Genomic DNA, 72089 nt, shown 5'->3' with positions numbered 1-72089 from the left:
TTAGCGTAAAAGAAGATGTCAAAAAGATTTACAAACGACTTTTTATGGTATGGAGACGGCCAATGGCTTTGCTGCAGTACTAAGACCAGTTGCCAGCAGATCACTGAAATTAGATGCTGTTGGGCTTGGCTAACACTTGGCTGGGTGACCGTCTGGGTCTTCTGAGAGCTGTTTGCAAGAGAGTTGCAAAAAATGGCTCTGAGCACTATGGGACTTAACATCTGTGGTCATCAGTCCCCTAGAACTTAGAACTACTTAAACCTAACTAACCTAAGGACATCACACACATCCATGCCCAAGGCAGGATTCGAACCTGCGACCGTAGCAGTCGCGCGGTTCCGGACTGAGCGCCTTAACCGCGAAACCACCGCGGCCGGCAGAGAGTTGCACTTAGCACTTCTGAGGCAAATTGCGGAGCTCCTTGATTGCGAAGTAGTGACTCTGGACTCATAAACTGACATTAGCCAGGAGACTGGTGTGCTGACCACATACATATCCATATCCAGAGACAACTTTGAACTAAGGGTGACATAGCGGTCAGTTGGTATTTTTGGGACTTAATAGCCAGTTTGGACGGAGTTTAGTTAGTATTTTTGATGATGTATAATATGACAATGTGACATGTTACATTACAAATACCTTTACTACTTTCATTTTAGTTATTATTTGGGTATACCTCACAATTTTTTTATCGATCCTATACAATGACAATAAAATAAATCAGTTTATTATATCTTCTCAATGTATTATTATTATTATGTTTTAGACGATGTTTCCATCGAATGGTCTGTGAACTACAGTCTTGATAGCAAGCACACAGAAGTACCTCTGAGACTGACAGAACCTACATGTGATGCAGATACAGCTAATACTTGTAATGGAACAGACTACAGCTTACAACAGCTTCCCACTGTTGTAAACTTTTTTTATTGGTATGTGATTTGGTACGTATAGTGTCTGTTCACATAACAGCTATGCATTGTAATGATATGCACTTGTCATCTGTATTTTTTATCTGGTTCAGTGAACCCAAAGATGGTCTGATCCTAGACCGAAATCTATCGTCTTTAATAAAGAACGATAATACAGCTATATATTTCAGAATGCAGTTTTTAGCCTAAGTTTATAGCAATTTCTCAATGTAGCGCGCTACACGTTTCTGGTAATTGGGTCTGAAGACGTAGTTCACAAATTCAGTACCCTTAACGGTAATTATAAATTTATGTTGCAATGTATTTTAATACTTTACGGCTCTGAGAACTATGGGACTTAACATCTGTGGTCGTCAGTCCCCTAGAACTTAGAACCACTTAAACCTAACTAACCTAAGGACATCACACACATCCATGCCCGAGGCAGGATTCGAACCTGCGACCGTAGCAGTTGCGCGACTCCGGACTGAGCGCCTAGAACAGCGAGACCACCGCGGCCGGCTTAATACTTTACAATACTTCTTTCATCTATTTATGATTGTCGTAAATTCACTCACAGGAACTGGCTATTTGCATGTTGTAGGTGTCCACGAGGTAGAATTGGGATAAATCAAAGCTACCGGCGACAAGCGATCTCCAGCTCCACGACACGACAGTCGTATCGATACGACTCCTTCCAATCTGCTAGCTCCAAAGTCGTCGTCCGGCGCCAAGACAGAATGGGCCGCTGTCTGAGTGCCCAGCAGAGGATTACCTCTTCGACAGCGGCAGTCACAATGGTTTAGCGCCAACTAGCGCGCCACATCTATAGCGGAATTGAATCGATATACCACAAACGGCCAATCGATGAGTATGCCATCGATTACTAATCAAACGTCACCAAGAACAGACACCATGCCGGCATCGCCGGCGCTACTTGCTTCTCTTGGATGGAAGAGTCATTCGCGTCCATTCAAACTTTCCTGTGTCATCGACCAACACACCAGTCGGACCCTGTATAAGCTCTGGGCTGTTGCTGAGAGCACGTTTCCTCTCCCAGAGGAAGAATGTGAGAACGTGCCAGAGTGTCAGCTGTGTTCGCCTGATGGAGCAATGTAGGCACACGAATATGGTGTCCAGACGTACCTGGCAAACCTATGACGACCCTAGACAAACGAATCGTCTGACACCCCACCTGGACAGTGGCGCCACCTGAAGAGAATCCTCATCTTTGATTGTACACAATGCACACTGTCCAGTCCCGTTTATGTGACCGCCGCCTATGTTCGAAGTCAACGTGCAACGACGACTCACGGGCCAAGGATGACAGCTTATCCAGAATAGCTAAGTTTGTAAAGTGTTTGCATTCCGCCATGATAAAAGTTACAGTGGGTGGCAAAATGGCGCTATGCGAAAACGGCACCGAGCCCGCCATCTTTGTGCACCACGGACCTTAGATTGAACGATGGTCCAGAGATGTGTACAGACGAATAGACGTGCAACTGTTTAGCAACTGATGGCCCAGATGAATCAAGGGGCTACCAACAGTGTTTTCACAACCACCATTTACTGTACATTGCTGTATATGGGCATCCATATAAGGGGTGTGGTTCATGGACCCATGCTGACTGCTGTTCTTTGGCGACGAAGGCTGGAATCTGCATGCCAATATTGCAACAGGACGTCCACTAAGTGTCGACAGGTGGCCTTTTCAGATGGATCACGTTTTTGCTCCATTGGACAGATGACCAGTCGGCGTGTAGAGTGTGAAATGTATGAAAGCAAACACTCGGCAACAGTTGTTGGAAGGGTCCAGGCCAGAGGGCAATCCCTGTGTGATCTTGTCATTCTGGAAGACACAGCGGCCCAACACAAGAAAGTATCTATCCTTGGGGACCATGTCCACCCATACATGCAGTTTGCTTTTTCTGAGCACGATGGCATCTACCAGCAGGACAATGCAAGTGTCACACAGCTCACAGCTGGCCATGGCACACCAATCGGCATGGTTCCACATCTCTGTCAGTATCTTCCAGAACCTCATTGAGGCTCTTCCTGCATGTGTTCTAGTAGTCCATGCTGTAAACGTTGGTTATTCAGGCTTTTGGCAGTTGCTGACATTAATGTGACTGGACAGTGTATGAGAAATGCACTGTAAAAAAAACATAGCTTAGAGAATTCTGTCATACAAACGGAAATCTTTTGAGAGTACATACTTTTCATGTGAGTAGGTAGCCCAGAGTGATATTTCATATGACGAGAAACTAGAATATCTAGCATTTCATATACACAGCAGGCACGCAGTAATTTGACCTGTAGCTCACGAAGTTCGTAAACTTAAGCAATGGAGACAATGATATAAAAAAAGGGAAAGTAACGACATTCGTTAGTTGAAAATTGGTAGGTTAGCTTTCTAGTTACTTATGTAGGTACATTTACCATCGTTTCATTACATTTGAAGTCAGTCGATATATATGTAAGAATAAATTTAGATATGTAACACGCCACAGGATACTTCCTCAACCGTCAGGGGTATGACAGAAACGATGATTTGAAGCAAACAATGTATTAAGCATGGGCCCTAAAATGCATACCTTAAGTGTTACAAGGATTTCTTCATCCTCGATACTGTGGAACAAATATCTTGTACTGCAAGCTCTTTGTTTTCCACATTTTGAGCTGTGGTAGTACGGACCAGAAAAAGAAACAAATTTCTGCTAAATATGGGGCTACAGTTCATACCTGAAGAGCTATGGGCAGTTGTTTATCTTTGCTAGAGTGTAATGCATGTCTTCTTCTGAGTAAGTGCTCATAACTCTTAAGGTATGCGTCTTAAAGCCCTTGTTTCCTAGACAATGTAGATACGATCCTGTAATATTACTGAATATTGACCAGTCCTCCTTGGTCCTCCTGTATGCAGTAACCTGTACAGAATCGGAGAGCATCACATTTAATTTTACTTTTAAACTCATTGTTGTTGTTTGTCTATTATTTTACTTTTCAGTTTAGCTTATGCTTTCAGTTTTCGTCATTCCAAACGTGCATTATCGAATGAGTTTAGTGGGAAGACATCGGTGTGCTATGTACAGCGCTAAGTGAATGAGGTACGTGATGTACCCACTAGAAACCCTGTGGGTGAGAACTGAAAGACTGTTGGTATGCGTTCTGACAGAAATGTGTGTGATTTAGGAGAAATGGGTGGTTGTGAAGAAATGGATGCGGCCATATCAGTGAGGTCTAAAACAGGAAAGTAGTTGTAGAGAAACAAATCATCCATTTAACGAAATGTGTGATTGGGTACTCCATTTTTGTTTAATTTGTACGGATATGTAGCCATACCACTGTGATTCACTAGAACACTCCACTAACACAATGATCTTTTTTTAAGTCGTCAGTGTTCTGGTTTGGTGATGCCCAGCTCGTATTCCCCTCATGTGACAGCTTCTTCATCTTAGCTTAGAACTTGTACTCTATATGTCTTACAGTGATGATGATGATGATGATTGGTTTGTGAGGCGCTCAACTGCGCGGGCATCAGTGCCTGTACACAGACCTAAATCTTACACATTCCAATTTTTTACACAGTCCAATCTAACCACTGTTACGGATGATGATGAGGAGGAGGAGGATGATATGATGAGGACAACACGAACACCCAGTTCCCAGACAGAGAAAATCCCCAACCCACCGGGAATCGAACCCGGGATCCTGGAATCCAGAGGCAGCAATGCTAGCCACTAGACCACGGGCTGCGGATGTATCTTACAGTGGACGTGATGCTGGTCGCTTGTAGCTAGCAGGTTGTGGGACGGGTTTCGCCAGTGACTGTCGCCTCCTCGCACCTGTTCTGGCATCACAAATCGATGGTTGGCCATGCTGGTCTACCGAAACTTAGATATTGGCGTCTTCAGGCCGTTCTGCCCACTCCAGATGGTGTCACGACGTCCTGGAGAAAGATGGGTGGCAGCTACTGGCTCTCCATGCTGGGGGGCAGTGTAACCGAGGGCCCCAACTGGGGGACTGCCCTCATGCCGTCGTCAGAGTAGATCACGAGACGGTTCTGCCCCAGAGGCGGCTGTGGCAGGTACATGGACTCGCCGTAGTCGATCCTCGACGACTCCAACCCCACCTCATTGCGAAGTGCCTGAAAAAAGATCAGGGGATGAAACGTGATTCCTGGAGATATGAAGAAAGTTGCTCCTGGGCTCAACAGAATATACGAGTCCGACTTGACATGTATCTGTCAAGTAGCAAGGTTGCTCCGTCAATAAGAGACATAATGAGGGATAGGCTGTGTGCAAATACAGACAAAATACAAATGCTCATGTTTATCGTGTTCTTATCGCAAGCGCACAGCTACCGAGAAGTGGGATTGGAGCTGTGGTTCAAACGGCTCTGAGCACTATGGGACTTAACATCTGAGGTCATCAGTCCCTAGAACTTGGAACTACTTAACCCTAACTAACCTAAGGACATCACACACATTCATGCCCGAGGCAGGATTCCAACCTACGACCGTAGCAGTCGCGCGGTTCCGGACTGAAGCGCCTAGAACCGCTCGGCCACAGCGGCCGGCTGGAGCTGTGGACTAGATGTATTTCTACAACTGGAAAAGAGTCGACTCTGCCTTATTTTTCGCAATAGCAGACGCCAGTCCCACGAAAGCGACAAAGGACTAGCGATGGCACCAACATTCCTATAAACGCTGGTTTTCATGGTCGGTACTTGGGTTATTGTTGATATTTATTTTAAGCGCATTAGGCCGTGATCAGAGGCACAATTCACTGCCTAACATTACGTCTTCCAATGCGGGACACATCATCAGAGGCTTTAACCAATCAAAAAGCTGTTAGTCTCAAACAAGCTCAGGCAACCTGTTTGTGTGTATTGTGCCAGGGTGGGTATACAGAGGTTGGAAGTACTTCCAACTTCCTTAGCAGTTAAGTCCCATAAGATTTCACACACATTTGAACATTTGTCGACTGTTTTCTAGCAACCGACTGAACAGATTGTTTCGTTCGCTTGTTCTTATCGCTACAAAATAGACTGTTGTATTCTTGGCGCTCTACATGCATTAGTTACTTATATGTTCCTTAGGTCATTTGAAAGATTCGTTTATGTAAATGATGTGGAACGAGCCAGTTTGCAGAATACGAACACTGATTACTGCTAACAATCATGAACACGTTGGTATTTAGTTCCACTCATGAAACCCACTTAACAATTATTTACTGACTCCTATTCATGTACTACCTCAGTTGCTCCTTATGAACAGAACTGAATGTGGTAATGTGTTTTGCGAAATTTAGGGACAGTCCACTTTCATTAATTTTTGTTTGTAAAACATCATTAACAATCTCTTCTGTGACTCTTTTTCTAATCTAGTGATGAAGCACATTGCGGAACACTGCTTTTGCGTGTAGCATAATTAAGGAGCATTCTCCTCGTTAGACACAACGATTAAGCTCTTTCATTGATTCGTAATCTAAATTTTTGCGTAATTTTAGGGTGATTAATTAATCCTTCTCATGTTTTCGTCTCAGTCTAGTTCTGTTCTGCCTGTAATAGCTAGGTGAGCTATCAGGAATATTTTTAAATGACGAGAAAATCTTGTTTTTCTCGGAAGTGTATAAGTATCGGACGCTATCATAAACGAAATTACTAGTAGTGACTTATCGTCAGTCACACTTCCTCACTGATAATGAGGCGGTGAGACCCGGATGTACCGCATTTTGTACGTGGAGTCGTTTCTCTATCTGTTCGATGACATGACCTTGTCTACTTCCGTGGAGTTTGATCAATGTTGATAGGCACAAGACCACCACGATTAGATCTGCATAAAACTGATCAAAGTCCACTGGCGGCAAACTTCACCTAAGGAAGACGTCGAAAGTGCAGTCGCCATTTATGTACTGTTGCAGTCAGTTCAGGTCACTATACTTGTCGTAATTTAAAGTGAGAGAAGCAGAAGTTGCGTCTAGCAGTAGAACGGTTTGTATTTTAGTATTATAATTCTGTCCCTGTCGTAGTCCCTTCCAACCCTCCCCACTCCCGTATCCTTCATTGCTATTGTTGAAAGACTAGACAAGTACCACACAAATCTCCTAACTTTCACAGTTGCTGGTCATAACGCAAGCTCACTGTCCCATAAGAGACTAACTCAAATGAGTTATGAATTACACAAATTTACATATGTGCCACCCACAAAAGGCAACACCTCACCTCCAACCATTCCGCAGTCGCCGCGAAATACAGAGCAGCTCAAGAGATTCATTCCTGTGTCTTTGTTGGTGCCTTTGCGCGAGTTCAAATGGTTCAAATGGCTCTGAGCACAATGGGACTTAACTTCTGAGGTCATCAGTCCCCTAGAACTTAGAACTACTTAAACCTAACGAACCTAAGGACATCACACACATCCATGCCCGAGGCAGGATTCGAATCTGCGACCGTAGCGGTCGCGCGGCTCCAGACTGTAGCGCCTAGAACCGCTCGGCCACCTCGGCCGGCACCTTTGCGCGAGTGTATATAGCTAAAACTAATCTCTCAACTTCCTCGATTATTACTGAGACATTCGTTTAGCACGTGAACAAGGGATCGGTTATCTGTTGGCAGTATGTTCAATGTGTTATTCATTTGCAAATAATCACAGCTCATCATAATTGTCCCAGCTATTGTGCAAGTCAGACGACATCTAGCATCACAGAGATAAACGTCTTTATCTCTTACTGGAGAGAAATATATCTAAGTCCACGATATAGGTCAAATTTAATTTTTGTCTCCTAATCGAATTTTTAATTTTGATGTCTGCTTTTGTAGTCTGCTAGACTACATAAGAAATACAGATATCAGGAAGGAATTAATTATTTTCGATATAAACAGTAAGGTAGACGAATACCGACAAAAATGGATATCCCATCTGTTACGAACGGACAAATCAAGATTACCACTACATTTTTGACGATATACCCCGCAAGGTAAAAGATGCATTGGCAGACCTGCAAAACGATGGAAGGACCAGGTGTAGCTGCAACAGACTGAGGAAAGCCTAATGTATGACAGAAGAATAAGAAGGTGTCTGTTGTGTCTGAACGAAATTTAATCTTACGGATTCACAATGTTGCTCTCTCTGCACACGGCCGTGAAACAGTATCTGCTGCTGATTCAGAAGTTATTCTGCAAAGTTTTGAATAGTGTTCAAAACAGACAAATACCCAAATCCCTGAACTTTCATGGTTTTGAACTGCGAGTGGCAGTCGATCACAGAACTTAGACATCACTGATATACCTAATAAATAATTACGTTCTGTTTGGTAAAGGTATTTATCTGGAATACTATCATTATCTAAATATATTAGGAGGGATTTGTTAACAGTGACTGCACAATCTGTCGACGTAATCCGTTAGCACGTACAAAAATAATGATAAATAAGTCTTTTATGAGTTATGAGTCTTCTGACTGGTCTGATGCAGACCTTCACTAACGCCACTCCTGCGCCAACCCGTTCATCTCAGAGCAGCAGTGACACCCTACACTTCAATTATTTTTTGGATGGGTCTCAACCTCTCTCTTCCCCTACAGTTCCTACGCTCTACAGCTCCCTCTGGTAGCATGGATGTTAGTCCCTAATGTTAATACACGTCCTATCGTACACTCATTTCTCCTTGTCAGTATTTTCCATGTGATCCTTTCTTCGCCGATTCTGCAGAAAAGCTCCTGATTCCTTACTTTCAAATCAAATGGCTCTGAGCACAATGGGACTTAACATCTGAGGTTCTCAGTCCCCTAGAACTACTTAAACCTAACTTACACAAGGACATCGCACACATCCATGCCCGAGGCAGGATTCGAACCTGCGACCGTAGCGGTCGCGCGGTTCCAGACTGAAGCGCCGAGGACCGCTCGGATTCCCTATTTTATCAGTCCACTTAATCTTCAACATTCTTCTGTGGCACATCATCTCAAACGCTTCATTGCTCTTCTTTTCCACTTTCCATGATTCACTGCCGTACAATCCTGTCCTCCAAACGTACATTTTCAAAACTTTCTTCCTCAAATTAAGGCTTATGTTTGATGCCAGCAGGCTTTGTCTTGGTCCCTTTTAGTTCAGGCATATGTAATAATGCCTTTGACCAGGTGTTTATTTCTTTACTTTAAACTTTTTTTTATATCTCTGACGAGACAGTCGTGCAGTTTAATACGTTGACATGTATGCCATTTCATTTTTAGAGGTCGATCATGTCTTGTGAAATTTTATTTAAAATCTGAACTAACGGATTTTAATGTGGATCACGCTGGCACAGCGACCAAGACCCGCATTAAGATTGCATTTTATCATTTTTACATACGGCATTCAAATCTATGTAAGTACGTTGTAACGTCATTTTACGTTGATACCTAAGGTAGTTCATATTTTAACGTTTCTTGTTAATTGTGCTACCTAGTAATGCACGCTGTATGCAGGTTGCACCCATTACCACCACGTTCGTAAGTAATGTTTATTTTATTTATTTATTTTTTTTTTTTTGAGTCATCGGTCCTCTGGCTGGTTTGATGCGGCCCTCCACGAATTCCTCTCCTGTGCCAACCTCTTCATGTCAGAGTAGCATTTGCAACCTACGTCTCCAATTATTTTCTGGATGCATCGCAACGTCTGTCTTCCTCTACAGTTTTTGACCTCTAAGTTTCCTTTAGTACCACGAAAGTTTTTCCCTGATGTCCTAACACCCTGTCCCTTTTCCTTGTTAGTGTTTTCCACATATTCATTTCCTCTCCGATTCTGCGCAGAACCTCCTCATTCCTTACCTTATCAGTCCACCTAATTTTCGACATTCGTCTGTAGCACCACATCTCAAATGCTTCGATTCTCTTGTGTTCCGGTTTTCCCACAGTCCATGTTTCACATCCATACCATGCTGTGCTCCAAACGTACATTCTCAGAAATTTATTCCTCAAATCAAGGCCTATGTTTGATACTAGTAGACTTCCCTTGGCCAGGACTGCCCTTTTCGCCAGTGCTAGTCTGCTTTTCATGTCCTCCTTACTCCGTCCGTCAATTGTTATTTTGCTGCCTAGGTAGCAGAACTCCTTAACTTTATCTACTTCGTGAAAATCAATCCTGATGTTAAGTTTCTCGCTTTTATCATTTTTGTTACTTCTCATTACTTTTGATGTTTCGTTCATTGCAGATACCAATGGCGCTTCCTCCACACTAATTTGTGAAAGACAAGATGAAGGATTACAGTTTTTCACTGTGGCAGACGTGTGTAAATTTTTTTGTGAGTGTTAAAACAGACTATTTCTCTACGAGAGCACCTGGCAATGCTTCGCAGTTGTTAAATATGTATGGGAATTGCATATGTATCCTAAACTCCTGTCCTCCCTTATCTCCGCCCATTACCTCCTGCTCCGTCTCTCTGTTCTTCTCCTCCTCTCACGGCTCTACGTCAATTTCCTCCTCCCCCTCCCCCCTCTGTCATTTTGCCTCTCCCTCTGACCTTGAGCCTTACTTATTGTTATTGCAAACGATACCTTGACTGGGAATTGAAGTCGTTTAAAATGAATGGTGAAATTGGTTCAGATAATTGGTATGCGAGGTGAGAAAGACAGCTCTCCAGCTGTTGGATCTTTAAGGATAGTGGCTTCAGTGACAGTATTCCGCATAATTTTAATCTGTGAATGGGTAGGATTACAAAGTTCCTGGCGATTCAGATTCTGTAATAATATTCTAATCATAAGCCGATAAGCCATAAATACAATGTTCCTGTTTTATGTGAAACGACTATTAGGAAGAAAACAAAACAGCACATTGACGTGTACACAGTTTTCGTTTGAAAATATTTTTAAGGAGAAAGAGTATACGTGGGGAAATAACTTTTGTAACGTTTGACATGCCCTCTTGTCTTATTTTATACTGATTCCGAGAAAGAAATGGGGACCACACGTTTTCATAGCACGGCATTTTCTTTCTCACAGCCGGTTTTAACAGAAAACCTGTAAACTGCATTTAAACAAATATGTGGCATGCCTCCGTGTGAATGTTTATTAGAATATCATGTAAAAATTTGACATTTGACGTAAATAAGTCAAGAACTATTCCAGGTTTTTTATAATAAAGTTTCCTTTTACATATGCCTATGTCTATCAGAATGTTCATTAGAGTACCGTGCAAAAATTGAACTAAGACGGCCAAGAACTTTTCGATATTTTCGGAAACAGTGTTTCACCTTTTTGATATTTCATAGGTATGTAAAAATGCAGCCTACGTCCATCAGAATGTTCATTAGAGTATCGTCCAAAAATTTGAAATAAATCGGTGAAGTACTTTTCTAGATTTCTGGTAACAATTAGACGACGATATTTCTTCATATAGAGGTACACATTCTTGAAGCTGCAGTAACTTTTGTTATTTGCTTCACCATGAGGTAGTATGGGTCGAAATTAGCTAGAAGAGATGTAGTATGAATTAAATTATTTACTTCAAAAAATAAAAACAGCCTACGAAGGACAACGAATTGCCTTAAGATACTGAGTCCCTTTACAGCAATTAGCGAGGAAGTCTGTCGTAGCCTTTGAAGAAGCTTTGGTCAAAAAACAAACAAAGGTAACCAAGAATAAATACTGAAGAACACATGTCCAACTAAGTAAAACGTTAACAGAGGCTAACTTGAACACAGCCAGGTGGTAGGGGGGAGTGAAGGTAAGCTCGCAAAAATTTCAGATTATGGTCACACGGAATACAATGTTTAATGGTTCAAATGGCTCTGAGCACAATGGGACGTAACTTCTGAGGTCATCAGTCCCCTAGAACTTAGAACTAATTAAACCTAACTAACCTAGGGACATCACACACATCCATTCCCGAGGCAGGATTCGAACCTGCGACCGTAGCGGTCGCGCGGTTCCAGACTGTAGCGCCTAGAACCGCTCGGCCACCCCGGCCGGCACAATGTTTAATATTTCAATACAAGACGTATTTCATAAAAAAATCCAGTTCATTATACCACATTACCATACGGACACAACAGGCAAAAGCGTCGCCACATGTTAACATAATATGCGAAACATTATTTGGTGACTGGAAGAGCGATGACGTACGCCACCCGATGCTTTGGATGGCCGAACTGAAATTGGAGAGTAATCGCCACGTGCTTTAAACAGTTGAATGTGGGATCAAAGACCTTACATTTAAATTTTAAACACCACTGCAAAATGCTTCGTAGAAAGAAGTCGAATGCTTTTACTATCCATTCGGGAGGACGACGGTTCAATCCCGTCTCCAGCCATCCTGATTTAGGTTTTCCGTGATTTCCCTAAATCGTTTCAGGCAAATGCCGGGATGGCTCCTTTGAAAGGGCACGGCCGATTTCCTTTTCACTCCTTCCCTAACCCGAGCCTGCGCTCCGTCTCTAATGACCTCGTTGTCGACGGGACGTTAAACACTAACCAACACCACCACCGCTTTTACTATCTGGAAATCCATGTTCAGCCACGTAAAGTGTGCAAGCCAGCGACCATCTCACCATAACGATGCGGTTGATTGCGCCCAACTGGCTATCACAAGAAAAAGCGTCTGCAGTACAAGATAGAATCGGTACATCGACATTGCGGAGCAGGTGGATGGCAAGAGCGAGTCTTTTTCTGCCGACCATGGAGCTTCGCGAACCGATCCTGCCGCCGAGTTTCACTATTGGTTGAGTCCCATCGAAGCTCGTACTAGGGTCACGACATAACTTTCTTTCTACCTGCGACGTTCCACCCCAGCAGACGGATATGTGGCTAGAGTTCTTCGAGCTAGACAAGTGTCTATCTACGAAAGGAAAACTCAAGAGCAGACGTCTTTGAACGTGTATGGTTGAGGTTAGAAAACATGCAAGAGCAACAAAATTCTAGTGGCGATCTTTATCCAGTATTGGATATCAAATGGCTACTAGCGATTTTAAAACTAACACAGATTTATGAATGAAACACACACACACACACACACACACACACACACACACACACACACACACACACGCACAGGTGCAGTATTTCACAATATTTATTATTTGTTTCACAAACAGGTTTTCGGCTGTTACGCCATCACCAGCTACAGTGTGGTGCAGTGAAATTTTGTTAAGGCAAAGATTTTAAACTAGTGTGCATAGAGGGCACCTTTACTTCCAGAGATGAAAAATGTTAATGGAAGAGGGATTATCTCTGATTCAAACATTAACATTTATCGTCTCTGTAAATGTAGATACTCTGTCTATGCACTAGTTTAAAATCTCTGGTCTAACAAAATTTCACTGCACCACTTGCTTATCTTTGTACCCGATGATTGCATAACAGCCGAAACCCGTTCGTGAAACAAGTAACAAATATTGTAGAATATAACACCAGTATTGTGTGAGTTTCGTTCATATTGTATAAAATATTCTACCAAGAACAGACAGAACAGTCAAACAGAGTAACACAGATCTTTTTCTGCGTATGTCAACCGTCTTCTATTGTATACGAGTTTTTCTGTGGTGTCAGATACCAAAGATCACTCCTAAAACTGGTTCAGAAGTATAAGATAGATCCTAATATTTATGAAAGCTATCCTGACATTGATAAATGCATAGCCGATTTATACTAGTATCTACACTGAAGAGCCAAAGAAACTGCTACACCTGCCTAATATCGAATAAGGCCCCCACCAGCACCCAGAAGTGCCGCAAAAGGACATGGCATGAAATAGTGCTGGAGGGAATTGACAGGTTGGAAATTTTTTCTGAACAGCACGTTGCAAGGCGTCCCAGATACGCTCAATAACGTTCATGTCTGGGGAGTATTGTGCCCAGCGGAAGTGTTTAAAGTTAGAAGAGTGTTCCTGGAGCCACTCTGTAGCAATTCTGGACGTGTGGGGTGTCGCATTGTCCTGCTGGAATTGCCCAAGTCCGTTGAAATGCTCAATGGACATGAATGGATGTAGGTGATTAGACGGGATGCTTGCGCACGTGTCACCTGTCAGTCGTCGTATCTGGACATATCAGGGGTCCCATATCACTCCAACTGCACACGCACCACACCGTTACAGAGCCTCCGCCAACTTGAATAGTCGCCTGCCGACTTGTAGGATCTATGGATTCATGACGTTGTCTCCATACCCGTACACGTCCATCCGCTCGATACAATATGAAATAAGACACGTCCGGCCAGGCAACATGTTTCCAGTCATCAACAGTCCAATGTCGGTGTCGACGGGGCCAGGCGAGGGATAAAGCTTTGTGTGGTGCAGTCATCAAGGGTACACGAGTGGGCCTTCAGCTCCAAAAGCCCGTACCGATGATGGTTCGCACGCTGACAGCTGCTGATGGTCCAGCACTGAAATCTGCAACAATTTGCGGAAGGGTTGTACTTCGATGACGTTGAACGACTCTCTTCAGTCGTCGTTGGTCCGGTTCTTGCAGGGTCTTTTTCCGATCGCAGCGATGTCGGAGGTTTGACGTTTTACCGGATTCCTGATATTCACAGTACACTCGTGAAATTATAGTACGGGGAATCCCCACTTCATCGGTACCTCGGAGATGCTGTATACCATGAAACGTACCCTTTGAACATTTCTACATGACTGTGCTTAACCTGACACACAATACTTTGTTAGCGCAACGCAATCTGACTTTCAAAATTCCCTACAAAAGAATGGCCCTGACTAACATTAAACTATACCTTTCACAAATCACTTACCTCACAAAAATCTTCGCTGCTCAAGCTACTGCAATACAGCAAGCGCCACTACTGCCAGCTAAATAAAAGATTCAAACTACTAAAGGCACTAACTACTGATAGGGATAGTTAGCAAATGAAAGATATTAATAGAGAACAAACAATGTATTTACCTTAATATCATCACAAGTCATAATATATATATCAGTTCATGACAAATTGCAAACCTCCGCCATCTCTCTCCCCACATCCACCACTGCTGGCGGCTCACTTCCAACTGCGCAACGCTACGCGCTGTTAACATCCAGCTGCCGCTGCCCAACACTACAATGGCAGACAACAATGCAAACTAGCCACAGACTGCACACAGCACAGCCAGTGATTTTCATATTGAGCGCTACGTAACGTTGCCAATAAGAAAACATAAACAGCCTACTTACATAGAGAAAACATAAACAGCCTGAGAAAACATAAACAGCCTACTGATACCAGACGACACAGTTGTTAGTTTAAGTGACAACTACATGGTTTTATCACGACGCTACTAAAGAGTGACAATTTACAATGTTGCTTTTGCGGTGTATCTGTTTTATATCTGCACAGTTTTTCTGAATTCTTCTGGAAAGTAAAACAGGTTTTAGTAGTAACTTTTGTGGTATAGCTACAATGAGACTGCCTTTTCCGTAGCACAACAATACGTTACAGCACAGTACTTTCTTCATCACAACAATAAGCGTAATAACTACGATATCTATACACAAAGCATTTTACTTTTGTTTATCATGAGGTAAGTACATTGACTTTAGCAGAACTTTGCTTACAGAGGACGATAACTACGACAGTTCCACAGAATTATCTTACAGCAAGACGCGCATTTAGCGCTACAGGACACGCATTTGAGTGATCAATTTTATACTTAAAACACTTATTTTCAAAGATTTTTTTAATTACAAAGAAAGTTTTCCGTGATACATTTCATTCCATTGCTGTAATCTGTAACACCTGAGGGTATAATTACATTAATCCTCAGGGGGGTACACGCTTACTTTGTGTACCATGTGTTTGGCAACCACAAGGAACCCTAGCTAATATGGTATTTGCTTATATAACTTTACACATCGGTACCATATTTCTCTAACACACAAATTACACAGCTATCTGATCATGTAACTGAGAGATAAACTTTTTTATTACATCAGTGACAGATGTTTACGTAATTACACAGTTGGCTAACTTCACACTTATGAAATTGTATTTTGTCTGTACTTTGTGAAACGCTCATATTTTTTCGGAACCATTGTGATACTATGAGAGCTTTGAATGATGTATTTGGTATGGATTCATGATTTTTAAAGTACGTTTGAGGCAGCTGACACTTTTGACATGAGCAGAGAATTTTTTTAGGCTTAGAAATTATTGGAGGAAGTTACGACGATTTTGAGATTTGACTGAGGTGTTATGATGTTATTATTACGACGACGATGTGTATTATGTTGTTGAGGAATGTTTATTATGCTACGTATTTCTCATGATGAAATATTGAAGAAGTGTCGACGAATATGTATATGTATAATGAGGTAAGGAATAATGAGTAGTGTTTAGGGACTCTGATTTATGAAAAGAAAAATTTTTGTCAAATCTGTATTGGCCAGTGCCCAACACCATTTGTAAAAATTTTTTTGTGGGGAGCATGGGGGCTATGTAAGTAGGCTGTTTATGTTTTCTCAGGCTGTTTATGTTTTCTCTATGTAAGTAGGCTGTTTATGTTTTCTTATTGGCAACGTTACGTAGCGCTCAATATGAAAATCACTGGCTGTGCTGTGTGCAGTCTGTGGCTAGTTTGCATTGTTGTCTGCCATTGTAGTGTTGGGCAGCGGCAGCTGGATGTTAACAGCGCGTAGCGTTGCGCAGTTGGAGGTGAGCCGCCAGCAGTGGTGGATGTGGGGAGAGAGATGGCGGAGGTTTGCAATTTGTCATGAACTGATATATATATATTATGACTTGTGATGATATTAAGGTAAATACATTGTTTGTTCTCTATTAATATCTTTCATTTGCTAACTATCCCTATCAGTAGTTAGTGCCTTTAGTAGTTTGAATCTTTTATTTAGCTGGCAGTAGTGGCGCTTGCTGTATTGCAGTAGCTTGAGCAGCGAAGATTTTTGTGAGGTAAGTGATTTGTGAAAGGTATAGTTTAATGTTAGTCAGGGCCATTCTTTTGTAGGGAATTTTGAAAGTCAGATTGCGTTGCGCTAACAAAGTATTGTGTGTCAGGTTAAGCACAGTCATGTAGAAATGTTCAAAGGGTACGTTTCAACCACCACTCGTGCGCCGACTACAACACCACGTTCAGACTCACTTAAATCTACATAACCTACCACTGTAGCAGCTGTAACTGATCTAACAACTGCGCCAAACACTTGTTGTCTTATGCAGGCGTTGCCGATCGCAGCGCCGTCTTCTGCCTGTTTAATTTCTCTGTATTTGAATATGCATGCCTATACGAGTTTCTTTCGCGCCTCGTGTGTGTTAAAATGTATTCTCAGCTCTTAATAACTATATGAAAATCTCGTAGTGAATGATCTTAATTTTGCCATGATTATGGAGGAGATACAGGGGTTGAACAAAAACACCGAAACACCGCGAGAAATACATGCTTGAACATACTCGTAAATGCAGATGCGAGCCAAGCCTACAGGTGGCGCTGTTGTATTCGACCACGAACAGGACCTGTGAAATGTCCTCAACAATACGTTACAAGTGTCAGTCGTCGTCACAACAGTGTTCTGTGTAGTTGTGAACGCATTACGTCGGAGCTAAATGAATTCGAACATGGGCAAATCTTTGGTGTTCGTATTGATGTATACTTCCGTAAGCAAGGTAGCCGAAGCGCTTGCTGTTTCAAGAGGCACAATTTCGAAGATATACACTGCATACAGGAGAAATGGAAAAACTTCATTCGGTGAGTGACAACGCGCATGGAAGTGTGTGCTGTGGGACCGTGGCAGACTTTCATTGAGAAGGCCTGTGACGGAAAATAAGTGGGTGACAGCTGCCAAAGTCAATAGTTTCACCAGCTGCGACATAGTCGCATATATCAACAGTGTTCAAGTACTGTCAAATGTTTTTTATTCTAGTCTTTGATCACAATATCAATTCTTTTGACGATGACTGGTTTCAGTCAGTAATGACGGGACACGGTAGAAAAGAACTGAGGATGGTCATTACTGACTGAAACCGGTCATCGTCAAAAGAATTGATATTGTGATCAAAGACTGGAGAAAAAACATTTGGAAGTCAATAGTGAAGAGAATGTCGCCACTGCGAACCGTGTCAGCACCGAGATAACACGAAGCGAGTTTCATAAGTAGGGAACTGCAGGGCGAGCTGAAATAACGAAACCACACTTCAGAGATGCAAGTGTCCATAATAGGAATACGTGACACCATTACTCCACTCTGGAATAATGGAAAAATTAATTTGGTCGGATGAGTCTTGTAGCGCAATGTTTCCAACTTACAGGGTGCGTTTACTTCCCAAGAGTGAAAGATGGAGGTGGGGAGTTCGGTGATGATTTGGGCAGGCATATCGTGGTGTTTTATGGGCCCGTGGTTACTCTGCAGGGGATCGCATTACTGGCAAGGAGTATTTGACCACTTTGGCTGATCAAGTACATTCCATGGTATATAGCGTTTCCTTTGCAATGGAGTTACTGTCTTCCTATCCGACAAGGCCCGTGTTCACACAGCATCGTCCAAGACTGGTTTTGTGAGCACACAGAAGAACTGTCGCATCTCCCCGTGGCAATCACAGTCACCACATCTCAATATTATTGAACATTTGTCGTCTATTTTGGAAAGAAGGGTGCTTGATAACTATTCAACTCCATTATCGGTAACTGATTTTTGTAAGGGATTCGATACCCAGGTCGATAGAAGACAGGAAGCGATTGTCGAGCGCTGCAGGAGGCAGCGAGATTAGTGTCGGGTGAAAGCAGTGCTGTAAAGACGGGCAAGAATGGTGATCGAGCTTAGTACGGTGTCAATGGCGGATGTGCCGAGTGAGGACTAAGTTGTAAATTCACCGGTGTGTGACAAAAGAGCGCGTCATCTTATCGTCGTTGGGTTGACCCTCATCAGTACCGATTCGCGAGTGATATAAAACAAAAAATGACAAATGCCAAATTACGTGTTTCGCGCCAACCGCGTCGGCCAGCAACAACCATGGATTGCAGTGAGGATTGTTGTGAATGTTAACCATCACCACTGCGTGTGACGAAGTACTTAAAATCAGCAACCAATAAAAGATATAACCATGACTAAACGTGTAAGGCGAAGGTAGAAACTGCCTCAGAAATGGCGTGTTAATAGAAAATACATATCAGTTTGTATATCGCAACCTTTGTGGTCTTAAATAATAGAAAAACTTTCAATCATCCGCTATTCCGTCTCAACACAGCCGCACTCTGTTGAAATACCCCCGAAACCATGGCAGAAAAAACCGATGGCCTTTCATCTATTAAGCACACAGTCATATATTCATAATAATTAACTGTTTGGCGGCTTCGGTAAATCACACAAAACCCAATGAAAGATATAATGGGGGTGTTTCAACTTGCTACTGTTTTGAATGGAAGAATGGATAAAATTGCCTTGCAAACCGTACAGGACCTGTATTTATCCATTATCAGACGACAGAGAGCTGTTTTGAGTTCCTAGGTTTCCTTCACCATATTAGGCATGGTAATGTCTCGTGTTTCCATATTTCTGTCTACCGCCTGTAGGTATCGAACAGTTATAACTCGTGACGCGTTATAAGCAATGTCAACATAGAACAAATTTTGAACATGTTCGTTTTTAGAAGCGTACTGAATACAAGTTCATTATAGTTAGTTTAGATGAACCTTAACTATTTTTATCCATTGTTTCACAATTTGACCTGAATACTTGAAAGTCTGTGACCCTTTATAGGCACGTTTATTCTGTATTCCTCCCTCACTAACGGGCTTGGTGCCTGACTACAAAACCAACACAGTTAAATAACATATTTCCAAAACTTAGCATCTTCCCATAGTCTTATTACGAACCGTTGAAGATTCTCCGTTCGATTATGGATGGTCTGCTGGGGAACCTTGAAGTGGATGGTCCATATCCGCCATTTATACTGTCCTACAGCGTCTTCCACCAGCTGTCAGGAAACCGAAATCAGAAAATCTGTAGTAAATCTGTGTTTCCTACCGACTGATGTGGTGGTATTTTGGGACTGTGGTGTCCTCATAAATTATAATAATGAAACAACAGCATATCAACGACGTTATTATATGGTGAAAATCACTCATGAAGAGTTAAACTTTCCTATCAGGAGCTGGAATTTCATCGTGCCAATGCGAGATAATTAGCTCAAGAGGCTACGGAAATAGCTATGCTTTCAACCGATATTCAAAAAATGGTTCTGAGCACTATGGGACTTAACATCTGAGGTCATCAGTCCCCTAGACTTAGAACTACTTAAACCTAAGGGCATCACACACGTCCATGCCCGAGGCAGGATTCGAACCTGCGACCGTAGCAGTCGCGCGGTTCCGAACTGAAGTGCCTAGAACCGCTCGACCACCGCGGCCGGCCCAAACCGATATTCACACAGGGTCCGCATTATAATGGTCTGTTCTCCTAAAGACTCCTGCGGTTGATTTCCACCGAGGTGAAGGACATTTGCTAACTAGATTCTAGTAAGCAGCTTATTTTTAACACTAATTACTGACTGAGAAACGTAGAAAAGTAAGACACGAGAACATAAGATTTTGAAGTATGTGATAAAAGTGACATCAAATTATCTGTCGAGTTAGGCTCCAACGCCGTGAGTCCCTAGACAGAAAATATGACTTGAAAAGCTCATTAAAGTTTTATCATACCGCCAAACTGAGTTCCCGTTATGGAAGTAATGAGCTCTTCAACTTCATGCTAAGAACATAATTACGGCTCTCTTAATGCATATGTTTCCTTATCGCGGGCTATTTACGGACATTTGCCACTTGTGGGCTATAAGTAATGCACTGGACACGTGATATTGATACGACCACGCCAATTAATTTATCACAGAAATGATCTGGAATTATATTTCATTTCGTCGGAAATAGCTAAGACTACTATTATGGAACACTGGATGACTATAGACTGGGTAATTTGCGCTCCATTTTATGCAAAAGCTAGTTTTTCGCGCACCTCACATATTTCCTGAACTACCATCTAAGACAAAAAAAAAAAAAAAAAAAAAAAAAAAGAAGACGCACCAGGAAGGAATTATCCGAATGGGACGAAAATCGGTAGATGTGATGTACATGTAGAGACAAAGAGAAAGAGCTTCAAAAACCCAGCAACTGAAGAATGCGTGTCCCACTTTGGCCCTTACGCAAGCAGTTATTCGGGTTGGCATTGACTGACAGAGATGATGGATGTCCTCCGGAAGGGTATCGTGCCAAATTCTGCACAGTTGGTGCGTTAGATCGTCAAAATCCCGAGCTGGTTCGAGGCCCTTGCCTATAATGCTCCAAAGTTTCGTATTTGCTGACCAAGATTGTGTTTGACAAGTACTAAGGCAAGCAATAGAAACTCTCGCCGTATGCTGGCGGGAATTATCTTACTGAGGTGTAAGCCCAGGATGGCTCGCCGTGAAGGGCAACAAAGCGAGTGGTAGGGTATCGTCGACGTACCGCTGCGCACATGACAACTGAAGGGGTCCTGCTGTGAAACGCAACGACACGTCCGATCATCACCACAGACTTCAGTGTTGTGCTTAGTGATATTAGAACTACGCAGAGTGTGACCGTGTGTGTTTTAGTGCTAAGTTTATGTGGTGTGCGCACTGTAAGACCTTCAGTACACACACCATCAGATTATTTGACTTGTCGCTCTAACGAAGTAGGCGAGTGTCAGCAATATGTCTCGTCGTCTTATCGTGGCGTGTTTATCTTCTGCCGTTAGGTCAGACAATAGAAATGCCACTTGCATGCTTAGAGTAGCAGATTGACGGTAACCAACTTTAAACAGAACTTGATTACTTTTGACACACATTTATTAAAATAATAACAAGCATACAAATTACTTAACTTGGTTCTGGATGCTATTTACAATTGACATTCTGAAGTTCCTTTCGTATTGGTACGTTAATCTTATTCTCACATATATCTCTGATACTTGACGAAAGTGTCTATACATTTATCTTCATGGTTATATGGTTATACACAGAAATGTGGTAATCTGATAAGGTGCAGACGGAAACGTGACTATAGACTGGTACAGACACATGTAGAACTCGTACAGACTGGTGCAGACTGACTAATCGGAGGTCTGTACACTTGTTACAATACCTCGCACGTTCATGTATCACTGTGCGAGTGTGATCCGCAAGGAGAAAAGGTTCTACGTAAGCAGCAATTTCATTGGCTGTGTTACACATTAATACGCGGATCGGGGGAAGCAGAATTTGGTCCGTCTCTATGGCAGCGCCATCTCGTAGTGCGGAGACGGACGAGCGCTGCGCCTGCGCTGTTGTGCTTAGCGGGGCTCGCTCTAGTGGGAAAGTTGTGTGCGTGCTGATTACTACGCGGAACTATGTACACAACAGTTTACTTGTTTTACATTTTTCAGTGCGAATGAAGTGTTTATTCGAGAATAACTGGCATCTAAGTTACCTACGTCGTAGTAGTATAATAAAATGGATCGTGATGTAATAAGAAAAAGAAAAGTAGAAACATCTGAAGAATTGAACCCTGTGGAACTGCCTTTGTGCTTCTTCCCCAGTCGCTATAATTTTCTATCCTTACAAAAGTTTCAGTTATCCAACATAACTTTTTTTGCATTCTGTTTGTGTGATTAAACTTTCATTCCATTTTGAAGTAATACACATAATCAATATCAGTAATGGTGTAACCCCAGGGGACATACATACATTTTTGTATTTGCTGCTTCAACGAAACAAACAGCCCTCGAGTTTTGCTTATTTTGAGGATTTCATGGTGTGACAATTTCCACTTCCGCCAGTGTTTCTGCGCCTTGTTTCGAGAACACAGAGGTTGAGACTGCCTGGCAGATTAAAACTGTGTGCTGGACCGAGACTCGAACTCGGGACCTTTGCCTTTCGCCCCCGAATGGCAAAGGTTCCGAGTTCGAGTCTCGGTCCGGCACACAGTTTTAATCTGCCAAGAAGTTTCATATCAGCGCACACTCCGCTGCAGAGTGAAAACCTCTTTCTGGAAACACAGAGGTTGCGGGGGAGCAGCACCGGCGCCGGCACGCGCCGGCTTCTCGGCGGCCACCCACACCACCCCCACAGTGCTGAGCACGTGTCGCGCTGCGCGGCACCTGGCGACACTTCACGACACGACACGACACGACACGACATGAGAGCAGAGGCGGGCCACCCCGCTTACAAATTAGCTCTCTGGCCCTCGCGTGTGCAGCGGTGCTACCAGCGCGGATTAAAGCAACTTTCCCTGGGAGCCGTTTGTCTTTCTCTCTAGCCCGCTGCACTCGAGTAATATTCTGGAAATCTTAGCACGAATACAAAGGGAGGCATTTCTTTCCCGTCCCAGAAATGTCACTGCGCGGCAGTGTATCTTGGGCTAATGTTGTAAATAGCTTTTCTACCGTGGGCTGCTTTCTGCTCGAGCTTGCATCCATGCAAAGCGAAAATCAGGATCCTTGGCACTGATATCGGTGAAAGAGAGTTGAAACTACACTACCGGAAATAAAATTAGGACACCTTTCTAGTGGTTTCCAGTCCACACAAGCTTTATTTACAAGAATGTATATGGAGTACATGAACTTATTACATTTACAGATCAATAGCACAAGCGGTTCTGAGGTACAAAGTATGGACCTATGCTGAAACACTCATACTAGTACGGCAATGCAGGCTCTGACTCCGGCAAGCAGCCAATCGCACAAATGGCTGTCTTGCTATACGTTATTCCACGCTAGCTCGACCTGTTCACGCACTTCTGTAATAATTGTTAAGTGATGTGTCGTACGAGACACTTCTCGTCCCAAAAATGGTTCAAATGGCGCTAAGCACTATGGGACTTAATATCTGAGGTCATCAGTCCCCTAGACTTAGAACTACTTAAACCTAACTAACCTAAGGACATCACACACATATATGCCCGAGGGTAGGTTCGAACCTGCGACCGTAGCAGCATCGCGGTTCCGGACTGAAGCACCATGAACCGCTCGGCCACAACGGCGGGCCTTCTCGTCCCATCGTACCCCACACGTGCTCAATTGGAGACAGGTCCAAGGATCGTACTGGACAGAGAAGTTGCTGCGCGTCTCTCAGAGTACGTTGAGTTTCACAGGCAGTGTGTAACCGAAGATTATGCTGTTGTAACGAAACATCACCTTCCTGTTGCAAGAACGGCAAAAGAACGGGTCTAACAACATTCTGCAAGTACCGAGCGGTGGTTAGCGTCCCTCCAGAAACACCAAAGGTGAGCGAGATTTGTAGCTTATCGCACCCTAGAGCGTAAGGCCTGTGGTGGATCAATGTGTCTTGGATGGGTCCACTTAGTTTGTAGCGCCTTCATAGAACAACCACAATATATACTCAATGAACAAACTGACCTCAGAACTATAATTTCCTCCATTTACCCAATGCAATACAAGTGCATACTTTTGGACGTGTCAGCCATTCGTGATATACATAGCCCACTTACAAATGCAGTATGTAAAATGAAATATCATGATCGACGATTGACTGATTGGCAGAATGGTTCCTTTCTGATGTGCATGTACTCTGAAGCGCCAAAGACATTGGTATAGGCATGCCTACTGAAATACAGATACGTAAACAAGCAGAATAAGGCGCTGCGGTCAGCAAGGCCTATATAAGACAACAAGTGTCTGGTGCAGTTGTTAGATCTGTTACTGCCACTACAATGGCCGGTTATCAAGATTTAGGTGAGTTTAATCGTGGTGTTATAGTGGGTGCACGAACGATGAGACACAGCATCTCCGAGGTAACGATGGCGTAGAAATTTTCCCGAGCGACCATTTCACGATTGTACCGCGAATATCAGGAATCAAATCTCCGACGTCGCTGCGGCCGGAAAAAGTTCCTGCAAGAACGGGACCAACGACGACTGATGAGAATCGTTCAACGTGGCAAAAGTGCAACCTTTCCGCAATTGCTGCAGATTGCAATGCTGGAACATCAATCGTCAGCGTGCGAACCGTTCAACGAAACATCATCGATATGGTCTTTTGGAGCCAAAGGCTCACCCTTGCACCCTTGATGACTGCACGACACAAAGCTTTACGCTTCATGCAATTTTGTCATATGATGACATGGTGGAGACCGTGGCTGCTGTTTGAAGACAAATGTTGATGGTGTTAGAACAGCAACCAGCCACAAATTTACTTTCAATTCCTTTATTCAAAGGATACCGTTACCGGTTTGCGAATCGTTGTGATTCATCCTCATACGGTTTACACGCTTCCTTTATGACATGTGGTGTGTTTTTACAGATTAATTGTCCTAAAATACAAATAATACATAATTATAAACACGCTACACACAGATGGTTGCGTTACAGATTTCCGTTGCATGTGACTTACGTGAAACGTCGGTTTCGAGTGTTTGTTTTCATGACATTCGTCCAACAGATGTAAATGCATTCCCACTGCATCCTTGTTGTTGCTTCGCCTGGGCCTGTCAACACCGACATTGAAGATTGTTGATGACTGGAAACGTGTTGCCTTGTCGGACGATGCATGGGGGCTTATTTAAATAAATATGAAATGCAAATATTTTTTTAAATTTTTTTTTGTCGCTGTATGTCCGATTACGAGGTCTCGTAAACGGTTGGCCCTGACTAGTTTAAGTACGCAATCTGACTGCATAGAATAACAACAAAGAATGGAATGAAATTTTCCGTTAACACAATTAAGTCCCCAGCAGCTATAAAACCAACCCAACAACAAAGCACTAGTGTAACTGTTCTGTGTGTGGAAGTGTGATTCAACGTACACATCTGGCACGGTTCTTCTTCAATAAGACAAGAAATTTTAAATATCGTTTATACTGAAGTAATTAAAAAAATATAAATACTATAATTGCGTAAGGAAACCAGAATTACACTCTAATACAAGAACATGAGCCAGATGCTTTGTTGACTGAACCTGTAATGACGCATTATGTAAGACATGGAAATAATGAAAAAAAGGGGAATATTTTACCTTCATGTATATTGACGAAAAGCACTCTGATCATTACAATATCTCCATTCGAACAACATCTGCTGTCTAGCCCATCAAACAACTGCATAAAACATGGAACAAGCACACTCCACTACGACTTCTCGACAAGAACTTTTCACTACGACATCTCAGCAAGCACTGACTACTGCGAGTTATCGACAAGCCCTGCCAGTGGAGGCGGCGGAATAATACTCTTTGGCGCAATGTCTGGGCTGTGGCTCAGTGTAGCCACCTTTCATATGCCCTTCCTCCACGGGCCAGAATTTGATGGTATTTTTGCCAGCATTGGTGGTGAAAATACCACCAAATTCGTCCACAAAAATACAGACAAAAATGAAAGATAATATTAATCCGTAAATATCACATAATTAGATAAAATTTTGGCTTTGCACTGACCTTTCAATAATCTAATATATGAAATACAGTAAGCAATACAACTTCTTTCATACATGTGACTTTACATAATAGTTCACACAATACACAAAAAATCAGTTTATACAAATGTTCACATAAAATGCTTTCAATGATTAGTTCCAGCAGTAGCACCCAGCAATGGTCAACAGGTGCAGACACCAACAAGTGACATCATTCAGCAAAAGCAGTTCCATTAGTGGCACTCAGCAATGTTGAGCAACTACAGACACCAACAGGTGACATCTTTTCAGTAGAAGCAGTCCATCAGTGGCACCCAGCATTGTTGAACAGGTGCAGACACCAACAAGTGACATTATGTCAGTAGAAGCAGTCCATCAGTGGCACCGAGTAATGTTGAACAGGTGCAGACACCAACAAGTGACATTTCAGTCGAAGCAGTTCCAACAGTGGCACCCAGCATTGTTGAACAGGTGCAGACACGAACAAGTGACACCATTTCAGTAGAAGCAGTCCATCAGTGCCACCCAGCAGTGTTGAGCAGGTTCAGACACCAACAAGTGACATCATTTCAGTAGAAGCAGTCCATCAGTGGCACCCAGTAATGTTGAGCAGGTGCAGACACCAACAAGTGACATTATTTCAGTAGAAGCAATTCCATCAGTGGCACCCAGCAATGTTGAACAGGTGCAGACACCAACAAGTGACATCATTTCAGTAGAAGCAGTCCATCAGTGGCACCCAGCAATGTTGAACAGGTGCAGACACCAACAAGTGACATCATTTCAGTAGAAGCAGTTCCATTAGTGGCACCCAGCAATGTTGAACAGGTGCAGACAGCAACAAGTGACACTATTTCAGTAGAAGCAGTTCCATCAGTGGCACCCAGCAATGTTGAACAGGTACACACAGCAACAAGTCACATTATTTCAGTAAAAACAGTCCATCAGTGGCACCCAGTAATGTTGAGCAGGTGCAGACACCAACAAGTGACATTATGTCAGTAGAAGCAGTTCATCAGTGGCACCTAGCAATGAAGAGCAGGTCCAGACAGCAGTCCATAATATTCACTATCACTAATCACACTGTTCATCAGAGTTTATAAGCAGAAATTAAATATGTCCTAGTGGCACCAATCATGTAGAAAAAGTGCAAGTAACAGTCCATAATATTCACTATCCTAATCACACAGTTCTTCCGCAGAAATTAAACATTTCTAAGTGTCACACATCAATGTTGAACAGGTGCAGGTGTGAACAACGGTTTGAATGCACACACAATTGCTTTTACAAAATTATTATCAATGCTCTTACACTAAACATACAAATTATAAGAAACACACAAATGATATCAGATAATTGTCGTATTAACTATTACACAAATAACAGTAAGCCTATAATATTTATGGGTGTCAGTGCAAGCCACAACAAGCAAGTAAAATAATATTTAGGAGATAAGTCGGTACCACTTATCTGGGATTAGGAAGGGAAAACACACAAAACACACTCACTCATCTTTCATCCACATTAAGTACTACTGTGTAATTAAATAGTGTTAACTGTGTAAATGCAATTCTGTCAAAATTTGATGTTCATCATGTGTGTCAAGTAGTAGTGGCAGCAATGTATAACAGTCAATAATAGTTAGTCAACGTCATAGTCATCATGTCAAGACCAATGTTTGCCAAGCCAGATCAAAATGTACGGTTGCTGAACAACTGTCAGTGAGCCAAGATATGCAATTACTTCCTCTCTCCAAAAAAAAATATGTACTGCTTATTGATTTAACAAAGTGTGTGTAGACAATCTTCCTTCCACTTTAGTGTTCTAGTCAGCTATCTTCATCCTCCTTGTTCCATATAAACCAACAAAAAAATATGCTCCTCACTTACTTTACCTCTTATCCACCAAAACTCCAATAATCATTAGCATCACATAATCTTAATACTTCAATAATACCTCTTACGTCGATACATATAAACCTTATCATCAATATCATTTACCTTACCTCCTGTCCACCAAAACTCCAATAATTATCAACTTCACATAATCTCAATACCTCAATAATACCTCTTCAATACGTCGATACATATAAACCTTAGCACCAATATCATTTCACTTCCATAACAACTCTTTCCTCTAGTCAGTCTCCTCGAACAAGTACAGATGAAATCCTATTGCAAACTTCAGTTCATCATCCCATACAATCAGAAGACACAATGTCCACACACAACCTCTGTGTAATCCATCTGACCCATATCTTCTACTCATTATGAATTATAAAATACATTTTGTTTACCTTGTCCATCATTAAATAAGAGAAATGCATACATGACCTCTAACAGACTTTAGTTCGAATAACTCTCAGTAATAAAGTACAAATACGGAGTGTGAATGATCGTAATATTTCACAGTGTGTACACCACTTCAAGAATTATGGCAGAAGCAAACATGTGGAGTATTTTTTGTGTCAAGTGTCACTTCCTATTTCAATTGCTCACGAAGAATGCAGTGTAATAACTGTCAATGGTCTAACCCTAGTGTTGGTATGTCATGTCGTTAGCTTCCTTCCTATTAGCATAAATTTATATAGCTTCCATAAAACCTCCAGCTCATGTGACTTCTATGAAGTTTTTTGTACTAATGTCGTTCGTCGAATTATAGCAGTTCATTTTCTTATCTTAAAAATATAAGGCACTGAGTGTAAGCAAAACATGCAACAGCGAGTAAATATACCAGTAGAGACCAGAATGTCAACAAGTGGATACACCACAATCCCTACAACGAGGCTCTGCCAAGTGAACAATAATTAATACCATAGTGTAACCTAAACTCTATGTTCGTACACAGTACATCAGCATTTCTATATACCAAATTAAAGAGTAGTTATGACAACAAAACAGAAATGTGTAAATATGCAATCCATAAGCAAGGCAGCAAATATGTTATCTAACATAATAAACAGGCCATTAGCATCATATCAGCATAAGCAAATAAATGTTCATATGTAATCTTAATAAGTAAACACGAAGGTGCAAGCAGATAAATCACAAAGTATAACTTACATACATAACCATAGTCAGCACAATTAATCAGGTGAAAATTGTAATTTAAATAAATAAGCACAGCAGGCACATAATAAAAAAAAATATGACATCAGTGAAAAAGCAGTGCAGCCAAGCGATGCATAATATACACAAGTAACAACCCTGTTCATTAATAAAACATTGTCACAATCAGCAAATGTACGCAAGCACGTCGCTTCACACGTAAATTCATAGAACATGAAATTTAGCACAAAGTCTGAATCACGTAATCGCGAGCAGCAAATTACGTCTAAAGTACGTACCTAAGTGAAATTATGTTACCTGAAAAATAAACTCAATTAATAGTTACCTTTTTAGTATATTAGTTTCTTCTTCGAAATTACATTCTTCCTGAAATTTTCTCGATAGCAAGTCGTGTTAACGTCGGACACGCACAGAATTTACCTGAAGTTCTTAAATATTTTATAGAACCGTATCCTGAAAAATACTGAACGTTAATAACATAATTTATCAAGTCACTATAGCTTTATACTGAATTTAATCAGAGAAATTAAACTGTGTATTTGTTTACGGCTGTCAGTGCATTCGCACTGAGCGCTCGATCAGCTGTAGGCGCGTGACGTAGGAAGTAATTGATTGCGGTCAACGACTGCCTTGTGCGGCGCGCAGACTTGACTGTTGCTTTCAGTATGTGCCGCCGCCAAAACACAGCGCGGTATCCTTGTATTCTCTGCATGTTTACATGTAGCTGTTAGTTTCTTAAAAGTATGTCATTCCACAAAAATTTTAACGTTCGATATATGATGTATTCCCTTAGAGCGTCGAGATTTAAGAGTTTCTACTTCGACAGTGTTATCATGAATAATTTAGCGAATTCTATATGGACCGTTATAAAGCAGAAAAAATTTCCGACACAAGTCTTTTCCTTTGTGAGACAAACGATGAGATTTAATTAACACCTTCTGACCAACTGACAAGATTTTTAAACGACCAGGACGTTTAGCTGATTTCTCTCTTCTAGCAGCCGCAGATGCAATATTTTGTAGAGCCAGGTTCACAACTTCAGAATGCCGCAGTTTCCGTGTAGGCGGAAAAGGAACGATTTCAGAAATGCGATTTGTCGGTGCTTTGTTTTTTTAATGTCAATATAGACGATAAAGAAGTTGAATCATTAGGGAGTTCATTCAGAATGTTTTGATAAATATATGGAGATACTGATCCCACGTTCTGTGATTCTGATGACAATAAAGACGACACAGTTTATTGATTTCCTTCACCCATCTCTCTGAAGCGTTAGATTGAGGGTGGAAAAGTGAAATGAAGATTGGTTTAATCTTACGACGCCATAGAGTACGAAGCCAAATTTTAGAACGAAATTGTGATCCATTATCTGATATAACCTTATCAACATGACCCACTTCTTTAAGAAAATGTTTGATGAAAGCATTAGGTACTGAACGAGCTGTTGCTTTGCGTAAAGGTGTAAAACACACATATTTTGATGTCAATTCCACTGCTACTAAAATGTACGCAAAATCATTAGTAGAACGAACCACTGGACCGAACAAATCGACTGCAGCCATGTCCTTTAATTTCGCTGGAATGATAGGAAACAACGGTGCTCTGTGAGAAATAGTTGGCAGCTTAGCCTTTTGACATAATTTGCATTTGGCAAGAACAGATCGAATACGTTTTTCCATATTATTGAAGTAGCAATTTTCTCGTAATTTATGAAAGCATTTTCTGGAACCAAAGTGTGCATAACTGAAATGTGTGTACCAAATCAATTTATTGATCCACTCATCAGGAATACAAACTAACCAAACAGAGTTGTCGACCGATTTTCGTTTAAAAAGAACTTTCCAGATAGATCGCAAAAACGAGGTGTGGCCAAATTGTCCAATCTAACAAAGCGTCTAAGAAAATTACAGACACCAAGGAAACTACGAACATCACGTTTTGTGGTAGGAACAGCATAGTTACGAATAGCGTCTAATTTCTCTGGATCAGGAAGAATACCTTCTGTAGAAATAATGTGACCAAGAAATTTCACCTGAGAACGACCAAATTCAGATTTTTCCAAGTTCACAGTAATGCCAACTCTTGCAAAAATACCCAATGATGAATCCAAAATTTTGTTATGCTCACTCCAAGAGCGTTTAGCAATAAGAATATCGTCAACATATGAAGTAATATTGTCACGAAGATAAACAGGTAAAATTTCGTTTAAACTACGAATGAATGCTGATGAAGATACAGTAAGTCCAAACGGTAATTTCCGAAATCACTTTTGGGTAAAATAGTCATATCCGGTTATTCTTTAACGATTCTCTAGATAGATTGATAGTCGAAGAGTTGTTTTGACAGATGCAAAGAATAGTAAAAGAGTAGGCAGCGGTGCAGAAAACTAAAAGGGAAATAGCACCACTACAGCTCGGGGCCCTATGCACGCTACGGCACATATTCACTTAGTGTAGTGAATCCCCTGAGGACTTTAATAGCCCCACATAATTTCCAGTTTGTGACTTAGTGGCCAATTTGGTGGAAGTGCGTACATAAATTGATCTAACCATGAACATGGATGTATGTCATTCTTAGAATTACGAAAGATCTTAAATTTCCGAACAGTCAAAAAGTGTTTATAATCAAAGTTTTCGCCTCGTGACGACAAAGACCTACCGCGTCTGTCCCAGTCCGAATGTCGATTATTGTCAAGTTCGCGCGCCTTGCGCTCTCTTGTTGCATCCCGTAAATGAAATAAATTATTTTCTTCAAAGCCCTCTGCTATCTGTGATTCTAAATTTCTTCTGCTATCTTTTCCTACGATTTCGCCTTCAATTTGTCTGACTTGCTTTCATAATGCCTCAAATTCCCTTTTAACGCGTTCATTAAATTTTCCCTGATTTTCAACATGCTTATTTATGTTCTGGTACTCTTCGGTTTCTGCAAATGGTAATGGAACTGTATCATTCGAATCTCTGTCCCCATTTAAACTAAGACTTGTCAATTTATCTGAAATCTCCTCAACTCTTTCCGATGAGTAACCTATTTGTTCTTTCTGTTTATTTACGTCTTCCATAAGTGTCGCGACTCGGGTTTCAGTATTAACACATTTGGTAGTTAACTGTTCATATTGTTGTGTTAGGTTATTTATTCTGTCATTTGGTACGGATTCCTCGATTCTCTCAAATATTTCTTCCTTATCGTGTGCACGTTGTAAATTTATCTCTGAAAATTTCTGTACTATCACGCGATCTTTTTCTTCCTGTTCTCTGTCCTGTTCCTCTTGTCTAATTTCTGTTGAAATTAAACTATTATTGTGAGCATTCAAAATCGGTTGTACTTGTTCTCTAATTTCTTTCTTTGTTTCATCTTTTATGTTTTTGAAACATGTCCCTGTTCGTGAGCCTAACTGTGTTTCCATTGTTTCCATCTCGGTTTTACTTGTTCCTATTTGTGAGCCTAACCGTGTTGTCATTGCTTTCATCTTGGTTTTAATTGTTCCTATCTCAGTTTTAATTGTTCCTATATCAGTTTTAGTTGTTCCTATTTGTGATCCCAAATTTAATATTGCACCCATCAACTGCTCCATTTCTTCTGTCGTTAACCACGTAATCTGAAAATTTTTTGATTGTGAAAAATTTTGAACTGTTTCCGGACTATTTTCCGTGCTTATTAAATTGTTTTCAACTCCATTATTCATCATACTGTTGTCCTGTGTTGGCGAGTTCGCCATGTCAACAATTTCGTCATTCTGACTATCCATCATTTTTGCCTTTTTCATCGATCGCGTGATCATTTACAAAATATACAAAACTCGTCATTGTACGAAAATTACACACAATGACTCCTCATCTCCAACAATACCATTCACACGAAATGTTTCCCGCAAACACAATTGAAATGATTGCACTAAATTGTCAAACACGTATACAAGACAACAAAATTAAATTCTGAAATACCATTAGAAGAATGACAATTACCAAATCTACACATGCAATATAGACTACAATTACTAAACTACAAATTACTACAACAATACTACTGTCTACTATTTTTACAATCAGAATAATTCCAAGGGACGATCCGAAGCAGCGGTCGCCACGTGCATGGGGGCTTATTTAAATAAATACGAAATGCAAATATTTTTAAAAAAATTTTTTTTGTCGCTGTATGTCCGATTACGAGGTCTCGTAAACGGTTGGCCCTGACTAGTTTAAGTACGCAATCTGACTGCATAGAATAACAACAAAGAATGGAATGAAATTTTCTGTTAACACAATTAATTAAGTCCCCAGCAGCTATAAAACCAACGCAACAACAAAGCACAAGTGTAACTGTTCTGTGTATGGAAGTGTGATTCAACGTACACATCTGGCACGGTTCTTCTTCAATAAGACAAGAAATTTTAAATATCATTTATACTGAAGTAATTAAAAAAAATATAAATACTATAATTGCGTAAGGAAACCAGAATTACACTCTAATACAAGAACACGAGCCAGATGCTTTGTTGACTGAACCTGTAATGACGCATTATTTAAGACATGGAAATAATGAAAAAAAGGGGAATATTTTACCTTCATATATATTGACGAAAAGCACTCTGATCATTACAATATCTCCATTCGAACAACATCTGCTGTCTAGCCCATCAAACAACTGCATAAAACATGGAACAAGCACTCTCCACTACGACTTCTCGACAAGAACTCTTCACTACGACATCTCAGCAAGCACTCTACTACGAGTTATCGACAAGCACTGCCAGTGGAGGCGGCGGAATAATACTCTTTGGCGCAATCTCTGGCGCTGTGGCTCAGTGTAGCCACCTTTCATCGAGTCTCGTTTCAAATTCTATAGAGCGGATGGACGCGTACGGGTATGGAGACAACCTCATGAATCCATGGACCCTACGTCTCTGCAACGGACAGTTCAAGCTGGTGGAGGCTCTGTAGTGGTGTGGGGCGTGTGCAGTTGGAGTGGTGTGGGACCCCCGATACGACTCTGACACACGTACGTAAGCGTCCTGCCCGATCACCTGCATCCATTTATGTCCATTGTACATTGCGACGGACTTGAGCAATTCCAGCAGGACAATGCGACACCCCACACGCCCAGAATTGCTACAGAGTGGCTACAGGAACACTCTTCTGTGTTTAAACACTTCCGCTGGCCACCAAACTAAACAGACATGAACATTAGTGAGCATTTCGAGTTATGTTGCAACGTGCTGTTCAGAAGAGATCTCCACCCCCTCGTACTCTTACGGATTTATGGACAGCCCTGTGCAAGACTCATGGTGTCAGTTCCCTCCAGCACAACCACAGATGTTAGTCGAGTCCATACCACGTCGTGCTTCGGCATTTATCCATGCTCACGGGGACCATACAGGAGATTAGGCAGGTGTACCAGTTTCTTTGGCTCTTCAGTGTATATTGCATTGCAGTCTCTGCCCAACGTCAAACTATATGTCAAAAGTTTTGTAACTATATGAATGTCGCGAAGTTGAAAAATGGTTGTACATGCTGTTAATCCCTTATTAATTGTTTTAATATGTTATGTTTTGTAAATACCTGAAAATGGCATAAATGTCGAAAGTGCAATAGTAAAATAAAAACATAAACATCTAAAAGCCACAAATCATTTAAAAAATTTGTTGTGAATGGCTCACAGTCAGCAGAAGGAACCACTTAACTAGCACTCTTTCAGCAGCAGGAAGGAAAACTGCTTCGTTGCACCCGCTTCACAAGGGAAACAAACACATTCGAAGCACTGGGTGCTACAGATCGGAAACCACCTCAAGTTTTCTTCGAAGAACTGAGCTTGTTGAGAAACACACCGCGATCTGGAATCTTGTGGGATTGTGAGAGCAACAGCTGGGAGCGTGTACAGCAACGGAAATTCGACTGTCTCTAACTCTAAAGCGAGAGGGGGACGGCTGCCAAGTACCTAGAACTAATATTTCGCCAGCTAGTGACGGGATATGATGCGTAATTTCAGTACTTTGGTACCGCAGGAGAGGGTATACGGAGAACGAAGCCAGGAACTCAGAGTGTGGAGGGGGATCCTGATCTTACAACATTCTGCTGCTCCTGATGTACTCGGCTTGTCTTGGGTTCATGACTTCTGAGGCTGATCGTCTTACCTTCTGTAGCTTCTAGTTGATCTTCTAATCTAGCCAATGACTCTGATGTCACTTGCTGTTTGTCTTTGTGACTACGCCTACACTGTTTACTATTCCCAATTACTTAGTAACTTCCACCTGCTCTATGTCATTATAACTCCCTTCCCAGCGATTGCTGGATTTCAATTACAGTCCAAGACTCACGTCAAGCACATTCGACTTCGTTGTTCTGTGGCTTTTTCTAAAGTCTGTCTTCCATTTCCCATCTGATGCTGCTGTGCAGCTTAATTTCCAACCCGAATTAGAGTTTTGACTCAGATTCATTAAGTGCGGCTTGTTTTATACGGCCGTACATCACAAGTGAGCTACTTGTGATGGACCCGTACACTTTGTAGTGACCACCAATAGACAGAGGCTTTGACCGTCTCAGGCCAATACGAATGGTAGAAACCCGTCCACTGCCGGCCGTTGTCAACGCTATGGGACCCACTCGGCCCCTTCAACGGATGTACGAGGAACTCGCTGCCTCATTCACCCGTCGCTGAAGATCAACGTCCATGAATGGGGGCCAGCCTACTCCAAGCCAACAGCACTTCGTGATCTTGTGCCTTTCATGACTGATTCTCGATCACTGGGCACCGGGTTGGATTCCGGGTGTGTCAGAGACTTTCTTCACTCGGGTCCGCGTGTATGTGTTATCATAATCATTTCATCATCATCGACGCGCAGGCCGCCGAAGCGGCATAAATCTACACCTACACTCTACACGCAATCTTACATAGGTTTCTTCGTGTTTGTAACACCATGGATCTAATGCTGTACTGATTTATTTTGCCTTTGTTTCATTTAATGTTACACCGTTGGGCTTCTGTAAATGTTGTTTGATTGAATCAATAACACAAAACTGTATACTCCTTTCTTTGTAAGAACTTTGATGTCTTGGTTTGATTCTATGCAATGTCATTTAAATTCTTTGTCCCATTTGGAGGGAACAAAACTTCCTCCATATAATTGTAATTTCTGTGTGAATGATTTTTTGTAGAAATGTCAGTACGTGCAAATGTTCTGTTTTATTTAATGTGTTTGTTTGCTGTTATGTAAATTGCTGATCCTCACTTAGGGTTCTTAGTTATTCTGTATGAAAAAGGTGTTGTGGTTCCCCTCGGGAACGGAACTATGTAGAGCGCGCAAATTGTGGTTGGCGTAGGTAGAAAAGGTGGAAACAAGAGTCAGTCGGGGACAAGCTACGAGTCGGGGACGAGCTACCAAACTGTGCACAGCCCATGTAAAAGCTGTATATTGTGCTGGTTCCGAGAGAGGCTTTTGCTGCCGCTTTCCAATGCCTCGGATGGATGGATAACTAGCTGGAACTATTCTGGAATTGGTATCTATCATCGCCACCAAGAAGGGACAGAGTCCAGCAATTCTGCCTGCAAATCCACCTACCAACATGCAGTTGCCACCACATTGCGCAATCACTATAATGGAGCACTATAATAATGTACAGTGAAGGATCAGCTCATTGGATGTTTTAGTGTGCACAAATATAAGGTAACTTATAACTGCATTTATGTACCTACCTTGATTTTCTCCTTATCATAACACCTGTCAGGTTCCTCTCCGTTTGAACTAAAGTGATTACCGAGTGTCCCTACTGAAAGAACATTAAACACCAGTGTTTTTGCTAATTAATGCCTCTTGAACATAGTAAAAAGAAAGTTAACGTGGCAAGAGAGTGAGTTAAAGTTAATGATGCTTGCTGAAAATAATTTTCCTAGTAAAACTGCTTATTAATGTGTTGTTGTCAACTTCAAATTAAAAGTTCTTAAGACTGAGGCTTATAAAGTTTTGCTTAGTAAATGATCACATTACTGTCTGTTGTAAATCGCAGAAGGTGAGTCAGTATCTTACATATATGCTAATTTTGTGTTTCACTGTAGTAAAAGTGAAAAACTGCAGTTGTGAAACGTTATATACTCATGTTTGCTAAGTGTTTGTCTCTCTTGTGTATTAGAAGTGCATATTAATAGTATAACAGGATTCACAGTTTGTCTATTGTGTTAATGCTCGGTAACAAGTAACGGAAAGACCATTAATTATGAAAACCATAATTTCTTTATTCAAGTGGTAGTGAGAAGCAACCTGTTAGTGGATTCCAATTAACTTTCATTTTAAATAGTAAAGTATTTAACTGAGAGAGACATAACCTATATCCAATTAATGATTCTGCAGTGAATAGTAATAATAACGTTATAAAGACCATTCAGTTTGTGTAAGCCCTGAAAGTAATAGTGTGTTTCGGTATCTGTTATAATTATGCAAATAGTTTGTGCTGCTCTAGCTGCTAGCTTCAATCTTACCGTAAACATATGTATGTGTCAGAGTTCATTGCACTCGCGGGTGACCAAGTATAGGTTGTGTTTATCCGTTAAAGTTACTCATAACTACTTTCTTAAACGAGAACGTTAATCTTTCTCTTGCCTAATTAGGATGGTGACCGTTTTCCTTATTCTTTAAATAGTATAGCTAGGCAAAAATATTGTTTTTACTGTTCGAATATTTACGTAATTCTGACTTTCATTTCCGATAAGCCATTTCTGTTAGGTACAACACGGTCAACCTAGCAAAATTCCTCTCAGAGGGTAACACTGTTCTGTTGCGTTATACCATAATTGCTTTAAGATTGTTTTATTTCACAACCTGCCTCCAGCTTCGAGGTTATGGTGTAGCTGTAGCAGATGGTAATGTTATATGTTCCAGCGTCACTTCTCCCTTGACCTGTTCCAGTCGCGTGTGGTTCGAGGAAAGAAGAATTGCTAGTAAGCCTTCGTGTGGGCTTGAATGTCTCTAATGTTATCGTCATCGTCTTTTCGCGAGATGTACATAGGACGAAATAATACACCTATGAGCCAAAACATTATGACCACCTATTTAATTGCGTGGTGTTCCACTTTTCAAACACAGTACAACCGATGTTCTGCCTGGAAAGGATTCTACAAGTCCTTCACAGGATTCCGGAAGTATTTGGCACCAGAAGTCTGTGCACAGGTCAAGTGATCCCCTCAAATTAGCAGATGTTGGTTCATGGGCACACAGCTGGCACCCGAAATGTGTTCCAATGGGTGCAGATCAGGCACATTTGCTGGTCAAGTTTGCTAGAATGCCCCTCAAAGTACTGCAGCACGATTCTGACATTGCAACACATACAGTTATCCTGCTGGAAGATGTCGTCGTCATAGGGGGAGACTTCAAGCACGAAGCGATGCAGGAGATTCATTCGACAGGCGACACATTTCTGTTGATCAACGGTGAAAGCACAAATGGTTCAAATGGCTCTGAGCACTATGGGACTTAACATCTGAGGTCATCAGTCCCCCTAGAACTTAGAACTACTTAAACCTAACTAACCTAAGGACGTCACACACATCCATGCCCGATGCAGGATTCGAACCTGCGACCGTAACCGTCGCGCGGTTCCAGACAGAAGCGCCTAGAACCGCTCGGCCACCACGGCCGGCGTGAAAGCACAGTGATGCTGTCTGTGTCCACTGCAATCACAACTGATGGTGTCGTTGGGTCGACAAAGGAGCACATAGGGGTTGTGTGATGTGGAGCTCCATGTTCAACAATGGCCTTTACACGGTGTGCTGCGAAATACTTGCGCCTGCACCAGCATTGTACTCTGTCGTCAGATCTACCACAGATCGCTGCCTATCGTTCATTATACAGCGGGGGATCCTACGATTTCTACGTTTTGTGATGGGACAGTGTCGTCCGAAACCATACAGCCTACTCGTTATTTCACCATCCTTCAACCACTTTCCATAGGTGCTCCACGAAAGTAGTACGGCAACGGGCGACCAGTTTCGCCGTTTGAGGGATTCTCTTTTCCAGCAGAAACGCCACAGCAATCTGCCCTTTGTCGAAACCGCTTATGCCAGAGGATTTCCACATTTTCGGCCGGTATCTTCGCTATAATGACTACCCAATTGCATCTCTGTCGCTTGCATTCTTTCCTTACTGCATCACGTGCCCGTAACAACACCAGGAGGCATTCAATCTCATGGCGGGCAGTGCTCTTAATGTTTTGGTTAGTCAGTGTATATTGGTTGGCTCTTCTAGCACCTTACGCTCTCGGAACAGTAGACTATAACATGGTGCAGATCGCTTCTCTTGCAGTATCTGCCACTGGAGTTGGCTGACTATGTCCGTGACGCTTTCGCGTTTTCTAAACGAAACTGTAACGAAACGTGCTGCTCTTATTAGGACATTCTCAATGAGTGTCTTTCCCAAAATAATGACTCCTATTTCGATTCATGCAAACTACAGGAGGTACACAATTCAGAAGAGCAAAGATAAATAAAGCAATATTTCATCTAAAAACTCATTTTTCCACATAGTCACCATCATTCGTTACGCACTTTTGCCAACGATGAACCAGAGACGACATGCCTTGTCAAAATCGGCACCAGCTGAGGCTAACCACTTCCTTACAGCTTTGACAGCAGCATCCGAGTCTTGAAAATTTTCGCCACGTAGTCCATCCTTCAAAGCCCCAAAGAGATGGAAGCCTGAAGGCGCTAAATCGGAACTGTACGGTGGACCCGGTAAGACAGTCTAGCCGAATTTTGCAGTGAGGTGCGTGCTCGCAAAACTGGTGTGGAGCCTGGCGTTGTCATGTTGCAGGTGAAAGTTGGTCTTCTTGTCTGGCCTTACCCTGGAAATTCGGGCTTTCAACTTGGTCAGTGTCATCTTAAAGCGTGCTGAATTGACAGTTTCTCCAGGTTCTAGCACATCCAAAAGAACCACACTCTGCCTATCCCAGAAGACGGTGCACATCACTTTGCCTAGCGACGGATGCGTCCCGAATTTCTTCTTTTACGGAGAATTCGCAAGTCGCCATTCTGTGGACTGTCTTTTGGATTTCGGCTCGTAGTGATGCAACCACGTCTCACTTCAGATGATGATGCTATTCAGAAAATTGTCGTCTTCAGCTTCATATTGGTCCAACAGGTCCCAACAAATTTTCATTCGATGAGTCTTTTGTTCTTCTGTAAGCATCCGAGGGACCCATGTCGCACAGACTTTGCGATAACCGAGATGCTCCAACATTGTTTCCAAGGCATTAAACTTTGCACACAAGCCTCTGGTCGTTACCCGGCGACCAGCACGGATGAGTTGATCAAGACGCTCCTCACTGCGAGGGATGACAGCTGTGCAGGGCCGACTGTGCCGTGGCTTGTCATGCACAGCCCTTCCACCATCTTGAAAATGCCGTACCCGTTGCCTCACATTGCTCACGTCTGTTGTAACGTCTCCGTACACCTTTAGCAAGCGTCGATGGATTTCAATCGGCGAAATTTCTTCAGCAGTGAGGAATTCAGTCACACATCGGTGTTTTATACGCGAGCCCATGTCAGTCTCCATTCTGGAACACATCTCTGCTGGTGCCAACTACCGCATAACAACGGAACCACCTTCAAATGAAAGAGAAAACTTCAAACATTAGCACTACACCAACAACATCTGGCGCGGACATCCGAAGTCACCACAAAAAAAATAGGGGGTATTACTTTGGGAACGACCCTCTTATTTCCTCTATCGGTCCTATCTAGTAAGGATCCCACACTGACAAGTATTGGTCCAACGAGTGTTTTGAACGGTACCTCCTTTGTTGATGGACTACACTTCCTGAGGATTCTTCCAATGAATCTCAGTCTGGCGTCTGCCTTACCCACTATTAATTTTATGTGTTCTTTCCAATCCATATCGCTCCGTACGCATGCTCCTGGATATGTTATGGAAGTGACTGCTTCCAGTGACTGTTCTGATTTTTTTTAATCATACGATAAACTTGCAACAGATGGCCGAACATCCCAGATGCCCAGTAACACCAAGTAATAGACCCTACCATACACACATTTCCCTGTTTTAACGCCAAGCCAATCGCCGCCGTTACCGAAAACTGATTCAAGAATTTGGACTACACTTCCTGGGGATTCTTCCAATGAATCTCAGTCTGGCGTCTGCCTTACCCACTATTAATTTTATGTGTTCTTTCCAATCCATATCGCTCCTTACGCATACTCCTGGATATGTCATGGAAGTGACTGCTTCCAGTGACTGTTCTGATTTTTTTTAATCATACGATAAACTTGCAACAGATGGCCGAACGTTCCCTGATTTAACGCCAAGCCGCCGGCCGGAGTGGCCGAGCGGTTAAAGGCGCTACAGTCTGGAACCGCACGACCGCGACGGTCGCAGGTTCGAATCCTGCCTCGGGCATGGATGTGTGTGATGTCCTTAGGTTAGTTAGGTTTAAGTAGTTCTAAGTTCTAGGGGACTTATGACCACAGCAGTTGAGTCCCATAGTGCTCAGATCCATTTGAACCATTTTTAACGCCAAGCCAATCGCCGCCGTTACCGAAAACTGATTCAAGAATTTGGTAAAGTCGCCGGTCCTTAGATAAGCCATACATGCCGTATCTGCCCAGTCAAAGTAACCCTGATTGCATATGTTAACAATGTTCTTATTTATTTTTAATTGTTTTAATAAATTACTTTTCTTTATAATATTTGTGTTCACCTCTCAATCAATTCGATGCTCATTGCGTATCCCCTTTAGAGGTATGTTTTGTCAATATGTATATCACTTTTGAATTTGTAGCCTTTTAATCCTAATGTGGTGTCAAGGAACCGGTTCTAAGGTACTTACTTCGAGAGATTTTGACCGTGAATTTATCTGACCATTTGACTTGGAAAAACGTAGTAAAGTAAATTCTGATTATTTTAGACTCAAAAGAACCTGATTCTCCACCGGGAAAGCCCTGCATCAGAATTTGGTTAGCAAACTCTAAACTATATGTTTTACTTTGTAAACAATAGTGGAACAGGCTGTAATTTTTGCTCAGTTATAACTATAAAAACCAAATAAACTCACACTCTGTTATGGGTATGCGGTAACATAACGATATATTGAAAATAAACACAGTTCGCGTATCCGGGCAACCCCACATTAAAAGATCCCTTCTATTTTCTGCCTTGTACCAAGGTTAAGCGATTAGTTTTAATTTTATTGGTCGGCGCTTGGAAACTAATGACAGACGCCACCGATTCACTCAACCTACTGCATACCACAGTCGTATACGTAAATGTGCCCAATGGAAACACTGCACACATACATAAAAGCACAGCCCCTTCAAAATTATGTAAAAATAGGTGCAATAACAACTGCAATAAACTGAAAGAGAAAGATGGAGTTGGTAAATAGATTCATTTACGAGGGCTATTCGGTAAGTAAGGAACGATAGGTCGCGAAATGGAAATCACAGTGAAAATCGAAAATGTTTTATTTGCAACAATTAGCTACAACTTCCAGCTACTTAACGCCATAGTCACCGATCCGACTTAGACATTTGTCGTAGCGTTGTACCAACTTTCTAATACCCTCGTTATAGAAGGCAGCCGGTTGTGCTTTCCGCCAATTCTCTACTCTGGCCTACGGCTCGTTGTCTGTGTCAGAATGTTATTTTCATAGCCAGCGGTTCATGTGAACAGAGATGTAACTCAGAGGGGAAGAATTAAGGGGTGTATTGTGGGTAATCAAAAATTGCCAATTGAAAACGATTCAGGAACATCTTCATTGTCCCTGCAGAATGCGGCTGAAGAAGAAAACGCACGACAGTTATGTAATGTTGGCTGCATAGCTTCAGGCGAAATTTCCCACCAGGCCCTCGTACTTGGTGGGAGACACTATTGTTCTATGTATCTTTATGTGCTCAGAACTAAGAAGAACGACGTAACGCGATCGACAGGCATACTAGAGACACTGCCCAACACACCTGTGCAAGACTTCATCGGATTTTCACTGTGGTTTCCATTTCGCGACCGATCGTTCCTTACTTTCCAGATAACCCTCGTATATTGGGTCGATGAATAAGTTCCTACCGTCTTTCCGTAAGTTTGAATAAACATAACAGATATACATGACAAAGACTTAAGTCATCAGTAACATGTTCTCCTTCACTATTTACAATAGTCTGTAAGTGGGATAACTCTTCGATTTCGCGACTGTAGAAAACACTTGGTTTTGAGGCGAAGAACTAGTGCTCATTTTCATCAGGAAAGCTTGTTTGATAGAGAGGGGAAAGAGGGAAAATCTTTGAGGGTTCAAAAAATGGTTCAAATGGCTCTGAGCACTATGCGACTCAACTTCTGAGGTCATCAGTCGCCTAGAACTTAGAACTAATTAAACCTAACTAACCTAAGGACATCACACACTTTCATGCCCGAGGCAGGATTCGAACCTGCGACCGTAGCAGTCGATCGGTTCCAGACTGCAGCGCCTAGAACCTCACGACCACGGCGGCCGGCTTCTTTGAGGGCACAAGATCAGGTGAATAATGTCGATGCAGAATAAATTCCCTAACGAATTCTTGTAAAGTGTTTTTTGTTAGTATAGCAGAATGAGGGCGGAAGTTATCGCGGAGTAGCATCACTACAAGCCGTCGTCCTGGCCGTTGTTCTTGGGCTGCATCTGCAAGACGTTTCAGTTGTTGTCAATAAATGTCAGCAGTGATGGTTACAATGCGGGAAGCAATTCGTAATACACCACACCGTCGCTTTTCCAGCAGATGCATAACATTATCTTTTGTGGATGCGCGCAGGTCCTTTTACGCGGAGTTACTGCTTTGTTTGGGCTCAACTATTCCTTCTTCTGCATTCTTCTGTAGCACCACATTTCAAAAACTTCTATTCTCTTCTTGGAGGAGGAGGAGATTAGTGTTTAACGTCCCGTCGACAACGAGGTCATTAGAGACGGTCTCTTCTTGTCCAAACTATTTATCGTCCATGTTTCACTTCCATACATGGCTACACTCCATATCAATACTTTCAGAAATGACTTTGTAACGCCGGAAATGCATATCCTCGTATTTCTATCTATTGTACTATAATTTTTTTCCCTTATTTTGTTACCTGAATATATGAAGTTTCTGTGTCTTTGTATATTGTAATTGTTTTACTATTTGTATATATATGCATTTATGTCGATGTATAATTGGTTTGTTGTGTAAAGATTATTTGTATTTTTACGCTGGGTCTGGCCTAGGGAAACTATGCTATCGAACCATTACATCGATAGGTCGTGTGGAGAACCAAAGTGTTTAGGATCTTTGGTAGTGTTAACTCTGCCGCGTGGAGCACGGGCAGAGCAGAGGGAGTCTGGCTGGGGTGGTGCAGTGGAGCAGGTGTGTTGTGTGAAGCTCCCGCGAGTTGCCGCGCTTTCGGGATTTGGCAGCATGTAGTTGCGCTCGACTTGCGATGATAGTTTCTGACATGGTGTCGCGGACGGGAAGCATTAGCTGGCGCACATCAAGAGCCCGTTTCGTCTGGTGACCGTGTCGAGAAGAAGGCGCGCCAGCATCCAGCTTCTGCAACAGCGACGGCCGACAATGAGTGACTGTCGCCACCTCCTCGATCGACGGCTTCAAACCTTCAATCAGCCTGCAAGGAAGACTGGAAGCACGTAAAGTTTTAGAACTGTATGGCGGACCTCAGCTTTTCAAACTTGTAAAATTGTTGCATCACAAAATTACAGCAACTTAGCATGAACCTTTGTTGCTCATTGTCCCAACTGCATTGCCAAGCAGGGTCCCTTCCTTTTCCGAAATGAGCCCGAGTGTCGTTGAAATTCAAACGCCAGCATCATTCGATTTCACTGCTTTAATTTCAATGTCCCCCCCCCATGAACCATGGACCTTGCCGTTGGTGGGGAGGCTTGCGTGTCTCAGCGATACAGATAGCCGTACCGTAGGTGCAACCACAACGGAGGGGTATCTGTTGAGAGGCCAGACAAACGTGTGGTTCCTGAAGAGGGGCAGCAGCCTTTTCAGTAGTTGCAAGGGCAACAGTCTGGATGATTGACTGATCTGGCCTTGTAACAATAACCAAAACGGCCTTGCTGTGCTCGTACTGCGAACGGCTGAAAGCAAGGGGAAACTACAGCCGTAATTTTTCCCGAGGGCATGCAGCTTTCCTGTATGCACAGGATAGAGTAGCATGGAGAGCTGCATCATACCAGTCTCAGGACTGAAGACCACAACAACACAACAACAACAACAATTTCAAAGTTCAGTTAAGGTATTCATAGCTACAATATTTAGATTGCACAAGCACAAATTAAGAGTGCGAGTTTTGTTACCGTATTTCGGTTACCTGTGACTGCAGCTCAGCCTGGTACGTACTAAATTTTACTATTGTTAATTGTTCAGAATCATTTAACTCAAGTTCAAAGTTAAATCTCTTATTTCTAAATTGCGTAGATTCAAGTAGCTTTTGAAATGATTGTTGAGGTAGTCCAAGACTAACCGTATTTTACTGAATTTCGATGTGCTTCAGAAAGAAAGCTCACTATTAACTTCAGTCACTAAATTAACTTTCGATTTTCCGGTTTTATCAATTCTTTTGCTAAATTAAGTCAGAGTGTAGCGAAATTTATTACTTCTGACAAACTTTCAGTTTTCACACTACACGTGTCAACCTTCAGTTGCCACGCTTCTAGTGCTAATTATATGTGTAATAACCTTTCTTTTTTCAGTTACTATAGTAATTGTCCTTAGGACTGGCGACCGTAATTTCCCCCAAATCTCAAATATCTAACTACCGCTAGTTAATTGTTAACGTAACGGCCGCACATTTACTTTCTTTATTAACTTTACCCCTTTTCAAAATTAATTTCCACGAGTTTCACTTGCATTTTTCCTTTCATTTAGATGTAACCCTTTCCTCCCTCTTTACCGACAAATTGACTTCGGTGACGATTGCTTTTCCCAAATTTCCATTAGGTACACGCGGTTTAATTTTTCACTGTCATTAAGGTCGATAAGTGAGGGGGAGGTTACAACTTCCTGACTTTTAAATCTATACTCGATGTTAACAAATTTCTCTTCTTCAGATACGCTTTCCTTGCCATTGCCAGTCTACATTTTATATCCTCTCTACTTCGACCATCATCAGTTATTTTGCTCCCCAAACAGCAAAACTCCTTTACTACTTTAAGTGTCTCATTTCCTGATCTAATTCCCTCAGGATCACCCGACTTAATTCGACTACATTCCATTATCCTCGTTTTGCTTTTGCTGATGTTCATCTTATATCCTCCTTTCAAAACACTATCCATTCCGTTCAACTGCTCTTCCAAGTTCTTTGCTGTCTCTGACAGAATTACAATGTCATCGGGGACCCTCAAAGGTTTTATTTCTTCTCCATGGATTTTAATACCTACTCCGAATTTTTCTTTTGTTTCCTTTCGTGTCCCTCGATTCTTATAAGTGCCATCTGGTTTCTGTACAAATTGTAAATAGACTTTCGCTCCTTGTATTTTACCCCTGCCACCTTCAGAATTTTAAAGAGACTATTCCAGTCAACATTGTCAAAAGCTTTCTCTAAGTCTACAAATGCTAGAAACGTAGGTTTGCCCTTCCTTTGGGGACAGCATAGGAATGGTCAGGGTTGTTCATGATCCAATTGATGACGAGAGAGTAGAGATTGCGAGCTAACACCCGAAAGATGTTCGGACTCACATGCGGTTCCTCTTCGTCGAAATGTCTTGGCTCAAACTCGTCTAGGCGTTGAACCACACGTGTCGCACTACACGCCCTAAACTAGACACTTGTGACCCTTTGGTTAATTGTCTGGCTGATGGCAAGTGTGCGAAATACAAAGTCAATTTAACATATAATAACAGTAATAAAAATATCGGGAACTAAATTAACGACCCATAAATGACGTAGGCCACACAGTTGCAATTTGGTTAGAATAATGTTTATTCAGTAAGCAAACTAAGAGCGAAAGTGGTCGTATTTAGAGTTATTGTTACACTCGAGCGCATATCCATTTGACACAGTTCGATCACTCACAATCTCATCGCGAAATACAAGTTATCTACGCGAAAAGTTAGAGTTCACACCAGGCTCGCGGCTGCTCAGCTCTCAGAGACTCAGTCCCGCGATACCACGCAATGCGAAATTTTCTGAGTCGTTTCACTTCCTAGCTGCCTAAAGACTGACCGTCCACTTCCGCGTCTTCTCCAGCACTCCCCTCTGCCCGTCCCCGGCCGCGTTTCCCGCGCACCGAATATCCTCGCTCAACTGGCTAGGATACTTCCCTTTCCCGAAGCCGTCCACCTGATTGGCTACAGCTTATTCTACATCATTTTCCTTTTGAACATATTTAATTAGTCAAAGATTGATCAATTTAACGTTCTAAATAAGGCAATAATAATATCCGTTATATAACAAACGTTAAATTCTTTTACACAAAACCAATGCAATTTCCTTCATAGCTTTGAATTCCACGGCCAGTAGTGTTGCGCCAATGAGCATTCTGGCAAATAAATAAAGAACAGAAGTAAGTATTTTGCACTAAACTTTTCAACAAATATTCTCTTACCTAATGACTCAATAAGGTGTCACGCTGTCATCGTTCAATGTGTGTTGTGTGGAGGAAATGATCTGATGCTTGACTGAAAACACTGATAATTTAAATTTAGTATACCTTTTAAACAAATGAACTTACACAGTTGATATTTACAACATTTGCCATTTTAATGATGCGCTTCTATATGAAATGTCGATCGTTAAGATCGACTAAAGCGTTCAGATATTAGCATTCAGGGCTTTGTTACAAAACTTGTGAATTTCACTTTAATAGTAAATCCTAAACTATTATGGATATGTTCAATATTCAAGTTTTATTGGGATCACCATGAAAATTTATGAAGGATAGTAGATTAAAATTACTGTGGCTTCATTCCCTGCATTACTGCAGAATCAAATAGTTTCCGTAAATGTTTCCCTTTATAGCCGATCTAAGGTCCGCCATAGTTAACACTGCTACGTCTCTTAGGCCAAAAACGGCAGGGTGTCCCAGCTATCTTGTCCACCCAAAATATCTCTGGAACAATAACAGCTATTGGAAAACGACTTTCACCGGTATCAATGTAGGGCTGGGGCCCATGAATGTACATATTTGGAAACATTCTAAAACGAAAGCATATGTGTTTTTTAACACAAACTTATGTTTTTTTAAATGGACCTCCTATATTTTTTCTTCAGCAATCCATAACATGACAAAGCACATACACAATGGCTTTGATTGCATCGCAATATTCCCATTACATCCCGAGATATTGAGACGCGAAGTTGGCGCTTGAAACACCCGACATGCGCTGCTAGCACACGTCCTGAGGCTCAGGCGTGAACCCCATGCTGCCCGTAATCGCGATGTGATTGACATGTGTAATTACACCTCCATACTTATCAAGAGGTCCGAAACGAATAATACGGTCTGCTGCCATCAACTCTCATAAGCACATAGTGGTTTCCCTCTTGCACGTTTTACGTATCTACGTACACAATATGAACCAGTACCGATCGGTGTACACCCGTCAGGTTGTCTTATTTATCCTGCACACCAAAAATAAGGTTTATATAATGTGTTATATGACCCATTGTGCCTGTCGCGCAGGGCCTGACTCTACCTAGTCAAGTGTCCAACGTAGTTCCCACTACTGCCACAGTTACCACTTCGCCTTGTTTATGATTTGCGACCCATGCAAACTCCTGTACTCTACCACCCTCCGAGCATCCCATTTGTTGTTGCTTTGGCGTGCAGTACACCGCTTGCCAGTGTAGTCGTGCATCAGAGTAATCTAGTGACGGCACGGAGGTAGTACACATTGTGAATAAGCGTTGTGTTGTGGAACTTATACTGTACAGTATAATGTACACACATGAAGATATGGTAGAAATGCTGCTGATCTATGGAGAATGTACGTTGACGGGAAATACGATATGAGATTGCTTGTTTGTTGATAGTACTGTTAGCGAACATTATGATTATTGAGTTAATATGTCTGTTTTCTACCCTACTCTACATACCTGTACTGTACCCTGTTGTAGGTGGACGAAATGCTGTTCAGGCAGAACGACTGTACAGAAGATTCCCTGACAAGCCATCGCCTTCGCGCCGGATGTTTGGTCGTCTCACATCTCGTCTACGCGAAACGGGAAGCTTAAATCGAAGACCTCGACATCGTCCTAGAACACGCACAGATGAACGTGCTGAAGTTGCTGTGCTCGCTACCGTAGCTGTGAATCCTCTAATCAGCACACGTCAAATTGAACGTGAAGTTGGTGTGTCGAAATCAAGTGCACAGCGTATTCTTAAACGTCATAAATTTCATCCTTACCATGTTCATGTACACCAGGATCTTCATGGAAATGACTTCCGCAATAGGGTAACATTTTGTCGCTGGGCTGAGCAAAAACTTCTGACTAATCCAAATTTTTTTGCAGATGTTCTCTTTACCGACGAGGCATCATTCTCCAACAAAGGAATTGTCAATATGAGGAATATGCATTATTGGTCCGCAGACAATCCAAATGGCTCCGTCAGGTAGAACATCAACGTCCTTGGAAAGTTAATGTTTGGTGTGGGATTATTGGAGATACCATTATCGGACCTGTCTTTATAAAGGGCATCCAAAATGGCAGACAATACTCCAGATTTATACGACACAATCTTCCTGTTCTCTTGGACACCGTACCTCTGAACCGGAGAATGGTCATGTGGTATCAGCATGACGGATGCCCTGCACATAACGCCTTACGAGCACGACGACTTCTGAACCGTAAGTTCCCTGGTAGGTGGATTGGACGAGGTGGCCCAGTTAGGTGGCCTGCCCGATCTCCGGACCTTACACCGCTGGATTATTTTCTTTGGGGAGCAGTGAAGGATGCTGTTTACCAACATGAACCAACAACACCAGAGCACATGAAGCAACGCATTATTGATGCTTGTACAGCCATCAAAGAGGAAACAGTAGCACGAAGTAGGGCATCCTTCATCCGCAGAGTGACCCTATGAATGCAAGCCAATGGGCGTCACTTTGAGCATGAGATGTGAATGCTATGTTTAGTATGTAGTGCTGGTATCACAGTGGAAGTTTCTACAAAGGGCCATTTTACCCAGTGATGTTAAGAAACATTTGTTTGCAACGATTTGTCATTTAACGCATTAGATAAACATAAGATTGATAATTATGTAATAATAAAACTAATTAGTTAAACATGTTTACATTCATCTTCTATGTCCTACCTGAACTTCTCAAATCAAAACATTTTTACCTAAACAACAGTAAAACTTTTAGTCCACTTGCTCGTTTCACTAAAACCATCAACATGAATTTTACTATTACGAGTTAATGATTAACTGTCACTTGCGTTAGATCTACAGTAAAGTAAAGTTTTAACGTTGAACGGCATTACCTTTTTAGTAACGGATTAACGATAAGCGAAGTTAACTTTGTGACTAACGTTGCGGTACACAGATATGTTACAGAACCGCATCACCCCTAGCCTATGGGATAAATACCTGCTGGAATGTACGACGTTAATGCAGGATGGCAGCAGACCGTATTATTCGTTTCGGACCTCTTGATAAGTATGGAAGTGTGATTACGCATGTCAATCACATCGCGATTACGGGCAGCATGGGGTTCACGCCTGAGCCTCAGGACGTGCGCTAGCAGCGCATGTCGGGTGTTTCAAGCGTCAACTTCGCGTCTCAGTATCTCGGGATGTAATGGGAATATTGCGATGCAATCAACGCCATTGTGTGTGTGCTTTGTCATGCTATGGATTGCTGAAGAAAAAATATAGGAGGTCTATTTAAAAAAACATAAGTTTGTGTTAAAAAACACATATGCTTTCGTTTTAGAATGTTTCCAAATATGTACATTCATGGGCCCCAGCCCTACATTGATATCGGTGAAAGTCGTTTTCCAATAGCTGTTATTGTTCCAGAGATATTTTGGGTGGACAAGATAGCTGGGACACCCTGTAGATATGATCAATATTCAGGTTTTATTGGGATCACCATGAAAATTTATGAAGGATAGTAGATTAAAATTACTGTGGCTTCATACCCTGCATTACTACAGAATTAAATAGTTTCCGTAAATGTTTCCCTTTATAGCCGATCTAAGGTCCGCCATAGTTAACACTGCTACGTCTCTTCGGCCACAAACGGCTTCTGCTGGGTTTCGCTATGACGTAGGTTCTCGTCTGTCTCACTCACACACTATAGCGCTTAGGCCTGAACAGACAATAGACGCCTGTGAGTTTCCCCACCTCGTGGTGAATCTGCGCCCTGTGTGGCACATGGACCTCGACGACAGGGTTCGTTTCGCAATTCACGTAGGCTGACTCTTTCTGCCATGTATTTAAATGAGAGAGCAATGCTCGTTAACTCAAAAGATGCACATATGACCTGTGGTGTCACCGTCAGACACCACACTTGCTAGGTGGTAGCATTTAAATCGGCCGCGGTCCGTTAGTATACGTCGGACCCGCGTGTCGCCACTATCAGTGATTGCAGACCGAGAGCCGCCACACGGCAGGTCTAGAGAGACTTCCCAGCACTCGCCCCAGTTGTACAGCCGACTTTGCTGGCGATGGTTCACTGCCTGCTTACGTTCTCATTTGCCGAGACGATAGTTTAGCATAGCCTTCAGCTACGTCATTTGCTACGACCTAGCAAGGCGCCATTATCAGTTACTATTGATATTGTGAATCATGTACCGTCAAGACCGACATTCATCATTAATGGATTAAAGTTAAGTATTCCACCAGCTACGTCCGTTTTTCTAAATTCTAATTTCCTTGTCCTGTTCCAGACCTCACGCCAGCCTGCGTGAGCTAAAACGCGTGCCTTTCGGCCTCCTCTAGTAACACGGTGTTAGCTCTCTTGCCAACCACAACATGGCCAGCCGCTGATTATTGTGAGTTTGGTTTACATCATACGGTACCCATAACCCGAGTTTTGAACATTCCCCATTGCATGCAAATGTCGAACAACGGTGAAATGATCGTAGTTCATCACATTTACCACTCCTCCAGTACACTGATGTGGATCATTATCGATTAATTGGTTTAAACGATCTTCATCAGACCTAAATGGTATTCCTGAACGGCGGCCGGTGTGGCCGAGCGGTTCTAGGAGCTTCAGTCTGGAAGTAGTTCTAAGTTCTAGGGGTCTGATGACCTCAGATGTTAAGTCCCATAGTGCTCAGAGCCATTTGAACCATATCCCTGAACGTGGAGAGTCTCTAGTGTCAACACGACCCTCCTTAAAACGAGAAAAGCGTTTTCTTGCCGTTCTTTGTCCCCGTACAAGGAGCAAATTCTTCTGGTTGCTTCCGCTGCTGTCACCCCTCTATTGAACTGAAACAAAAGGATATGTCGGAAATACTCGAATTTCTCCACCTGCCACTCCATTTTCTAGCATCCACAGCTCCAGTCACTATCTCCAAATGGCAAGATGGCAATATGGAAACTCAAATAGCATCAGTGCACTACTAATGAAAAATGACAATAGATAAGTAAACGCACAGCCACCGGAATACCAATATACAGAACAAAAACTCTGCGTACTTATGCACCAACATAATAGAACAAGTAATAGTGGCCAAACGTTCACTACAAAGAAAAGATCTTCATTGAACGAGAGAGACAGCGAGAGCTTTCCCTTGCAGCCTATCTGTTCGTGATCTGCACTCTGCGACGTCGACGGCGGCGCGTCAGTGGCTCCATCACTCGTAAAAATTGCAGTGGATACATCCTCTTGCTTGGTATATGGTTCTCTGGGAGGTAATATTAACCTCTGTGGCATTCATTTGCTCACGAATTAGTTGCTGTATAGATACAAGATCATATGAATAAAACTATAACGTTCGTTACGCACAGGCTGCTGTTGTTACCGCCCAATACACATCCTTGTAACGGTGTAAAATTCGCTTTACTCGCAGGTCGTGTAACTGCAGGCCGCCGGCTTTTAGCATACACGCGACGTTTGCGAATTCACACTTTTGACGTGACAGTTTCACATATATTAAACAATTTAAATGCTTCCACAACTTCGATTGTAGATTTAACGGGCAGAGCCATTCATTAAATTGCAAATAAAATGAAAATCTTATAGCGCTTTAGTTTGTGTAATTCGATTAGAAGCAAACCATTGGTTCTAACAGCGACAATCACTGTTCAATCGCGTGTGCATTGTCGCTGCTGTTCGTAATACTTGCAGTATTCAGACAGGTTCACATCTTCTTTCATAACATTTACGTCAATATCTAGTTCAAGCTGTGCCCGAAACATAAAAGCTCGGCCGTAAATTTGCTCACGATTTTTCTCGACGCAGTAATAGCACGTTACACAGCATACCCGCCTGTACATGCCCTTGTATACACACTGACTCTGTTCCGCTGCTACTATCGATATCGCCCTCGCATCACAGTTCATGTAACAGTTCTGCATATTAATTGGTGCATTTAACAAAAACATTACAAAGAAGATCAAAAAGAAGCTGAATTTTTTGCATACTTAATTATAAGAGATTCGTGTCGTAACATAAATAAAATAAAACATATGTAACTCCGCTGTACCGGTCCCAAGCCCGGGGCCTCATTATGCAAGTGATGAGGAAGGAGGAGGGGGAGGAGTAACAACCTCGTTTAAAAAACCAGAGTTCACCTGGCCCGGGTGATAGTACTCTGTCAGGGCCCCTTTGCTAGGGTTACAGCGAAGACCTCAACGGTAGTGAAGGCGGAGAGAACGAATCTCGGTACGGTGGAACTAGCGGAAGAGGCACATAATACAATAAATCCACCTTGCGTCTGACTTGTAACAAGCGGCACTGTGGTCGGCGTCTGTTCACCAGAGGTGCGGCCGTAATACAAATTCTGGAACTAACCACTCCAGTCTTAACCACTGAGCTTTTCTGAGCTCAATCCTTTGATTCTAAGTACTATTATGGAGCGTTTTAGTAATTACAAAATTACCCCAGGTGGTAACAAATCCTCCGCCATCAGTGGCGCAACTAGTCTATCGGATTCTGGGGAGACTAGGCTGAAACGCTATATCCCAAACCAGAGGAAATCGAAGTCTTTTGACCGACTCATGCCCAAGGTCGAAACATTTTTTGGAACTATCAATATTAACTCTCTCTTGACACCAGGAAAACTCTATAAATTAGGAGACACACTAAAAGAACAAAATATCAAAATTTTAGCCCTGCAAGAAACAAGGTTGCCTGATGAGAATACCATGGATTTTGGAAACTACCGATTGTTTAAAAGTAAAACAGACAAAAGAATTCTTAAAAACACTCCGCATCTGGGTGTTGCATTCGCAATTTCGCAAGACATTCTTGGCTCCGTAATCGAAGTAAATCCAGTAAACAACAGACTAATGACAATTTCCATGAAATGTGCAAATAAAATGTACTGTTTAATTAACGCACACATGCCTATCAACCAGGAGAATAAAACAAATCCAGAAAAAGTAAATAAGTCATGGGAAGTGTTAGAGAATACAGTCTCCAAAATTCCTCAAAATTATGTAAAGATTTTAATGGGTGATTTTAATGCACAGTTAGGGAAAGAGAGAAAATTTAGAAAAACGGTCGGTGAATTCCCTGCACATAAATGGACCAATCAAAATGGAAAGAGGCTGGTAGAATTTTGCAGAAATTTCAACCTCAAAATTATGTCAAGTCATTTTAAGAAAAAACCTTCAAAACAAAACACATGGCGATCACCTATCAAGGACATAGGTGAATTCCAAATTGACCATATTGCAATCTCGTATCCATGTCACAAAGAAATTTTAAATGTTCAAGTTCGTAAAGGCGCCAATATTGACTCAGACCATTACTTAACCCGTGTGAAACTAAAGCTAAAACCCCAAAATTTCAACAAAAGGGCACCATTAATCCCCAAATTTGACACCAGTAAAATCCAACCATCATTATTAGCAGACGAATTTGACAAAACAAGTGCACAAAATTGGGAACAACTCAAACACAAGATTATCAAAACAGCTCAAGATCAAATTCCTTTACGAAAACACAAGAAACATGCTTGGTGGAATGAAAACTGTGATCATGCAATCAAAGCCAGACAAGAGACATTTAAAGCATGGAATAGCAACAAGACAGAAGACACATATGATACATTCCTGACAACTAGAAAAGACACTTCAAAACTAATTAGACAAACAAAAAGACAATATGAGAATAGTCAACTCTTAGAAATTGAAGAAGATTTTCAGAAATACAATACCAGAAATTTTTATAAAACTTTTAAAACCAAAATAAAGGGGTACCAACCCCAGAATCTTTGCTTCAAGAAGGAATATGGACAGTTGGCTCTTAACAACCAAGAAAATTGCAAAGAACTTTCTAAATATTTTAAGAATCTTCTAAATTGCCCCGAGCCCACAGAAAGATTTCCACCAAAAATTCCCCAACAATGCAATCCAGTTTCACTTGCACCAAATGAAGAGGAAATCATTAAAGAAATTCATAGGTTGAAAAACAACAAAGCATCTGGTGAAGATGGAATTGTTGCAGAACTTTTAAAGGCAGCTGGTCCAAAAACCGTTAAAGAAATTACTTCAATCATGCAAAACATTTGGCAAACTGAAAAAATTCCTGATGAATGGAAAACCGCCTTGATTCACCCACTTCATAAGAAGGGAGACAAAACTGATGTTAATAATAACAGAGGAATTTCTCTTCTTCCAGTCACATACAAAATCCTCTCTCAATGTCTTCTGAACCGAGCACAACAACAACTTGAATGGAAAATTGGCGAATATCAAGCAGGTTTCAGGCCAAATAGATCTTGCCCAGAACAGATTTTAGCCCTCAAACTAATTCTCAGACATCAAAAAATTTACAATAAAAAACTAGTTTGTACCTTTGTAGATTTTAGAAAGGCTTATGACTCAGTGGATCGTGAATCTCTTTTCCAAATTGTGAAAGAACAAGGCCTGGATCCTAAAACCACGGCAATTATCAGAGACACGCTAACTGGTACAAAATCAAAAGTAAAGTTCAGAGGAGAAATTCCAGAATCCTTTGAAATAAAAACAGGCGTGAGGCAAGGTGATGGACTCTCTCCGTTGCTATTTAACTGCGTTCTAGAAAAAGTAATACAAGAGTGGCGCGAACGAAAATTGGAGTTCAAAATTGACCAACCAGTGAAATTAGGACGAACAAATATTCGAATAGACTGTTTGGCCTTTGCAGACGACTTGGTTATTCTAACGCAGGACATCCAAATTGCTCAGAAACAAATAGAAATTCTTAAAGAAACAGCAGAAAGAGTAGGTCTCCAAATCTCATTTGAAAAAACACAGTATATGACTAGCAACAAACTGGCACCCAAACTTTTGGAAACTAAGTATGGAAAAATCAAAAGAGTTTCGCAATTCAAATATTTAGGTGAAACAATCTCAGAGACTGGTCTAGAAAAAATTGGAAATGAAATTCGTTGTCAAAAGATGGAGACAGCTTTTAGACTTACAAAAGACATCTACAACAAAAAATGTCTCTCGAGGTACTCTAAATTGAGACATTACAACACGGTCATAAAACCAGAGTGCCTTTATGGGGCTGAAACGCTAATTTTAAACAGAAAAAAGGACATTCAAGAAATCCAAAAAAGAGAAAGAAAAGTAATCAGAAAAATTCTAGGTCCAAAATATACTGAAGAAGGAACATACAGGCTAAGAGCAAATAGTGAAATTCAACAATACACCAGCATATATTCGGATATGAAAAAACGCAGATTAAAATTTTATGGGCATATTAAAAGAATGGATGCTACCAGACTAACTAAACAAGTAGTGGAATTCTACGAAAATCGAAGTAAAGCTAAATTTGAGACAATAAAATGGATTGCTGCTATAAAAGAGGACATGAAAGAGGCAGATATAAAACAAAATGAAATTCAAGACAGAAAATTATTTAGGCAAAAAATTCATGACTGGGTAGTTGGTCAAGCTGAAAAACCAAAGAAAACTGGAACCACATGGTCTGATGAAAGGAAAAAAGCTCATTCCGAGAGAATGAAAACAATTTGGGCAGAGAGAAAGTCTAAAAGAAAATAACTGAATGCCCCGTGATTGTACTTCGCGTGGTCCAGTAGGGCCCAAACGTGAATAATAATAATAAAACATATGTACAATTCATACTATAGAACGGAAAAGAAAATATTGTGAACCGTGAAAGATATATGAACAGAGTGCAAAGTAATGGAAGAAACGAAAAAAGGAAAAAATTATCTGTTAAGTCCCATAGTGCTTAGAGCGATTTTGAAAAAAATTATCACTCGGGGTGAGCAATTTCTACAGTGGGACTCGAAATCATGAGAGTTACCACACAATACTAGGCTATAAAACGTATCTTGTAAAATATGTGTTACTTTATATTTTTTTAAGTCTTATGATGAAATTTCATCTGTAAGAGAAACATGTCAGAGAATAAGCATATAACGTCAATGACTGGACATTGAGTATTGGTTATAGTTCAAAGATAGTGTACGCTATAAGAGAAAAATTAAAAAAAATCAGTAAACGTCATTCAGCTTTTTTGTGAAAGAAAAGGCTTTCCCCTTTTTCTAACCCACTTCAGATGTTGCTACGGATCTGTAGGAGGTACGTGTGATTGATGCTGTAATGTGTATCATTTATTGAATAATAATTGTCATATTGGCAGTGAATGTGATTGCATTCATTTAAGGAACCTTTTAGTAATGACGTATTAATTTTATTGTACGAGTTTCATGTTGCAAATGAATGAGTCAGTCATTGTGCACTCATTGTTTAAAGGCAGGACGATCGATAACTTATCGCGTCGTGTAATTTAAACTACTATACTTGCAAATAGTCGAATTTGCGTATTCTTTTCTACGAAGTCAGAACTAATACTTATTACCATTTTTTACGTTGAAGTCAGTTTACCGTTTCCACGCTCAAAATGCTTTCAATCAATGGTGATGTATAATAGCTACAAAGACCGGATACATCAAACGAAAGATAAATACAATGAAGGTGATAAAATATAAAAACATGACTGATCAGATATAACAACATGACTGATTACAAAAATGGTTCAAATGGCTCTGAGCTCTATAGGACTTAACTTCTAAGGTCATCAGTCCCCTAGAACTTAGAACTACTCAAACCTAACTAACCTAAGGACATCACACACATCTATGCCCGAGGCAGGATTCGAACCTGCGACAGTAGCGCTCACGCGGTCCCAGACTGTAGCGCCTAGTGAAACGTCCCCTTTGTAAATTGTCACTCATTAGTAGCGTCGTGATAAAATCGTGTAGCTGTCACATAAACTAACCACTGTGTCATCTGGTATCTCACAGAAAGTGCTTTAAATCCAGAATGTATTTTCAAGTAAACCAAAATGCTGCATTAAAATCTCATTAGCAGTACTGTATATGTTCTAAGTAAGTAATCCTGATAGTCGTTACGTAATCGTGCAACTAACAAGCAAGAATGTACACACACAATAACACTGTGACGTCTGTTCACTATAACAATGCATTCGTAATTTCTGTTTAAAAATGTTCCCTAGGTTCTAGACTGGATAGTTAACTCCAAAACATTGTTGCATGGTAACAGTTTCTTAAGTCTGACGAAGCATACTAGAAATGTGAAGTGAAAAGTTTTATGGCAAAGACAAAGTTAAAAAGCAGATTATCTTTCAATAAACGGTTTTACATGTGAAATGTGGTGTAAACCTTTACTCTTCCTAGCACGAAGAGTTTCAACCTGAACGCAATTATCATGCGGTATACGTCGATAAAGAATACTGGAATTTTTCTCAAGGTTAGCGTCTATGTTATTTTTCTCTGAGCCAGCGGGCGCACGCGGCTGCCTGCGGTGCGAGTCATTGTCTGCTATCTCTTTGTTGGCGTGCGTCGTTATTGGGATTAGGAGACCTGACTTCTACAAATTCACCTTGTCGAGAGTGCCCTGCTCTGTTTGAATCCCGCCAGTTCTGATGGAATTCAGGTCTGTCGTTTTGTCGGTAGTTTGCATGGTTTCTTGTTTGTCAGTCATGTGGTGAAGAATTTCTCCCGAAATCGTAACTGCGCGCTGAACTGTTGCGTTTGAAGTTATTCTGTCTCCCTTGATAATAATTGTTTTTGTTCCCATATTGTCTGTTTCTATGGTAATCTCTGTCATATTCATTACTACGGAAATGCGATCTTTCTCTGTAACTATTATTACTCTGCCAGTGGTTGTCATATGGGTGGTGTCCGTTTTGGTCACGATTTGCGTTGTAAGAATAGACTTTTCGTGTCCAGTTGTTGTTTCTGTTGTCACGGAATTGTGACGGATGTGACCTGCAGTGATTGTTTTCCTGTTTTTGCATCCCGTGACTGTCTGTGTCAATTTCTAATTCTTGTAAGAGTCCCTGAAAAGCTTCAATGTAGTCTTTGCAACGTCCTGCCAAAATAATATTTCTTAAATGTTCAGGCAATTTCATTGAGCAAATGCAGATGAGTTCTGAAGGGCTGTATGGGTTTGAAAGATATTGATTCTTATGCAACATGTCTTCAAAATATTTGACAAGAGTGGAAAATTCAGATTGTTCAAAGTGTTTCATCATCATGATGCTATGTTTTACTCGGTCTTGTGTAGCTTGAGACCAATATGCTGAGAGGAAGGCATGGTAAAATTCTCCTTCACTGTGACAATCGTGAATGACCGATCGCATTTTTACAGCTGGTTCATTCTCTAAATAGCCACACATAAATTCTCATCTGTGTTCTAATGACCAGTTGGGAGGAAAACAATGAGAGAATTGATGGAGCCACGCTTGTGGATGAAAGTCGTTGCCAGAATTCTTAAATGTTTTAAATTTACGTGTAGTAACGAACAGCTTATAGTCAAAATCATCATGTCGGCGAGTCGCATATCGGTCATTGTTACGTCGTTTCGGCGGTTCCATTTCAAAATTCGGTGCACCTTGCCAATTTCTTTCATAATTTCCGAAATGCGCTGTGTTATTATTTTGTGGCTGTTCCGTATTTCTATGTCCCTCTTCCCGTATTGGGACGCGAGTGTCCTCTGAAATATGTAATTCTTGTATTACCTGTGTCAGCTAATCTTGTACTTCCCGGATTTCTCTTTGGTGTTGCGTATTAATTTGATTCTGATTTTGTTTGAATTTCCTAATTTGTTCGCACTCTTCTGTGTCATTAAAGACTACCGGTTTTGTGTCATTCAGATTATCATCTACCTTCGTAGATAAATTATTTAGCTGATTCGAAAGTTCAAATACTTTCTCTGATAATGAACTAATTTCCTCCATGTGTCTTTCTGAACCAATTTTCAGAGTATCTACTGTGTCCTTTAAGTTTTCCTGAGTTTTTGCAAGTTGTGTAACCGAATCGGTAGCTGCAACTGAGTCAAATTTAGCTTACAAGGTCTCATGATTTTCATGAACAAAAGTTTGCAGTTCTTTTATGGCTGCTTCGTGATTCTGTAATGCATTTTCATGACACGAAAAAATAGGTTGGAAATGTTCACAAATTTGTGTTTTTACGTCATTACAGACTTTTTGCCATTTCGATTCGATTTTATGTAACTCAGTAGTTAAATCTTCACGTTTTTGTTCAAGCGTAATGTGAAGATTTTGTTCCATTGCGTGTAACTGTTGCTGTGTTTGTCTCTGGTGTTGTTCCATTGTGTCTAACTTTTGAAGATTTTGTTCCATTGTGTCTAACTTTTGAAGCTTTTGCTGTGTTTGTCCCATTTGTTGTATTAATTGTAATAACAATGCACTGGTGTCTGAAACATGTTTCTCAGTGCTTTTCGGCAGTGAATTTGCACCGGCAACATTCACATTTTGACAAGCAGAAAATGTGTCTTGACTTATTTGAGAAAACGGTGAGGACCCAAATCCTGAATCTACAGCATTTGCGAGATTGTGTCCTGTCATTTCGGATTCCTGAGGCAAGCTGTTGCCGACCGATCGATCGATAATGCTTCCCTGTTCACTAATTGTTTCACTGCCTACACCATTATTTGCAGCCCGCTCCATTTCCCTATGCACAGTTACCAAATTACTACTGTGAACATTAGTTAATTCATTACACGGTGGCGCTAACACACTGCTTTCGTCTTCACTGTCATGTCTGTTTACTTTGGAGCCTAGTATTACGTTTTTCACACGCCATATTGTCACAATATTTCACACGACAACACAGAAAAGCACAATTTGAAGAGCAAAATAAGAAAACACATTAACATAGCATTGAAAATAATATCTAGTTAATTGCAAGCGCAGCTGCGAAATGCTTGGTGCAAATCTACATGCACGCCACAAGTGTTTTACTGTACAAGAATGAAAAACTACAACTACAAAGGAAATTCTATCTACAATCACGCGCTAGCAATAAACAATAGCTACAATAATTACACAAACTACAAGAAAAAAATCAGAAGATTCCAGTGAGGTATCCTCGGCTAAGGGTTGACATATGAAACGTCCCCTTTTAAAAATTGTACAAGACTGTGCTTAAACTGACACACAATATTTTTTTTAGCGCAACGCAGTCTGACTTTCAGAAATCCCTACAAAAGAATGGCCCTGACTAACATTAAACTATACGTTTCACAAATCACTTACCTCACAAAAATCTTGGTTACTCGAACTACTGCAATACAGCGAGCGCCATTATTGCCAGCTAAATAAAAGATTCAAACTACGGAGGGCACTAACTACTGATAGGCATAGTTAGCAAATGAAAGATTTTAATAGAGAACAAACAATGTATTTACCTTAATAGTCATATATATAGCAGTTCATGACATCCAGTCTTACAAATTTCAAAGCTCTGCCATCTCTCTCCCCACATCCACCACTGCTGGCGGCTCACCTCCAACTGCCAACGCTACGCGCTGTTCACAGCCAACGGCCCAACACTACAATGGCAGACAACAATGCAAACTAGCCAAAGACTGCACACAGCACAGCCAGTGATTTTCATAAAGAGCGCTACGTGGCGTTACCAATAGGAAAACCTAAACAGCCTGCTTACACTAGAACCGCTCGGACACCCCGGCCAGCTGACTGATTACATACTGACATATGTTATAGTAGTAACCGCATCGTACCATGGCATTTGTAACGTGTCTTTCCCAAGGCAAACCTTTAGTGTACACTTTCTGCTCGATTTAATTTTTTTTTCTCACTCTATTATCTGCCAAGATGGAAGGATACGTCATAGCTACTAGGCGTGCACTTGTGAGATTTCTGCGGCTTCTGCAGTGAAGATGTAGTATGCATTTAGAAGTGAATATCTTGCAAGCTATGTTGTTGCTCATAGCTACTTACGTGAAGTAGGAATCTATTGTTTCCCTGTCATTCAACTTATATTTTATTTCATTGGTGGACGATCGACACCAATAAATGTTTTACAGTAATAAAGCTCATTCTTAAAGATACGTCTCCTATCACACTCATCATTTACAGTGATTAAAATAGTACATGCAGAATTTATTTAAATGCAGTCTTTCATGTATAAATGTTTATGTAACGGGCAAAATTCGCAATTGTGGAGTGACAGGAACCTTCGACCATTCGATTCTTGTGTATATTCATATTGTATACTGTAAACCCAGGAGTATGTGGCTTGTAATCCATTGCACAAACATACATTTGGTGTGGGGAATTTACTATGTGCGCAGTACTAGCGTTTTCCTTCTAGAGTAAGTCGCCGCTTCCACACATGTCATATGAAACTGAAAATGAAAGACATAAATTAATATTCTCCACAGTTACCCATATATCTGCACTTCATCTGAATTCGTAAAGAACAATATAAAAAATTCAAACATCGATCTATTAATATACTAAAAGCAACAAGTAATAACTCAGTTATCCATTGCACATAGATAAATCTAATGTGCTAATGGGCAACGTTCACAGCATAGCGTTTTTCTTGTAGAATAAGTCGCCGCTTCTACACATCCCAGATGAACCTCCTAACGAAAGAAAAGACATAAATGAATATTATCCACAGTATTTGAATTCTCTAATTTTCATCAGAATTCGGAAACCATAATAGAAAAACCTTGAAACATCGAGCTATTACTGACCAAAAGAACAAATAATCACTCAGTTATCCATTGTACACAGAAAAATTTGATGTGGCGAATATGCTATGTGCACAGCATTGCGCATTTCTTGTAGAATAAGAATTCGTATGCAAACATCCCGTATGAACCTGCCGATGAAAGAAAAGACACAAATTAATTCGCTCCGCAATTTTCAAAATTTATATTTTTCATCTGATTTCGCATACCATAATATAAACAACATCGAGCTACTTGTATACCAAAAGAAACAAATTATCACTCAATTATCCACTGCACTTTGATACATTTAGTGTGGGGTATATGCTATGTGCACAGCACTAGCGTTTTTCTTGTAGAATAAGTCGCCGCTTCCACACATCCCATATGGAACTGCCAACAAAAGAAAAGACATAAAATAATGCTCTACACATCAGGATTCATAAAGCATAACATAAAAATATGGAAATATCGAACTATTATTTAACAAAAGAAAGACATATTAACAAAGCTATTCATTGCATGTAGATAAAATTGGTGTGGCGAATATGCTATGTGCACAGCACAGCGTTTTTCTTGTAGAATATGTCGCCACTTCCGCACGTCAAATAATGAATCTGTGTTGAAAGAAAAGACATAGATTAGTACGCTCTACAGCTTCACAATTCTGTAAATGTCATCTGAATTCGTAAATCAGAGCATAATAACATTTGAACATTGGGATATTACTTACCAAGAGAAAGAAATAGTCACTCAGCTATCAATTGCATGTAGATGCAATTGGTGTTAACAGTTGCTATTAGTACACTCACATTATCATAAATCTGTAATTTTCATCTGAATTCGTAAAGAATAACATAACATATGTGAGGCCACTTACATCTATCCCATATGATGAAGTGAACAAAGAAGAGCCATAGATTAGTACACTCCAGAGTGTCACTATTTGCAAATTTCGTCTCAATTCCTAAGCATAACATAAAAATTATTCAAACATCGAGATATTTCTTAAAAAAGAAAGGAATCTTCACTGAGCCAGCCTTCGCATGTAGATACTTTTGGGTGTGAAGAATTGCTATGTGAACTACACTAGACCTATTCTTGTAGAATATGTCGTTGAATCCACACATCCCAGATGAACCTGTGACAAAATGAAAACACATAGATTAGTACTCTCCACAGCTTCATAATTCTGTAACATTCATATGAATTTATAAATCACAACATAATAAAATCGAAATTCGACAGTTTACTTACCAAAAGAAGGGAATATTCACTCAGCTATCGATTGCACGTAGATATACACAATGTGAAGAATTGCTATGTGCACAGCACTAGTGATGTTCTCATAGAACATGTCGCCGCATTCACACATCCCATACGAACATGTGACGATAGAAAAGAAATAGATCGGTACACTCCACAGTATCATTAGTCTGTAAATTTCATCTGAATTCGTAAAGCATCACATCAAAGTATTCAAACATAGAGATATAACTTACTAAAAAAATCAATATTCACTCAGCTGTCCTTTTCACGTATATACTTTTGGTGTGAAGAATTGCTATGTGCACAGCACTAGTTATTTTCTAGTAGTGTGTGAGGCCACTTACATGCATCCCATATGAACAAGTGATGAAAGAAGAACCATAGATTAGTGCACTCCACAGTATCATCAATCTGTAAATTTCTTCTGAATTAGCAAGCATAACATTAAAATTATTCAAACATCGAGATATTTTTTACAAAAAGAAAGGAATATTCACTGAGCCGGCCATCGCATGTAGATACTTTTTGGTGTGAACAATTGGTATGTGCACTGCACTAGACGATTTCTTGTAGAATAAGTCGCTGTATCCACACGTCCCAGATGATTCTGTGACGAAAAGAAAACACGTTAATAAGTACTCTCCATAGCTTCATAATTCTGTAAATTTCATATGAATTTGTAAAGCATAACATAAAAAAATCTGACATCGACATTTTACTTACCAAAAGAAAGGAATATTCACTGAGCCATCGATTGCACGTAGATATATTTGATGTGAAGAATTGCTATGCGCACAGCACTAGCGATATTCTCGTAGAACATGTCGCCACATTCAAACATCCCATACGAACCTATGACGATAGAAAAGAAACAGATTATTACACTCCACAGAATTATCAGTCTCTAAATTTTATCTGAATTCGTAAAGCATAACATAAAGGTATTCAAACTTCTAGACATCACTTACCAGAAAAAGGAATATTCACTCAGCTGTCCATTGCACGTGTATACTTTTGGTGTGAAGAATTGCTATGTGCATAGCACTAGCCATTTTCTTGTAGTATGTGAGGTCACTTACAAGTTGTAAGTAGACTGTTTAGGTTTTTATGTTGGTAACGCCATGTAGCGCTCTATATGAAAATCACTGACTGTGCTATGTGCAGTCTGTGGCTGGTTTGCATTGTTGGAATTTGCTATTGTAGTGTTGGGCAGTTGGCATTTAATAGCCTGTAGCGTTGCGCAGTTGGAGGTGAGCCGCCAGCAGCGGTGGATGTGGGAAGAGAAATGCCGAAGTTTTGAGAGCGGATGATCTGGATGTGAGTCCATCAGAGACAGTAAATTCGTAAGAGCGGCTGTCACGAACTGATATATCTATTATGACTTTTGAACACTATCGAGGTAAATACATCGTTTGTTCTCTACCAAAATCTTTCATTTGCTACCTATGCCTACCAGTAGTTAGTGCCTTCAGTAGTTAGAATCTTTTATTTAGGTGGCAGTATTGGCGCACGCTGTATTGCAGTAGCTTGAGTAATGAAGATTTTTGTGAGGTAAATGACTCATGAAAGGTATAGGTCATAGTTAATCAGGCCCATACTTTAATAGGGATTATTGAAAGTCAGATTGCGCTGCGCTAAATATTTGTGCGTCACTTTAGTGAATGTCTGAGTACGTTCAGTTTTGCTCAGCTGTTTCAGAATCAAATAACGGAAGACGTTTATCAGCACAGTAATTCATAAATTTTTCTATGGGGACGTTTCAACGTATCCCATATGAAGAAGTAAAGAAAGAAGAGCCATAGATTAAAGCACTCTGCACTATCATCAAACTGTACATTTCATCGGAATTCGTAAGCATAACATAAAAATTAATAAAACAACGAGATATTTCTTACAAGAAAAAGGAATATTCACTGAGAAAGTCATCGCACGTAGATACTTCTGGGTGTGAATAATTGCTATGTGCACTGCACTAGCCGTTTACATGTAGAATATGTCGCTGAATCCACGTATCCCAGATGAACCTGTGACGAAAAAAAAATACTTAGTACTCTCAACAGCTTCATAATTCTGTAAATTTCATATGAATTTGTTAAGCATTACATAGAAAATCGAACATCGACATTTTACTTACCAAAAGAGAAGAATATTCACTCTGCTATCGATTGCACATATTTATATTTAAGGTGAAGAATTGCTATGTGCAAACAACTAGCGATATTATCGTAGAACATTTGGCGTATTCACACATCCCATACGAACCTGTTAGGATAGAAAACAAATAGATTAGTACACTCCACAGTATCAAACATCCAGATATCACTTACCAAAAAAGGAATATTCTCTCAGCTGGTCATTGCACGTATATACTTTTGGTGTGAAGAATTGCTTTGTGCACAGCACTAGCTATTTTCTTGTAGTATGTGAGGCCACTTACACCTATCCAATATGAACAAGTGTAGAAAGAAGAGACACAGATTAGTGCACTCCACACTATTATCAATCTGTAAACTTCATCTGAATTCGTAAGCATAACATAAAATTTATGCAAACATGGAGATAGTTTTTGCAATAAGAAAGGATATTCACTGTGCAAGCCATCGCACGTAGATACTTGTAGGTGGGAAGAATTGCTATGTGCACTGTACTAGCCGTTTTCATGCAAAATATGTCAATGAATCCACATGTCCCAGACGAACCTGTGACGAAAAGAAAAAACAAGGATTAGAATTCTCCACAGCTTCATAATTCCGTCAATTTCTTATGAATTAAAAAAAGTCGAACACAGACATTTTAATTACGAAAAGGAAGGAATCTTCACTCAGCTGTCGATTGCACGTAGATACATTCCATGTGAAGAATTGCTACGAGCACAGCACTAGCGAAATTCTCGTAGGACACGTCGCTGCATTCACACATCCCATACGAACCTGTGAGGATAGAAAAGAATTAGATTAGTACACTCCACAGTATCATCAGTCTGTAAAATTTCTCAAAATTCGTAAATCGTAACATAAAAGTATTCCAACATGGAGATATCACGAAAAAACGGAATATTCACTCAGCTGTCGATTGCAAGTAGATATATTCTATGTGAAGAATTGCTATGTGCACAGCACTAGCGATACTCTCGAGGAACATGTCGCCACATTCACACATTCCAAACGGACCTGTGACGATAGATAAAAAATATATTGGTACACTCAACAGTATCATCAGTTTGTAAATTTCATCTGAATTCGTATAGCATCACATCAAAGTATTCAAACATCGAGATACCATTTACCAAAAAAAGGAATGTTCACTCATCTGTCCATTACACATATATACTTTTGGTGGGAAGAATTGCCATGTGCACAGCACCAGCCATTTTCTTGTAGTATGTGAGACCACTCACACGAATCCCATATGAAGAAGTCAAGAAAGAAGGGCCATAGAGTAGTGCACGCCACAGTATCATCAATTTGTAAATTTCATCTGAATTCGTAAGCATACCATAACCATCAAGATATTTCTTAGAATAGAAAGGAATCTTCACTGAGCCAGCCATCGCACGTAGATACTTTTGGGTTTGCAGAATTGCTATGTGCACAGCATTAGCGATATCTTCGTAGAACATGTCGCCGCATTCACACATCCTGTATGAGCCTGTGACGAAAGTAAAGAAATAGATTAGTACACTCCACAGTATTATCAGTCTGTAAATTTCATCTGAAATTGAAAAGCATGACATAAAAGTATTCAAACACGAGATATTGCTTACCAAATAGGGAATATTAACTCAGCAGAACATTGTATGCATATACTTTTGGTGTGGAGAATTGCTTTGTGGCAAGCACTAGCCATTTTCTTGTAGCATGCGAGGCCACATACACGTATCCCATTTGAACAAATGAAGAAAGGTGAGCCATAGATTAGTGCACTCCAAACTATCATCAATCTGTAAATTTAATCTGATTTCGTAAGCATAACATAAAAATTATTCAAACATCGAGATATGTCATACCAAGCAAAGGAGTATTCACAGAGACAGCCATCGCATGTAGATACTTCTGGGTGTGTAGAAATGCTATGTGCAATGCACTAGCCGTTTTCATGTAGAATATGGCGCTGAATCCACACATCCCACATGAACGTGTGACGAAAAGAAAACACTTAGGTTAGTAATCTCCACAGCTTCATAATTCTGTAAATTTCATATGAATTTGTAAACAATAACATAAAAAAATCGAACATCGACATTTTCTTACCAAAGGAAAGGGATATTCACTCAGCTATCGATTGCACATAGATATAATTATTGCTAAGTATTGCTATGTGCACAACACTAGCGATACTCTCGAAGAACATGTCGCCGAATTCCCACATCCCAAACGAACCTGTGACGAAAGAAAACAATAGATTGGTACACTTAACAGTATCATCAGTCTGTAAATTTCATCCGAATTCGTAAAGCATCACATCAAAGTATTCAAACATCGAGATATCATTTACCAAAAGAAGGAATGTTCACTCAGCTCCCCATTGCACGTATATACTTTTGGTTTGAAGAACTGATACATGCACAGCACTAGCCATTTTCTTGTAGTATGTGAGGCCACTTACACGCATCCCATATGAAGAAGTGAAGGAAGAATAGCCATAGATATACGGACTCCACAGTATCATCAATTAGTAAATTCCTATCTGAATTCGTAAGTACAATACGAAAATTATTCAAACGTCAAGATATTGCTTACAATAGATAGGAATTTTCACTGGGCCAGCCATCGCACGTAGATACTTGTGGGTGTGAAGAATTGCTATGTGCACAGCAATAGCGATATTCTCGTAGATCATGTCACCGCATTCACACATCCCATACGAACCCGGGACGAAAGAAAAGAAGAAGATTAGTACACTCCATAGCATCATCAGTCTGCAAATTTCATCTGAATTCATAAACCTTCACATCAAAGTATTCAAACATCGAGATGTCATTTACGAAAAAAAGGAATGTTTGCTCAGCTGTCCATTGCACGTATATACTTTTGGTGGGAAGAATTGCTATGTGCACAGCACCAGCCTTTTTCTTGTAGTATGTGGGACCACTTACACGAATCCCATATGAAGAAGTAAAGAAAGAAGAGCCATAGATTAGAGCACACCACAGTATCATCACTTTGTAAATTTCATCTGAATTCATAAGCATACCATAAAAATTATTCAAACATTGACATACTTCTTACAATAGAATGAAATCTTCACTGACTCAGCCATCGCACGTAGTTATTTTTGGGTGTGCAGAATTGCTATGTGCACAGCATTAGCCATATCCTCGTAGAACATGTCGCCGCATTCACACATCCCATATAAGTCTGTGCTGATAGAAAAGAAATAGATTAGTGCACTCCACAGCATCAACAGTCTGTAAATTTCACTTGAAACTGTACAGCATAACATAAAAGTATTAAAACACGAGATATCACTTACCAAATAGGGAATAATCACTCAGCTCACGATTGCATGCATATACGTTTGGTGTGAAGAATTGCTATGTGACAAGCACTAGCCATTTTCTTGTAGCATGCGAGGCCACATACACATATCCCATGTGAACAAATGAAGAAAGATGAGCCATAGGTTAGTGCACTTCAAACCATCATCAATCTGTAAGTTTAATCCGATTTCGTAAGCATAACATAAAAATTATTCAAACATCGAGATATTTCTTACCAAGCAGACGAATATTCACACAGCCAGCCATCGCACGTAAATACTTCTGGGTGTGTAGAAATGCTATGTGCAATGCACTAGCCGTTTACATGTAGAATATGTCGCTGAATCCACACATACAAGATGAACCTGTGACGAAAAGAAAACACTTAGATTAGTACTTTCCACAGCTTCAGAATTCAGTAAATTAGATACGAATTTGTAAAGCATAACATAAAAAAACCGAACTTCAACATATTACTTACCAAAAGAAAGAAATATTCACTCAGCTATCGATTGCACGTGGGTACATATAGTGTGAAGAATTGCTATGTGCACTGAACAAGCTGTTCTCATATAGAATAAGTCGCTGAATCCACACATACCTGATGAACCTGTGACGAAAAAGATAACACGTAGATTAATACGCTCGATGGCTTCAAAATTCTGTAAATTTCGTATGAATTTGTAAAACACAATATAAAACAATCGAACATCGACATTTTACTTACTAAAAGAAAGGAATATTCAATGAGCTATCGATTGCACGAAGGTATATAGAGTGAAGAATTGCGATGTGCACAGCACTAGCCATTTTCTAGTAGTATGAGAGGCGATATAGATGTATCCCATGCGAATAAATGAAGAAAGATGAGCCATAGATTAGTGCACTCCAAACCATCATCAATGTGTAAATGTAATCTGATTTCGTAAGCATAACATAAAAATTATTCAAACATAGAGACATTTCTTACCAAGCAAAGAAATAATCGTAGATCGAGCCATCGCACGTAGATACATCTGGGTGTGTAGAAATGCTATGTGCAATGCACTAGCCGTTTTCATGTTGAATATGTCGCTGAATCCAAAAATCCCAGATGAACCTGTGACGAAAAGGAAACACTTAGATTAGTACTTTCCACAGCTTCAAAATGATGTAAACTTCATATGAATTTGTAAGGCATGACTTAAAAAAACCGATCTTCAACATTTTACTTACCTAAAGAAAGATATTTTCACTCAGCTATCGATTGCACGTACGTGTATATATATATAGTGAAAAATTGCTATGTGCACTGTACTAACGGTTCTCATATAGAATAAGTCGCTGAATCCACAGATCCCTGATAAACCTATGATGAAAAAGAACACACATAGATTAATACTCTCGACAGCTTCAAAATTCTGTAAATTCGATATGTATTTGTAAAACATCATATAAAAAATCGAAAATCGACATTTTCCTTACCAAAAGAAAGGAATATTCACTCAGCTATCGAGTGCACAAATATATAAATAGAGCGAAGAATTACTTATTGTGCATAGCACTAGCCATTTTCTTGTAGTATGTGAGGCCACATACACGTATCCCATGTGAATAAATGAAGAAAGATGAGCCATAGATTAGTGCACTCCAAACTATCATCAATGAGTATATGTAATCTGATTTCGTAAGCATAACATAAAAATTATTCAATCATAGAGATATTTCATACCAAGCAAAGGAATATTGACAGTGCCAGCCATCGCATGTTGATACTTCTGGGTGTGTAGAAATGCTATGTGCAATGCACTAACCGCTTTCATGTAGAATATGTCGCTTAATCCACACATCCCAGATGAACCTGTGACGAAAAGTAAACACTTAGATTAGTACTTTCCACAGCTTCAAAATGATGAAAACTTCATATGAATTTGTAAGGCATGACTTAAAA

The sequence above is a fragment of the Schistocerca piceifrons genome, chromosome 1 (assembly GCF_021461385.2).
Source record: "Schistocerca piceifrons isolate TAMUIC-IGC-003096 chromosome 1, iqSchPice1.1, whole genome shotgun sequence".
Lineage (NCBI taxonomy): Eukaryota > Metazoa > Arthropoda > Insecta > Orthoptera > Acrididae > Schistocerca > Schistocerca piceifrons.
Note: the sequence above shows the minus strand (reverse complement) of the source record.